Below are 72,089 nucleotides of genomic sequence, written 5' to 3' on the forward strand. Positions count from 1 at the left end.
ACACAAAGTGCAAGAGTCCATAGTCCAATGCATACATAGTCTAATGACCACAAACCTACATTTGAGTGTAAATGATCATTAAAGTTTCAAGATGTCACCTTAGTTGAATCCATAGTCCAATGCATACATTCAAATAACACCACCATAAAATCTTCTCACAAGACCCATGAAATTATGTGAAATACATACAATGCTCGTATACATTAACAAATTGATCATCATCACACTTTCACCACAATTAATTACTTTCACAATCATATACATCTTTAATCACATTTTCATATTCACATATCAATAATTCCATCTCAATCAATTACAATCTCAAACATATACATACATAAAGTACATCAAAACGGTGAAAATAAATTCTCTGACCACATACTTCAAAACAAAGATCCCACCGGTCAAAGTGAAAAATCACTTGTCTAGGATCAGTCGTCAAAATTTCAGCTTGATCTGACGGTTAACAAAGTGGGAATCTTCATTTTACCAAGAAGTCGTAGACTAGAAAATAGGGTGGTGCCCGACGCTGGAAAAGTGGCACCCAGTGCTACGACCCCTAGAATCCATTGATTTGGATGCGCCTAACAGTCCAAAAGTGGTGCCCAGCGACACTAAGTTAGTGGCCACTATCATAGTGGTGCCCGACGGTGCTGCAATGACGTCCGACGATGTATCAGAAACAACAATTTAGGGGAAAATTAACCCTATGCAATTGACTAATTGGGCACATTTCCTTTAGTGTTTTTGATGCCAAATTGTTTTACAGAGTTCAAACTTGATACTCAATCACTCAAAACACATTTTCAAACTTTTCCCCAAATCAAGACCAAACATAAATCAAATATCAAACATTTCAACATGCAACTCATCAATTCAATACACCACATCACAATTAACTATTAAGATGATTAGTTCACACCAATATTCCACAGAAAACCTAGCTTCTCTTACCTCTAATGCAACCCAAGCTTGAAACAATGAAACCTCAAAATGATTCGAACTCCAAAACCCCTAGCTCAACCTAGAGACCAAAATGAAGGAATGCAGAGAGGGATGAGGTTTTGGTCATGATCTAATCAAAATTAAAGTCCCATGAACAACGTGCATCCAAGAAACCTCACATGAGACCCTCCCCACACAGAAAAGAAGAAGAATATTGAAATTTTCAATTTATGCGGATGAAGAAATCATTCTATTGGATTTGACGAGAACTCTAAAATGATCCCAAAACTGGCCTCTAATTCACGAAAAGATGAAGATCAAATGAAAATAAGAAGGAAGAATCAAGGTTGAGTTGAAATGGAGAATAAAATTGGTGTTGAGAGAAGGAAAGGGATTTTGTGTTTTTGAAAATAGGAGGCAACTGAGACTGCTTTAAAAAAAATGGATTTTACATTCTTCCTAACAACAAAAATTATTGACTTAAAAAATTCACTCATCAAGAAGAAAAAGATCTGCTCCCTCTCACTCTCTAATAACAATCACTTATACTTGGAGTTGTCTTGCAAACATCGTCCAATTATTGCAATTAAATTTGCAAGTTTTGGTGATTCCAAAGGAGTGCAACATTCACCCACGACAATTGTGAAAGTAAGAAGAATGCATTGTCCATCCTACAAAAGGCAGATGTGCTTGCAATATTTTCATTAAGATTATTCTTAGGTGATAACAACGTTGATTTTAATAAATTACTCGAACATTTGGCTATGTATAGGAATGTTTTGGCAAGAAAGCATGCTCATTGGATGTTTCTGAAAAGACACTTGGTCCAACCACATGTAAAACTATTAACAAGAGGCTTGTCGTGGAAGTAATGTGTGAGGAGTTAACTTATATGTCTTTAGACTTTTATCCTAAATAAACTATTTTTCCTTATGAAATTATTTTAGGAAGTTAATTGTTATGTTAATATGATTTTATGGTGCGTAACATCCCATTTAATAGTTTTCACGCTACTAAATAAGATATTATATCATGATCAAACAAAGCAGATAGTGGGAATAAACTGTTATAGAGTGCTGATACAGTCATCCAAAATAACCATATAAGTCCCTATCGACGTGTACAGTCTATACAAGGAAGGGTTAATTTATACATCTCAAACTCCATAGAGCCTAACCCAAAAGCTACTACTGGATTTCCAAGCCAAGGATCAACTCCTGTCCAGGAGAGGGGTGTCTTCATCTAGATTCTTCTCTGCTCACACCAACAGTAGGTGATCATTGCAAAAGAGAAACATACAAGGAAAACAAACATAAACAAGAAGGGTAAGCTAATCTTAAGTAAGAGAAATCATGCAGTTCAATTTATGAATATCAGTCAATTATGTTGCAACCATCAAAATTACTTAAGACACCATCACATAACACAAATACATGACTCTATACTTAATATCTAGATTATGTAAGCAACATTGGATCTCTTGGTGGTGTGCATCTATGACGGTCCCCAAACTCTGCAGAGTTTGGGCGCAAGGGGTTATCACCCGACCACTTACAGGGTAAGTCCCCTTTGCGTCTAAGACTTGATCAAGTCCAAAGACTAGGACCTCCTGCTACTCCTCACGACATAATCCATTCTGCTTTATCTGAGCATGAATGATTATTGGAGTTTCAGGATACCAACCAATACGGAGTCCTCATGTCCTTACACACACTAACATACTCATCCAAATTTCCATTGAAATTCTATTTCAACCACAACTTCTCTAAATTCATATTCATCCAATTACATCACTCACAATATTAGCAACAACGTTCCAAGCATATAAGAGGCTAATTACACAAGATCACATTTAAACATATAATTTCATCCCTTAAATCAGAGCATCAAACACCCCATTGTAGTGGTTCTCGCTCAAGCTAGAAGATCTAGTCCAGGCGAGAGGCCATCTTGCTTAGGCGAGTCAATCTCGCGAGGCTCTATCAGTGGGCAAAAAAATAAAATCTGGACGAACTCTCGCTCAGGCTAAGCTGGTTCGCTTAGACGAGAGTGTCTTTCGCTCAAGCGACCTCAGCTCGCCTAGGTGAGGCTTCGCGCAAGAACATGGGTGGGTTTTCTGGTGTTTTCGCTCAGGTGAGAGCCACTCACCTAGACGAAAATACCAGATTACGAACCTGTTCCCACATGCAGGAGCCCAGAATCCATGGCAAAACTCAATCAAGTACTCAAACATACAATTCAAACATCAATTTAGCACACAATTCTTCGATCAAACTCATCAAACATGGTTTTCAAACGGAATTTAGAAGAAAAATAGTTAGCTTCCCTTACCTTTGCAATTACCACTAGCAAGAACACTTTTAACAAGGGGGCACCTCAATTGCACAACCTAAGGAACTGGAATGCATAAACTCAGAGTGAGGATATGACCCTAATTCGATTTGGAAAGAATGGAGCTCTAGAAATTTCAAAATTTGAAGAAAATTGAGGAAACTGAAATTGACTTACTTGGAGAAGAAGGAGACTTAGCTGGGGGAAGGATTTCTGTTCTGGTTCCAAGTTCAATTGCTGTACAGAAATGGAGGATGGATCAGAATGGAGTTCAAGCTTTCTGGTTAGAGAGAAGGCAGTGAAAACAGTGAGGAAAAATTATAGAGTGAGAGTGGAGTGTGTTGTTCTGTGGAACTGGTGGCAGAGAGAAAGAGAGTATATGGAAAGGAAAATGGGGTTCTCACATGGTGCCTACTTGATATACATTAATTAATATTTAAATATTCTTGATATAAAAATTTAATCCACATTAATTTTAATAATTTAAATACAATGAAAAAAAACAACGAATAATAAAAAAAAAAGCATTTGTTTGACAAAAGTGTTTTATTTATAATATATAATATACATAATGTGTGAAACACCTCGGAGAGGAACTTATATAGTTTTGTATCATAATGGTGTTAACTTTTCAATTGCAATTTCTACTTTTAATGTCTAATTTCTCCAACTTTTTTACTTTTTTAAGCGACGTTTTAAAATGAAAACAAACAAATGATTTTAATTTTGAGTAACAAATTTCATAATTCCATACTTACATTTCAAATTGCATATATTCTACATAATTATAATTATTATTTTTTTCTTAAAATAAATAAAAGTATAAAATGCTTATTTTCTACTAAAAACCCATATAATAAAAAACAAAGATCACAGTTAAAAATAATAATAATAATAATAATAATAATAATAATAATAATAATAATATTTTATTATTATATCCTTAATACTTTTAATAAAATTTTGTATATCATCTCACATGTATAATGGAATGCAGCAGTGAAATTGATTATATTCTAATAATCTCTTAACCGTTAATCAATAACATATTAATGATCTGTAATGATCATTCATTTTAACATTGGATTGGTCATTCAAATAGTCTATACATTCAAGGTTTAAAATTTTAATTAAGCTGGAATCAGTATTAATAAGATTATTGGTTTTAATATTATATTTTTATATTTTTATAAAACTACATAATATTATATTTTGATAGAAAAGTAATAATAAATTTATTGGTTTTAATATTTAAGATATATATAATGTATAATTTCTAAAAAGTATATGTACATTATATTTAAGTTTTTAATAATACACTTCCATTTTGTTAATAGTAAGAATTTCTAACGTATAGTAAAGTGAAAAGTATTTCAGATAATCTCTTCAAATGAACCTATTTTTATTATTTTTTTAAAATAAAGAGGACAAAATATTAAAATTAAAATTATGGAAAAATATTTTAAATAATTATTTAAAATATTAAGTTTAAATTTTAATTATTTTAAGAGAAAGAATAAAATGAAAAAATAATTTATGATTTTTTAAATATAATTTGAAATTCAATGTTATTTTAATTTTTTGAAAAATAAAAGTATTATAATAAAAATATATCTAAATTTTAATTTGTATTTTATTTCTAATTTTTTTTCTACAACCCATTATTTTGATAACAAATTTTATTTAAATTATATTAAAAAAATAAAATTTATTCATCCGAATTTTTTTATTGTTTATTTCTCAAAGTAATTAAATTTAATCTTGGTATTTTTAATTAATTATTTTTAATTATTTCTTTCTCATTTTAATTTTTAATGTTTAATGTTGATATTCCTTTAAAAACAATTCTGCAAAAAGTCAAATTATGAAAAAGTAATAATGTTCTACTGACTTTATTAGAGGATTTTTTTTTTAAATTATTAGTCATGAAAATTTTCAAATATATTAATTTTATAATATATTTAGAATAAAATTATAATACTTTGTAAGAAAATTAATGAAAAATAAAAGATAAATTTAAAATTTTAGAATATTATTATGATTATTGTTATTGTTATTGATCATAAATACTTTTTATTATAATATTTTACTTTTCAAAAAATCAATAATAATAAATTTATTTTTTATTTTATCTCTTCTTTTAGAATAATTAAAATGTAAAATCAATAACTTTAATTAATTATTTTAAATTATTTTTCATGATTTTAATTTTAATTTTTTATTATTTAAAAAAATCAAAATAGGTTTATGTGAGAAAATAGTATTTCAATACATAGTTGGAGAAATAATATTTCAAAAGATTATATCGAAGAACTTCTCTTAAAAAGGAATCATTTTGAAAAAAAATCTTTTTTCTTTGATCTGAATATTAATTTTAAAAATAAATTAAGCATAAACAAATTTCCAGATTTTTTAAAAAGTAAAAAATTTATTATCATTCAGGTAAAAACTTGTGAGAAAAAGTAATGAGAGTTTAAAACTCAGAAATGGATTTTGGTGGAACTTGAACAACGGGTCTTAACATTTAAGGCGAAGAAGATCCGTTTGGGTTTCGGGCAGAACAGGGTATCTTTTTTTCTTTCTGCTGTTTCAGACAAAAAGAGAGTGAGAGAAACTCATAGAAAATTCTCGAAGAAGCTTATTTTTTATTTTTTCATTTTGAGTATTTTTCTTTTTTGATTTTAGGGTTTGAGAACTGGCACTGGACAGCGATGTCGAATCATCACCGTTCTTCCTCTAAGAACGGTCTACCACCTCAAGAACTCCTTGATGATCTCTGCAGGTTTCGCATTTTCTTTTTCCGTTTTTTGTTTTCTTGCTTCTCTGTTTGGTTTCCCAGAAAATGCAGGAAAATAGGACATTGAAAGTTAGGGAGCTTTTTTTTTTTTTTAATTGTTGAATTCTTGAATTGTTCTGGTTTTCGGTTCCTTTTAGCCCACATTTATCAATATTACGCATTTACACCTTTTAAGCCTCTAATTAATCGTACTGTCTTACCAAAAGAATTGGTAATATTGTAGGCTGGTGACTTTTGAATATTTTTTTAATTATTATTATTATTATTATTATTTGATGAATGTTTTGGAAGATCCGACTTTTTTCTGTCGTCACGTCAATGTAATTTTGGAATGTAAGAATGTGAGGTTGAGTATGATAGTAAATTAGGCTTTAAGCAGCATATGATGGTTTCTTTTCTGTTGCTGGTGAATCAATTATTCTTACTTGCTACACTGCTATACTATTTTTGTAAGAGAATGTTCTGCTGGATATTTGTTTCTTATTAATCAAGGATTACTCACTATCAGCATAATAAAAGTGTTTTCTGCTATTACAACTGTTCAGTTTTTTTTTTTTTTTTTTTTTTTTTTAATTCTAATAATATTATAATAGTGATGAGATGATCAGTGAATTGAACTGCCATTTATAGATATGCAGTGATATAGGTTTATTATATTCTGTGATGCTGTGTCCTCCAACTCTGTAACATTCGTAGTCATTTGCATTGCATTCATGTTCCTCCCTTTTTATTGTTGACTCTAATTATGTGTATTTTGTTCCTTTCTTAATAAGACACTTTTCATGTTGTTATATTGCAGTCGCTTTGTGCTGAATGTGCCAAAGGAAGATCTTCAGTCTTTTGAAAGGATATTGTTTCTTGTGGAGTATGCACATTGGTTTTATGAAGATAACTCTGTAGAAAATAATCCATCTCTGAAATCATTAAATCTGAAGGAGTTTACTTCTTTATGTATCCTTAATGTAACTGATTTGTTTTCAGTCTTTCTGTTTACAGTAGCCGAATATAAGTTTTTCATTCTTGTTCCTTTTGACTATAATAGTTCATGAATAACTTTTTCATACTCTAGTTTCTTTTATTGTTTTCATTAATTAAAAGGGTAATCATAGTAAGCTATTTTGTTTGATTTTTAACATGGGGATGGAATACAAGTATGTGAGCAGAGGAAATGAATGGTGCATGGAAATTCATTCCTGTAACAAAAACACCCAATATTTTTTGCTAGGTAGGATTAGGTCAATGGATCAAACAATGTCATAATTCATTAGTGAAGCTTGTGTGTTCCTAACTCAGTTTTTAAGACATTAAACTTGGTCGGAATTTAGTTGCTTCTCAAGCTTTCATGTTCAATTCTACTCCTTTGCCATCTCTTGTAATATATGAACCAAATATTGGAAAACAGGGAAAATGTAAATTTACAGTGTTGTTCACACTCCAGTTTTGAGGAAATCTACATAGTGTTTGTTAGCTTATTTTATATGTCTAAAGATGAAATTTAAGGTTTACATTAATGGGATTGTGGAAAATTATCTTTGCATGATTTGGCACAAAAAGATGTCGACATGCTCCCATCTGGAATTCCTTTGCCTCCTTCATCGTTTTTTACATAATTTTTTATGTATTACTAGTTGAGCTCATCATTGAGGGTTGTTTTTATGCTCAGCCTGTTAGCCATGCTCACATGCATGCTTGTGCATGGATACACGGACATTGATAATTATTTAGACAATGATTGTTGGAACCTTGTTGTTCTCTGATTACATTATTTGACCCGATGAAAGAAGGCTATCATTATTTAATGTACTTTGTAGACATTATTAGGCACAATTGGTCAGGCTTTACCTAAAGTAATGCTAGTCATTGTTATTGTCATTTTCTCTTTATCAACTTCAATTTATATATTAGATGAAATATTCCTTAACATTTAGAAGTGTTTAACAGTTGTGATGTTTTAAAGCCTTATGTGGCCCATATAGATGATATTTTCAAGGACTTCACATCCTATAAGGTTCGAGTTCCTGTAACTGGGGCAATAATTCTTGATGAAACATATGAAAGGGTAAGCCAAGAATAAACACTTTCAACGGCTCTTATTTTTTGCTTTCTGTAGTGAGAAAATTACCTTGTTTTCAAGTGCTGGGGCTGTCTTCTCTCTGGTATGTTCTGGTGTGTTGTTACCGTAATCAGTGTGTATGAACGTGGTTACTATCTGTATGATGAATTCCACGTTATTATTTATTTAAAGAAACAAGAGGGACTAATAAAACCATTCATACGAAAGATAGAAAAGCTAACAATCAATTGTAGTAGAAAAGGAAATAGGATTCCTAGATAATCTCGTATTAGTTAATAAAAATATGTCAGTGGCATTTCTTTTATCGGGTCACTAAAATTCAGGAAACATTTATGCTCCATAGTTGGCTATAGGAAGATCAATGTCGCTAGCTGGTTGATGATAAAATGATTAATGCTTATAGACTTTTAATGTGAGGACAGGAAAAACCGTAGCCTTTTATAGGTCATAAGGTAGCAAAATAGTTCAGGAACCTCTACACTTGGAAGATGAAGTATTTCTTTCTGCTCAGTATTCTTCATGTAAGTGACTTGGTTATGGATGATCTTCATTATTCCACTTGGTTAACTTCATTTCAGGAACAGGATATTATTTGTTTCAGTGGGAGATATAATTTATATCATTAGTTGTTTATAGTTAGCTTTCACCTGATATCTAAAGCTTTAGGAGAGAGTTGGTCCATATCAAAATATCAATATCTCTAACCAAGTAGTTAAGACTAAGAGGGCCCCCATTCTTATAATACAAGCCTGAGTTTCAACAGTCAATACACCATATATGCTTTGAGTTCAAGCCCACATGGCTCTTGTACGAAGGGACATGCAAATGATATAATGAAGCCAGTTATACTCATACACCAACTAAAAACATGCTTTAAAGGAAAGTTGCGCCATGTCATTTTTCAATAGGCGATCTTGAAACTTTGTACACTGGGAGTGAACAGCCTTGTTCAAAGACAAACAAATTAAAGCATAATTTTGCAAAATAATTTTTAAAGGAATGAGATATCACAGTTAGAGATCGCATGTATAGTTCCACTGAAGATCTTCACAACTCTAAACTGATACAATAGTTTTGAAGATTCTTTCAGAGTTACTTATTGTTATCTTGAACCGTGTTTTTACATGCCTGCTGTTGACAGTGCTTGCTAGTAAAGGGATGGAAAGGTTCAAGTTGGAGCTTCCCTCGTGGCAAAAAGAGCAAAGATGAAGAAGATCATGCATGTGCCATTAGAGAAGTAAGCATGCTACGCTTTCTCAGTCTTTAGTTGACCATTTTTTCCTTGTGGGCTTAGGTTGTAGGTCTAGGAAAGATACTTGCCTGTTCATTACAAAATTGATATGCATTGTAAAATCTATAATATTAATTGGCTAATTCACGTTTTATTACGAGTCATGGGTTAGTTTTCCCTTTTTTGTTTTTGTGGCGAGTGCAGGTCATGGAAGAAACAGGTTTTGATGTTTCAAAACTTCTTAAAAAGGATGAATACCTTGAAGTTATCTTTGGGCAACAGAGAGTGAGGCTTTACATTATCGCTGGAGTAAAAGATGATACATCATTTGCTCCGCTTACCAAAAAGGAAATCAGTGTATGTGATTCTGTACAATTTTGCTTATTCTAAGTTTTATGTCTTTGGAGATTGTACATCTATCTGAAATTGATGAGTGATATGACTAAAATAGAGTGTACAAGTTGGGGGTAATCCTCACTTATGGAATATTTTCTTTTGGGGTTAAGTTAGATCAAAATTCAAAATTCTATGATGATATCAAAGTCTATTCTAGTAATTATTTTTTGAATCTAGTGGGCCACCTAGTGTTGAACCACATGTAGATGCTTAGTCTTGCTAACTTTCATGCTTGAGAAGTCTAGTGCTTGGTCTGAGGGGGCATCCTTGATCTCACATCAACTAGTAATATGGTCAAAATATATAATATTTGAGGGCAACTCTGACTTGAAGTACTTTTTAGGGTTGTTAGGTCGAAATTAAAAACTCAAAAACTTGGTGCTTAACCTTATAGTTATCTTTAATACTTTCCTATACGATAGTTTAAGGTAAAATGAGAAATTTCATTAGACTATAAAGGAAGAGTATGATCTGCGGATGATGAGTACACCACTTTTCAAATAGTTAGTTCATATTATTCGCTTTTGAACTGGCTGACAAGAAGATAGGGATAAAGTAAGAAAATATTGAGATATGGGATCATAAACAATCGTATTAGTAAAAACATTTTTTAGAATCCAAAACAAAACTATATTTAAAATACAAATAAACTAATTTGGAATTATTGATTTTCATGTAGGCAAGTTTGTTGCAGTTGCAGCTTTATTTAGTATTTGCAGCCCATTTAGTTGCATTGTCCTCACAGTCATGTGCAGCTAACATTGTTTTCTATCTATCTTTCAAAAACATTGAAATCAAATGTAGTCATGTTACATTACATTCTATCTACTTCATTGTGTTCCTTTTGTTAGTGTGCACCACTGTTACTTCTAATTTGAATCTGGACTTATATAATTGAATTTGTTGTGGCCGAGAACTTTCTGCGATATTAGTTTTCTTTGCTCTTGGTTAAATTTCATGGTAAAAATATCATCATGTGACGGGCAACTGTCAGTGTTCAAGATACTGAGAAACTGTTATTTGTGCAGGAAATTGCATGGCACCGGCTTGATGACCTCCAACCAGCAACTGATGAAGTGATATCTCGAGGGATCACTGGCCTTAAGCTTTATATGGTGGCTCCTTTTCTGGCGTGAGTACAAAAGCATATGATTTTGACAGTTTCAGAGAATGCCCCGTGTATTGTCTAAGTTAAAAAAAAAATTCACTGCCTTCATGCAGATCATTGAAATCATGGATTTCCACACACCATCCTGCTATGGCTCCAAGGCCTGATTTACCTCTCAAAGGTTGGTCCTATTTCACCCAAAATACTGTTTGGCTATAAACATCACTTATGTTATTGTTTCAATGCATGAGTACGTTGGATGAAGTTTAGTTACTCAATGCTTGGCTGTGTTGGGATGGGTTAATTTCTCATTTTGTTGCACTACATAGTACATTATGTACATCGCAGTCTTACAGCCCCGAGTCTTGACCACTGATTTTAAATCTGAGTGCATTTGGCTTGAGAAATTTGATCGTTAGTATTGCATTTTGTTAGCTACAATACTGTGTATATTTCATTATTACGAAGGTCTTTAGGTACAGGATTTGTCAAGTGGTTCAAAGGGAAAATCAGCTATGGATGAGCTTGTATAATGTTTGCTTATTGCAAATTTAGTACTGCAATGCATGCCTAGTTTGACCGTTGTACATTTTCTAAACTACACATTCTTCATACATTAGTCAGGAATGCTAACAATCCTTTACTTTTCTCAAGGAATTTGCGTGTGGAAAGCAAAACACAATTCTATTGGAAATAGCTCTACAGTAATAGATAGCCAGCCTACAAAACCTGAATCTGATTCTCACACCCCTGATGTGGGGCCTGGCAAGAGCTTTAGGAATTTCAGATTTGATACTGCCTCAATTTTACAAGCAATGGAAGCTTCCTTTTCTTCATGAAACTTCAGCAACCTTCCTGTAAAGTTTCCTGTCACTGAATTGATTTCACTCTCCACTCCAATTAGGAGGTTGCTGTACATATTGTTCCTCCAGTTGTCTGGTTGAATGAGTATTATGTACATTATATGTATAGCAAGTATTTTGTACCTAAATAGTATTTTCAGTTAGTGTGGTATTTTCTGTAAAACTAGAGAAAAAGTTCAATGTATAAGTTATGCTCCTCCTTCCATTAGCAATCAGAGGAAATGAAACCGATTTATATGATAATATGCCATAATAAATCTGCTACTTTATGGTGGTAGCATGAAATCTTCTTCATCCTCTCGATTTCCTCTACACCACAAATCAAAATCATACATTGTGTTTTCTCTCCTATCAAGGACCGAGAGGTTGCAGGAAAAAGATGCTTTAGTCCCTAAAATACCTGGAATTAGGCCCAAGGTTTTGGGTCAATATAGGTCATTGTTATTCTCATGCCATTTTTTTTTTCTATTTCCATGTCTCAAACTAGATTTGTTTTTAAAAAATATCCTTGATGGAAACATGTTTCCTTTTACTGATGAGCGTACGACATAATTTAGTTTATGTTGTGTACAAACAACTAACACAAAGAAAACTTCTTTTTGTTTAGTTTTGTCATAAAAAAAGTTTAATGCAACAGTTTTTCTTAGGAGATTAATACGTGAAAGCTTGATTCTATTGTGGTAATGAATTACATAGAAAAAAAAATGATATCTGAAGCTATTTTTAAATAATAGGTATATTAAATATAATACAAAGTCGGTTCCTTAAGTCTGTGTAAGTCATTATAAAAATAGTCGAAACCTTTTATTACTTAGATACAGACTGAGAACGAAACAAACCAAATTATTGGAAGGTGTTAAATATGTTTTTGGTTATTTAACTTTTAATAAATTTTAAAATTAGTATATTTTGAAATTTTGAACCAATTTAGTCATTCATTTTTTAAAATACATGAATTTAGTCTTTTTAATCAAATTTTGTTAAGTTTATTTGAAATTTTAAGCGTGTTTCATAATAGTATTTGATTTAATATTAAAACAAAAATGTGTCAAATAGTATAAACAACTCAAATACAATAATGAAATGCGTATAAAACATCAAATAAATCTAACAAAAGTTGATTAAAACAACTAAATTCATGTATTTCGAGAGATGAAAAATTAAATTATTTCAAAGTTTCGAAATAATAATTTACTTAAAGTTAAGGAACCAAAAACATATTTAACCCTATTGGAAGTATACAACGAGAATTAGTACAAGATAACTTTTTGTATAAGCACTCATACTATAAATATAGGTTAAAATACTCTCTTGATCCACGTTTTTGTTCAAAAATCTCAAATAGGTCATAAGATTTTTTTTAGTCTCAATTAGGTCCATATTTTTGAAAATGTGTAACAATTAGGTCCATTCCGTTAGTATGGTATTAACGATGTTAAGGATGTGCCACGTGTCAACTCCTCATTTTTTTGAATTTTTTTGAATTTTTTTTTATTTTTTTTTTAAAATATTCACATCACATGTCACGTCAAGATGGCAAATAAACCCGTGCCCGTGGGTATCACCCGAACCCGTCCCCGTTTTGACGGGGAATCCCCGCTTTGACTGAGTATGGGTATGGGTATGGGTAATACCCGAAATTTTCAACTGGGGATGGGGATGGGGATATATATATACCCGCCCAAATACCCGTCCCCGCTTAAATTACTAAACTATTTATAATTTATTAAATAATCTAAAAAATATATATAAATAAATAATATATTTACACATAAAATATAATATAATATAATATAATATAATATAATATAGTATATATACATATAAATAAAATATACTTTTATATATATATATATATATATTTATACATATACATGTAATATAATATAATATAATATAATATAATATAATATACATATAATATATATACATAATAATATAATATAATATATATAATATATACGTATAAAACAAATTAATCATTTAACTAGTGAGATCTTTTATAAACAAATTTATAACATTACAAATTTATAAAAATTTAAAAGAAATATATATATATATATATATATATATATATATATATATATATATATATATATATATATATATAAAAGCATAAAATATCTACGCATATACATATAATATATATACATAGTAATAATAATATAATATATATAAATAATTATATATATATATATATATATATATATATATATATAAACATAAGATATCCACACATATAATATATATATACATAGTAATATAATATATAATATAATATATAATATAATATAATATAATATAATATAATATAATATAATATAATATATATATATATATATATATGTATATATATATATATATATATATGTATATATATATATATATATGTATATATATATATATATATATATATATATATATATAACATATTTCTCATTCTCTTTGTTTTTTGTTATATAACATATTGGCAATTGCTTCAGTTTTAGATCCAAGGTACAAGATGGACATGTTAGAATATTATTTTTATAAATTGTATGGTAATGATTTTGATCTGAAACTTAGTAGGATTCGTCAAATGTGCTATGATTTGGTTTTGGAATATCAATCAAAAAAGAATGAAACTTCTTCTTATAGAGCTACATCATTGGAGTTGGGAAAGGATGTTGATAATGATGCGAATGAATTTTTAGAGTTTATGGCAAAAAAGAAAAAATCTAGAACTACAGTTATGAAAACAGAGTTGGATTATTACTTGGAAGAAGATAATTTGCCGGTTACACAAGAATTTGATATCCTATCATGGTGGAAAACAAATGGGTTAAAGTTTCCAACCCTTCAAGCAATTGCAAGGGATGTTTTAGCTATTCCAATAACAACTGTAGCTTCTGAATCTGCTTTTAGTACTGGTGGTCAGATATTAACTTCTCACCGTAGTCGACTTCATCATATTACTATAGAGGCTTTGATGTGTACAAGAAGTTGGATATGGAACTCAAACCATCTAGGTAAGTTACTCAAATTTATTAATATTTTTTGTTAGTATTTTTTGTGAATTCTCATCTAATATTCTACATTTGGTGTTTGTAGGTGTTAAAAAATTAAAAGGAAAAGATGTTCTCATGAGTGAAAATGAATCTGATGAAGAAGGTACATTATATTCTAGTAATTAAAATTTTCAATTTCAATTATTATATCATATCTAATTTTTCATTTTTTTTCTCTGTGTAGGTGGATCGAATGCAAATGAAACCACTGATCATTTGTAAAATTAATAAATATTTTGGTTATTATAAAATTTTAGTAATGTGTAATTTTTTAGCTTTTATATAATTATTTGAATTTTATTTAGTTGTTATTTGATACTTTAATTTGAGATTTATACTATTATAATATTTTTCTTAATATTTGACATCATGAAAATCAAAAAGAGTATGTTATTTTAATATTGAATATTTTGATAGTATCATGATTCCGTTGGTGTGATTTTTAAATTTTTTTTATAAAAAATATTTAATTGATATATGGAACAATAAAAAAATGGGTATGGGTATGGGTATAAGAAAATACCCGTTACCCGGTGGGGATGGGGATGGGTCAAAAGTTGTATACCCGTTGGGTTTGGGGATGAATTTTTATTATGGGGATGGGGATGGGATCATGATACCCGTACCCGCCCCGCCCCGTTGCCATCCCTAGTCAATATTGTGCCCGTGTGAATGAGGTGACATGTGTCAAATTATTGTCTGAATCTCAATTTGGTCTATATATATGTTATTTTTATTACATTTCAGTCCATTTTTTTAAAATTTTTTAAATATATTTATTTTAACTTTTTACAAAATTGTTTTAAAATTTTATATTTAAATTTATAAAATTATTATTTTTAAACCAACTCTAACATTTGTATATAAATTATTTAAAACAATTTTGTAACAAGTTAAAATAAATATTTTAAAATTTTAAAAAAAAATATAAGTAAAGTTTAATGTAAAATATAAATTTAAATAAATTTAATATTATTAAAATGTTTAATAAAAATATAATTATAAAATTTTATATAAAAGTTAAATTTGGTATCTGGAGAGGATGAAATTCAAAATAATAATAAAATGGACTGAAATATAATCAAAATAACAAATATATGAACCAAACTGAGATTCAAACAATGACTTGACACGTGTCACCTTACTGACTTGACACATAGCACATCCTTAACATCGTTAACACCATACTAACGAAATGAGCCTAATTGTTAGACATTTTCAAAAACATGGACCTAATTGAGACTAAAAAAAATCTTAGGATCTATTTGAGATTTTTGAACAAAAAGTGGACCAAAAGAGTATTTTAACCATAAATATATATTTAAAAGATAAACACATTGTTACACAAGTTAACTAACACATTATATAACTTAAAGTGCTTACACTCTACTTAGGGGTGTAATTGGTTTGGTATGAATCAATCGAATCTCCTTCAATTATATATATTTTTAGTTGAGTTTTGTTCAATAAATTATAGATTAAATATGTTTTTGGTCTTTAACTTTTAGTGACACTTGACATTAATTCTTCATTGAGTCTTCTAATTCTAGAAGTGCATAAATTTAGTTATTTTAATTAACGTTTCGAACGTGTTTCATTTCAATGTTTGCTGACAAACATTTTTACAATATTAGGTTTAAAAAAAATGACTAAATTCATGCATTTATAAGATTGAGGGACTAAATGACGCAATGTTCTTTTAAGTTGTTGGCATTGTTTGTGTGTATTTGCGTGGGCGAGTTTGTGGCAAAGCGTGTGTTCTTTTCAGCGGATATGTAGTGATTTGCAGGAGCGAATTTACGGGATGTAATCCATATTCCATCCTCGCATATATGCCCTGATTTGGGTGTATTATAGGTAACATTACCAAATTAATCCTGTTATTTTTACCAAGCACGTGAACCAGCTGCTGCATGTTCCTTTCCGCTGACAAGCTGCAAAGAGTCCTGCACTCCTAGCTTCGTTTTACGCTGCCAAGTTGTTATATTCATGCACAAATTTGCTTGAGTGATTATGTTTGTGGTGTGGTGGTGTTATTTAATGGCATTTTGCACTGGTGTGAGTGAATGAACTAGTGTTGGTGTGTGGTGTGGGTGTGTGACTGTGAGAAGATGGTTAGGCTGTGAGTGAGGTAAGGAAGATGGCTAGGCTGTGAGTGAAGGGATGCGCACCGGTTACATAACTGGTGCGGTGATGTGTGTGTGGCACCGGTTATGTGAGAACCTTGAAAATCATACTAAAAGAGTGACTGTGTTTAAAAATAATGAGATCCTAGTATTATTTTAATAAATAAACCGCTTATATATAAATAGAAATTTCATAAAAGGATTTCATTATTTAGAAAACACTATCTCTCTAAAACTTTGTTCCCTAAATTCTCTCTGTCTTCTCTCTAAAATCTCTCACTATACTCTCACCCTCTTGAAGATCAAAAATCGCTAGAGTGATCACTGCGGTGAGATTTTCAAGTCTATCCGATCAGAACCTTGAATTGAGTAAGTAATAATTCTGCTCTTTTCTCGGTCTTTTCTTAAAAACTCTGCATGTGATATTATTTGTATCGCATGTGAGGTTAGAGTATCTTGTAAAAATATCTGCTGATCAGTGGCTTTAATGATGTTCCCTGATCGTGTTTATGCTAATTCTAGGTTGAATTGTGAGCATCGGCAGTAGAAAAGAATTTTAGGTTACGTCGTAATCATGCGAGTCAATCGCAAGTAAGGGAAGCTAATAATTGATTGTATTTAAAGAGTTCAGTGGATGTAATTGTGTGTAATTAGAATTTACTGCTTGATTGCTGTGAGATTGTGAACTGATTTATGCTTTGTATAAGTTGAGATGTGAATACATTGTATGAATTGAGGTTGAATTAAGAGAAATGGATACTTGAGTCATAACTCTAATTGGTATCATCTTCCTCAGTTTAAGAACTAATTTGAAACCAAATAAACTTGCAAGAGATGTGCTAATTAGAGTCATGAAAACAAGGAGCATATTTCTCAAGAAATCAAATATGTGCTATATTACTGGTGTGACGCTAAGCTTTAGAAGCATCGTTGAGCGCTAAAAAATGCGAGAGGATCAACATTGAACGTCGCCTCAATGGTGCTTGGGCGTTGAAAAATGTGAGAAGAATGGCGCTGAGAGCCGAACGAGCGGTGCCCCAGTGCTAGGACCTCTATATGGTCTGGAAGGAAATTTAAATGCTGACGCTAAGAGTTGGATCTGAGGCTGACCGGAAGAAATTGCGAGACAAATAGCGCTTAGCATTGGAACTGGACGCTGAACGCTGAGTTGCCCTGTTTTATGTGATTGTTGTTTTGACCTGTTCAATGCATTAAATGATAGGAAATGGATTCTATGATTTTATTAATATATCCTATATGAGTTTGGTGAATGTGAGTCTGCTTATGGGAGTTATGGAAGAGTTTCGTGGAGAAATTCTATGTGTGGATGAGGTAATGTATGTAAGGACATAAGGACTCAGTTTTGGTTAGTACCCTGACGCTCCAATAATCATTAAAGCTCACGTAGAGTATAATGAGTTATGTCGTGAGGATTAGCAGGAGGTCTTAGTCACTGGACTCGATCAACTCCTTGGCGCGAAGGAGACTTACTTGGTGCGATGATTGGGTGATAACCCCTTGAGGCCAAACTCTGCAGAGTTGGGGAATCATACACCGGTGCAAGCCACCAAGAGGTCCGATGTCACTTGCATATATTTGGATAATCGAGTCTAGAGTTGACTGGAGTGTGTGTTGGAATGTTTCTATGCTCTAATTTAACCTTTCTTAATCATTATTAGCTTACCCTAAGTGTTTTGTGTCTGCCTATTCTTTTGGTTTATTCTTTGCAATGATCACTTAAATGTGTGAGTATAGGAAGCTGCAAGTGAGGAGATTTCCCGTGAAGTTGGTAGTATGGCGGAGTAGTAGTGACCTATGGTGCTAATAAATAGGTGTTTTGTAGTTCATGGCTAGAATCTATCCATTTTCCCTCATAGTAGTCTTGTACATATAGAATTTGATAATACTCTATTATGGATGACTGTATAAGACTCTATATTAACTTCCATGTTATTTGCTTTGTGTTATCACTATATAATGCTTTATTTAGTAGTCTAAAAGCTATTAAATGAGATGTTACATTTTGGTATTAGAGTAGTAGTCCTTTAGGATTTGTGAATGTGAGCTTGCTTAGTCTCCATTGTATGTTGTGGTAGATGTTCCGGTAGTTGTGTTAGTACTCGTGGATTGAACTAATTGTTTCTTTTCTCGGTGTGAACAGAGCTATGGCACCAAGGCCACCTCCTCCTCCTCCAACTATGGATAACCCCAACCTTTTAGTGCTATGGAAACTATGGTCGCAACTATGCAACAACAAAATCCAAACATGGTGAATCAACATAATTTGGCTATGCAACAAATGTAATATGCAAGATTGGCAGCTGAAGCCACACAACAGAGGCATCTAGAAGCCTTACAATAGATGAGAGAATGTCGATTCTCAACTAGTTCTTCACGAGCCCCTCCTCCTAGATCTCAAGAGTGGAGTTTAGAAGATTTTCTCCAGCACCACCCAGCCAGATTCAGTGGCACGGTTAGTCCCGATGAGGGGATCAATGGCTAAAAGACTTGGAGAGAATCTTTGATGCAAAGAGATGCCCTGCAAAAGATAAATTGGCATATACAGAGTATCTGTTAGCTGGAGAGGAAGTGAATTAGTGGTTCAGTGTGAATATGATGTTGGAAGATAGTAGGGAAAACATCACATGGGACTTGTTCAAGAAAATTTTTTATGCAGAGTATTTCCCTGACAATGTGAGGTATGCAAATGAGGTAGAATTCTTGCAATTGTTGCAAGAAAACATGTTAGTGTCAGAATATGTAGAGAAGTTTAAACATTTGGGTAGGTTTCATACTTTGTGCATGGATGAGGAGTGGCAATGCAAATGGATTGAGTGGAGATCTTAAGCTTATGGTAGCTCCCCTTTCCAATAAAGAATTTCTGGCCCTAGTAGAGAAAGCCCGAGTAATGGAGAAGTTGAAAGCAGAAGTTGAGACTCAACAATCATCTCAACAGGGGGTGGGAGGGCCATCTGGGCCCAAGGTAAAATACGAAGAAAAGCAGAAGTCGTACTTTAGACCACCGCAGCAGGGGCCTAGAAGATTCTCACCACAACCACAATCTCAGTCGTTTAGATCATAGTGTTTTCAGTGTGGAGGACCACACCTGAGAAGTGCTTGCCCACAGCTTGCTAAAGGGAGGACGTGCCATGGTTGCGGTAAAGAGGGACACTTTATTAGTGATTGTCAATTTGGTAGGAGCACAGTCTCAAAGTCTACAACCCAATAACAAACCCATCAAAAGCGAGGGAATGAAAGACCCCAGGTAGCGGGCAGAGTATATGCTATGATCAGAGCAGAGGCAGCAGGTTCATGTAAACTTATTGTTGGCTCATGTGTGATTATTGGTAGGAGTTTATGTGTCTTATATGATTCTGGAGCAACACATTCCTTTGTGTCAGAATTTAGAGTCCAAGAGTTGGGTTTGCCAGTTAAGGAGCTATATTATGATCTGACTGTATATACTCTAGCGTCGAGTTTAGTAAAGACATCTACCTTATGCGCTAGATGCTCCGTTGTGATTGAGGGGCATTAGTTCAAGGTAAACTTGGTGTGTTTGCCCTTGAAAGGCTTGGATGTAATCTTAGGAATGAATTGGTTATCTGCCAACCACATTCTTATAGATTGCAATGAGAGAAAGTTGTTGTTTCCTAATCTCGAGGATGAGAAGTTGTTGTCTTCACAACAAGTTGTCAAAGAAGCTAAAGAAGGGTCTCAGTGTTTCCTCGTTCTAACCCAATTGTCTATTGAGGAAAGAAATGTATATGCCAGGATACCTGTTGTGGAGGAGTTTGCTGATGTCTTTCCCGAGGATATACCAGGACTGCCTCCGAAAAGGGAAGTGAAGTTTTCTATTGATTTGGTTCCTGGAGCATGACCAATATCAATATCTCCTTACCGCATGGTTCCAACCAAATTAGCATAACTAAAGAAACAAATAGAGGAATTGTTAGAAAAGCAGTTCATCAGGCCGAGCGTATTACCGTGGGGAGTGCCAGTACTACTAGTAAAGAAGAAGGATAGTAGTTCCCGACTATGCATGGACTGTAGGCAACTAAACAAGTTGACCATCAAGAATAATTATCCGTTGCGAAGGATAGACGACTTAATGGATCAAATGCATGTGCCTGTTGTTTTCTCAAAGATAGACCTGAGATCAGGATATCACCAAATTCTGGTCAAGTCTGATGATGTGCAGAAGACGACCTTAAGGTCTAGATACGAACATTATGAGTATGTAGTTATGCCTTTTGGTGTGACTAATGCTCCTGCTTTGTTTATGGATTTCATGAACAAAATTTTCAAGCCTTTTCTTAATAAGTTTGTGGTAGTCTTCATTGATGACATCTTGATCTATTCTAGGATTCACGGAGAACATGTAGAACATCTGAGGACAATTTTGAGCATTTTATGAGAAAAAATGTTATATGCTAAACTGTCTACATGTGAGTTTTGGATGAAAGAAGTCCAATTCTTGGGGCACGTAATATCTGCTCCTGGTATCGTTGTAGATCCTTCTAAAGTTGAAGTTGTATTACTTTGGGAACGTCCTAAATCTGTAATGGAGATAAGAAGCTTTGTGGGACTGGCAGGTTATTACAAGAGATTCATTGAAGGATTCTATAAGATAGTAACCTCGTTAACACAACTAACACACAAGGATTAGCCATTTGCTTGGACAGACCGCTGTGAGGAAAGTTTTCAATTGTTGAAGCAAAAATTGACAAGTGCCCCAATGCTAATAATCCTAAACATCAGTAAATCCTTTGAAGTATATTGTGATGCTTCTTATCAAGGATTGGGATGCGTGTTGATGCAAAAGAAGAAAGTGGTGGCCTATGCTTCTAGGAAATTGAAGGTTCATGAAAAAAACTACCCTACTCATGATTTAGATCTAGCAGTAGTAGTGTTTGTTCTAAAGACTTGGCGAAACTACCTATATGGCGCACAATTCCAAGTTTTCAGTGACCACAATAGTTTGAAGTATTTGTTCGATAAAAAATAATTGAATATGACGTAGTGACGGTGGATGGAATTCTTAAAAAATTATGACTTTGAATTGCTTTATCACCCGGGGAAAGCCAATGTAGTGGTTGATGCATTAAGTAGAAAAAGAATGCATGCTTCTGTTATGATGATAAAGGAGAGTGAATTGGTGGAGAAATTCAGAGATCTGTAGATACATGTGTTATTGGGGAAGGAAGTCACTAAATGTAGTCACGTGACTATAACTAGTGATTTTCTTGAGTTATTAATAGAAAAGCAACTGTCGGATGCTAAGATACAGAAAATAGTGAAATTGCTCGGGTATGAAAAAGCTAAAGACTTTGTGATGGGAATGAATAGGGTGCTGAGATTTAAGAACCGAGTTTGTATTCCAAAGGATCCAGAGTTGAAGCGTGTCATTCTTGAGGAAGGACATAAGAGTCGTCTTAGCATGCACCCCATCATGACTAAGATGTACCATGATTTGAAAGAGTCCTTTTGGTGGTCAAGAATGAAGCATGATGTAGCTCAGTTCATATCCTCTTGCTTGACTTGTCAGAAGGCGAAAGTAGAACATCAAAAACCAGGAGGAATGTTGTAACAGTTGGAGATATCAGTTTTGAAATGGGATAACATTGCTACGAATTTTGTTACCCATCTACCACGATCCATTAGAAATCATTAGCTATTTGGGTGATAATAGACCGGTTGACTAAGAGTGCACACTTTCTAGCATTAAACTTGAGCATGTCAATGGATAAAATGGCCCAATTATATATCAGGGAAATAGTGAGACTGCATGGTGTACCTTCGAGTATTGTGTCAGACATAGACCCTAGGTTTACTTCTAGATTTTGGCAGACTTTGCAAAGTGCTTTGGGTAGTAGATTGACCATGAGTTCTGCATATCATTCTCAAACTGATGGGCAATCTGAGAGAACATTTGTGAGGATGGGATGAGGTTTTGCCTCTAGTAGAATTTACATACAACAATAGTTATTATGCAAGTATATGATGCCCTATGAAGCTCTCTATGGTAAGAGATGTAGAACTTCGTTATGTTGGTATCAGGAAGGTGGAGCAGTGTTATTGGGGCTAGAGCTGTTGAAACAAACCTTATAAAAAGTGTCCAAAATAAGAGACAGGATGAAAGCCTCCTTGAGTAGACAAAAGTCGTATGCTGATCAAAAAAGAAGACCTTTAGAGTTTTTAGCAAGGGACCATGTTTTCTTGAGAGTAACTCCAACCACTGGCGAAGGAAGGGTTATTCATTCAAGGAAACTCTCTCCTAAGTTCATTGGCCAATATCTCTTAAGGAGGATTGGACTAGTGGTGATGAGGACGTCGATGTCGTTAATCGACGAAAATGTAGCGGAACGACTCCAATTGTTGATTTGTTCGTTGAAAATCAACTGAATCACTCTCGTCTCTCACTGAAACGCACACACTCGCGGTATTTGGAACCCTAGGAGGAGAAATCCTCATTTAAGGTGAAGTGAGCTCTGAAATTGGGGATAAACCTCTCAAATTAATCAAAGCTCCCTCATTACATCAAGTGGTCCGCCTTTTATATGTGAAGGCAGCCATGTGAAACGTAAATGAAACCCTAACGCTAAAAAGGAAAATAACGAACGGGCAAAACCTGTGTACAATGGAAAGGAAAATGTGAACCGTGTTCCTAGCTAAAGGTGGCACACGTGAAGAGATAGCAGCTAAGGATTGTACTGCGCGAAGGCTTTCTATGTGGGAGGAAAGGAACCCTTGCAGAGGTGTGTCACGTGAAAATAAGGGTTTAATGGTTTGCATCTATTAGCTGGAGCGTTGGATCCTCAAGTGATACACATGACACATTGGGCTGCAGTAGCTGGATGCCCAATTTGTGAAGCACGCTGAATGTTTGGCTGAAAGATTTGGGCTGATATGTTTCAGGCCCAACTTTACGTATCACCTTACTATTATATGATGCGCTGGTTGCAATTGGAATAAATGGCTTCAAAATGGTTTGTGGCTTAGCAAAGATGCGTACTTCCATGACACTCACGAATGCTATATAATGAAGTGACAATAGCTTTAAATTGGGCTTCTCGACCCACTATGTTAGCATAATCGGTGCTGGTGCAATTGGAAGAGTGATATCGGTTACGTAACCCGTGTGTGTTGATTTTTTTTAACTTTTTTTATGTTTTTGCAAGTCTGTCAGAGTTCATTAGGTCTTCCATAACTTTTTAATTTTAATTTTATAACTTTTTCCCATTAATAAAAATTTAAATTTTTTTATGTTTAAATTTCATATAATTTTTATTTTTTTATAATTCGTTTTAATTATTTTTATAACATGAAATTACATAATCATTCTCTTTTTCCATAAAGGTATTTTGGTAATTTTCAAATTCTATCTATTTTCACAATTTATTTTATCTATTACATAAATCAAATCTTTTACTAACTTTCATAAAACTTATCTCAAAATCCATTCACTTTACCCTCTAAGTCCATTCAAAAAAACACACATCTATCCACTCAAATCCATACAAATCTATCTTTACACTCTTCCTCAAATCTATCCACAAAAAAGAACACAACTTAAGAGACTAAATTAAGACAAAGTTTAAAAGAACTTTTTTCGAATTTCGTTTGTCTTAATTTTAAAAAGGCTTAATTATCATTTTGGTCTCCTAATTTGTTGGGTTGGTTCATTTTGGTCACCTTATTATTTTTAGGTTCAATTTGGTCCTCTAATTATTTAAAAGGTTCAATTTAGTCTCTGCCGTTAAGTCAACTTTAACACCGTCTTCGTACATGCCACGTGTCATTTTGTGGAATTTTCAACTTTTATTTTTTTTTAAAATTTTTTGAAATTTTCTTTTAAAAAAAATTATACTGCCACGTGTCACCTTATGGTTGTGACACGTGTAACCTTATGGTTGTGACACGTGGCAAGTCACGATTGTGCCACGTGTCAAACTAACATTGGTTGTTTTCAATTTAGTCTCTCTATTTACAATTTTGATTCAATTTAGTCCCCCAATTTTTTAAAATGATTTAATTTTGTCCTCTCCAATTTGAGACCGAATTAATAATTAAGCTTAATTATAATTTATACATTCATGTTTAAATAATTTTTTACCATTTATACATCAAATCACTCCCTAAATACTCATGTTATTTCATTTGTTATATTTTTCACTTGTAATTTTTTACACTTGAAAGTTTCTATACATGTAAAAAAAAAATAATTTGCATAGTTAGATGGAGTAATTTAATCTATAAATATAATAAAAATTATTTTAATATGTATATATAAGTTGTAATTAAGCTTAATTACTAATTTGGTATCAAATTAGAGAGGACAAAATTGAATCATCTTAAAAAATTGGGGGACTAAATTGAGTCAAAATTGTAAATAGAGGGACTAAATTGAAAACAACCAATGTTAGCTTGACACGTGGCACAATCGTGACCTAACACGTGTCAGTACATTTTTTAAATAAAAAATCTCAAAGTAACACGTGTCACAACCATAAGATGACACATGTCACAACCATAAGATGACACGTGTCACAACCATAAGGTGACACGTGGCAGTTTATTATTTTTTTAAAAAAATTAAGAAATTTTAAAAAAAAGTTGAAAAAAAAATTGAAAATTCCACAAAATGACACGTGGCATATACGGAGACGGTGTTAAAGTTGACTTAACGGCAAGGACCAAATTGAACCTTTTAAAGAATTAGAGGACCAAATTAAACCTAAAAATAATAAGGGGATCAAAGTGAACCAACCCAATAAATTAGGAGATCAAAATGATAATTAAGCCTTTTAAAAATTGTTCAAAAACCTACCTTCTATTTTAAACACGTTTTTATAAAAATCAGTACACTTACACCTCGTAAGAGAAGCTATCTTTAACAGTAAAAAAACAGCGGTGCAAGTATATAAATTTCAAGATATATTAACGTAATTTATTCTTTATTATAAAGTATTTTTTCCTACTTTTTAAAATTTCATGATCCAACCTAAATTAATTCAGTCTAATTATAATTAGCTAGAACTAGATTGCTTAAAAACCAACCCAATTTGGTTAAGGTGAAAAATTAGATTAATTATCAACTCAAATCACTTTTACTCACCAAGAAAAAAAAACCCTAATACAATTTTTTACTAGCTAAAAACTTGTTTTAACTATTTTTAGTGTTTTCTAAATGCTGACTTCTAGATTTTTATGTTTGTTTAATTTCTTTTATCTTTGAACTGCTTAATTAATTTACAATTTAACATTTTCTGAATAGAGTAAAGTTTTTTTTTATATTTTTTTTTCTTGTCTTTAACCATCATTAAATGACACAAGATAAAACTTTCTTGTTTTGAACTTCTCATTCCACAGTTTGTTGATGTAAGGCTCACTTATATTTTAGTCCTAATGTTTAAGGGCTTACCCAAATCAGTTGGGCCTAGGGCTGGTCCAAAGGGAACCAAGGACCCTATACTGCTCTAACCCCACTCATTCTTATCACTTGCAGAAATCAGTCTCCCTCATCCCCTCCTAGAGCAGCTGCAACTCTTTGCTAGGGTTTGGACCTCCGTCATGTTCAAGCTTGTTCAACTTTGTATTCCCTCCACCTTCTTAGTCTGTTCGTAGAGCTGTTGTACACCACTGTTTGGTGTCGAAGCCTCGTGTTAGCTCTTTCCAGGTAAGGGAAGATAGAACTCTTATTGTTTTCTAGTTTTCATTATACATTACTAGTCTTTCAACTCTATTTTGTGTTTGTGATGATTAAATGATGTTTGGAATGAGATGGATATGTATTGTGTAATTGTTCTGGACGAAAGTGTATGTTGGCCTGCGTGAACAATGGAGTAAATATGATAATCTCGCCCAAGCGAGTGGTGCTCGCCTAAGTGAGAGTATCAGGAAACCCTCCCTGGTGTTGTGCGAGCTGTCGCTAAGGCGACGAGCTCTAGTCTTGAGCGAGAAGTCATCTCGCTCAAGCGAGGAGGTCTCGCCTAAGCGAGAGAAAGCGACATCGCCATTGTTCCCTTTTCGAGCTCTCGCCTAGGCGAAAGGAGCTCGCCTGAGTGAGGCCTTTCAGCTTGAGCGAGAACTAGGCGAGAGTGTACCCAGGTTCTGTTTTCTTCTCTATCCTTGTATGTTTGCCACATGTTTGGGTGAATTAATATGTTAAAAGCATGAAATGAGTGATGTGCATGTATGGAATGGTTCATGGCTGAATATGATGAGTTTGTTATGAATTTGGTATGGAATCTGAATGAAGGTTGGTTGTAAATGTTGGCATGAGATTGGTATGCATGACAAGTACATACTTGGTTGGTGAAACATGATTTGTATTTGGTTAGGATGTAATTCCACGATAGTTTCGTGGTGGTGCCTCATTGGTTAGGGCGTAATTCCATGAATCTCTAGGTGAGATCTCATAGTGGTGCCTCATTGGTCAGGACGTAATTCCATGACCCCTGTTAGTGGGAATTCATGGTGGTGCCTCATTTATATAATTTAGTAAGAATTCAAGGTAAGGATTGCATCCTGACACTCTAAAGAGTCAATTAGTCTCACATAAAGCGTACTGACTCGAGTGGTGAGAGTAGCAGGAGGCATGAAACACTTTAAGGGCTAACCTTGTGTGTGGGGATGAAACTGTAACAATTAGCTCGGTAGAGCAGTAAAGGCCACCACAAGTGCAAGCATCAGCTGAATCCGACTAATTATACGTATCCAAATGAGTCGTGTCCTGAGTCTTAGTGTATTGTTTGCAAGTCATAACATGATTGATTGACATATGCATTTTGGACTATGAAATGGTATATAACTGTATGATAAATCATTTTCTGCTCTAACTTACCTTTTGCTTGTTTGATTGTTGTGTGTGTTATTTTCTCTCTTTGCGATGATCATCAATTTATTGATGTGAGCAGATGCAAGAAATCCTCATGGTCAACAGGAAAATGGTGACTCCGCTGCATAGTTTGTTTGGGTTAGATTCCTTTTGCTTGGGCTTTTCTTTTAAGGCTACGACCCATGTATTGTATTGTCTCTGGATTTCATTTTGTACTACTGTTGATATCTTTACTATATCTTGTATTGGCATCATGGTGTGTCTTGTTTTCTCTTTAGTACCTTGGATACTTGTAAGAGTGACGTTATACTCTGAAATTTTGCTCTTCATATTATAATGTATGACGTATCGTTTAAGTAATTTTATTTATTAAATGAGACGTTGATACTATGCGGATAAACGTCTTATTATGTCATTTTAGAGAGGAAAAGAAAATGGAAAAAAAAATTAACCTCTATACGTTAAGCTTAGCTCATGAACTATGTGTATAAGTTAATTTCTTGCTAAAAAATTTAATTTTTAACTTTTATATAAACTGATTTTTTCTCAAAAAAGTATTATTTTCTTAAAAAAAATTTCTCATTAAAAATACTTAATAGATCAATTTCCTCCAAAATTATAATTTTAATATGTACTGTTTATGTTAACGATTATCTTATTGCGATACTTATTTTATTGTTTAAATAACATATCTCTCTCTATATATATCTATATATATATATATATATATATATCTCGGTATTGGTTTATTTGATTTTTTTTATATTATACTATTTTGTAAACATTCATATTAATTAACGTAATGAATGTATTTTATTTACATCAAAGTAATATTTTGTTTTTTTTTTATTTTGAATTTCACCAGAAATATTTTCTGAAAGAAAAATAAAATATAATGTAAGATGAACAGTAGAATTAATTAAAATGATTGATACGTGAATAAAAAAAGTACATAATTAAAAATTAATTTAAAAACTAAAATTATAAAAATCATTGTGAAAACTCAGATTAATTGAAAAATTATTTGTCAATAAAACAAATTAAAAATATTATTATTATTTCATGTCATACAGAATAACAAGAAATCGAGTTTTGCTGTATTAAGTAGTACAGTCCCAATGATCATTTTATTCATATTGCAATGCTTAACAGATCGATATTAAATTTAAAAGTCAAACAAAATTAATTAAAATTCAAGGGACTAAAAATATATTCCACTCTAAATATATTTTGTCATTCACTGCATCAAACGCGTCCTAATTTATTTAACATTGTTACATAATGAACCAAACTGTTTCCACTATGGAATGTGAAATAGAATGGATATTTGACAAATAGAAAGGCCATTTTATAGAAAGGTCACCAAAGGAAGTAATTTGCAGCTTTACACTACCCATCAAACACAAATTATTTTCACTAAAGAAGACTCTTACAAATTGGTCTTGGGTTTGCCACTTCCAGTTACGCGCCGCGTCACTGTCCGCATGGTTACAAATTCTTCTGCCGCCGATGGGTGTATTCCCACCTAAATTAAACAGTCAGGTGAAGCAATCAGAAACTATAACAGTATAAACAGAGTCAATAAGACAGAGAGAGAAAACATCGTATAAAACTCTGTCTACTGCTATTTGCAGCTATCTAACATTATAATTCCTAAATAACCATTATAACCACACTGTATTTTCCAACACCGCCAAAATTTTGTCATTCTTGAGCTCATCATTGAATATGAGCTCATTCCAGATGTTATTGAATCATTTCCCATCCAGTAAAAATAACCCACCACTGCCCTCAGAAGGCACGAAGAAAAACTGTGAACTTACCGTGCTATCAAACTGTTCCTTGGTAGCTCCACACTTCAATGCAATAGCAATACCCTGTTGATAACCAATATTATTAAACCAAATTTATTAAGGAAATGATGTATCATGAAATTGGAAAATTGATAGTGCTCTTGAGAGGATATCTAAAATGTTTAAAAACTTTTCAGATACTGCTGCAACAACGATGCAGTAAAAGGAAATTATAACCGTTTGTTTCTAAACAACAGACATCATTATGAAAACAAATACACCAAACTTGCAATTTTATATCTGACTACCAGAGTGAAACCATTAGGATACCTGTATAATTTCAGGTGCATCAGGTCCACACATTGAGGCTCCAAGAACCTTATCGGTCTCGGCATCAACAATAAGCTTCATGACAGTTTTTTCTTGTCGCCTATTTGAAAAATGTTATAAGTATAGAAATAAGGAATTGATCTTATATCATAAAAAAATCTATATTATATATGTATTATTAGGAAGGATTTTATTTATTCCCATTTTTCTCAATATAAATAAAGCACATATACTATCTCAAAAAACTTACGGTTTCAGCTCAATGTTTTTATCTTTCCTAAAGTTTAACAAAATATGAGCAAATAATCTAGATAAGAAAGTTATGTTGCAACATACATAACTAATACTCGGTCCAACTAATACTTAGTAGTCATTATAATGGAGGCTAACATAGATCCAGATTACCAGTAACGTCCCTCTTTTAGAATCCAAAACAATGATTTGCAATGGAGTAAATAAATAAATAAAAAATGCTGAAAGGATTTAAACTATGCGTAATAAATAATATTTTCTACAGAAACTTTGTTCTGATCCAAGTTGTCATGAATTCTGCAAGTAGTTGGCTTGAAATAAAGGTAAAGTGGGTGAAAATTCAAGTCCCTACACTTACCCAGAGATGGTGTTTTTCATAGGATTGAAGGTCGATGTAAAAATCAACAGATCACCTTTGGTTTGCTCTATTGCCTGCTCCTCACTGAGACCAACTACAGAAAGTGGTGGAATGCTGCAGAACCATGAAAAGAAAAAACAAAATGGTTAGAGATAAAATTGGGAAGGAGATATACCATCATAAATTAACATTCAAAATAGTTAACCACTCAGTTTTAAAATGCAAAAGAAACTACACCTAAACACTGCACATGCAATATTACTGTAGTCTGGCTTGCTTGCTTGCCCATTAAATACTGTTTTCTGCAAAACAAATTCATGTTAGACAACAATAAATAAGAGCACCATTAGACCAACCAATAGCTGACTGCACCAACTCAGAACAGATAATAAATACGTATGCTTATCCACAAACTATTTAAATACTTACTGCAAAGCACGATGCCTCCATCAAGGCCACGGGTGTAAGATTCATTCTGTTTGTGACATCACCCACAGCCCATATACTAGGTATGCTTGTGCGTGAATACTCATCCACCTAAACCACAAAGGAACGCAGAACATTTAAAACTATGAGAGTCATAATCATTCTCTAGCTCTTAAAACAATTGTTCAATTCAATATCCAGTCATCAACAAAAGCGTTTAAGATGATATAACCTTAAATATCAATTTACTCAGACATCTATATTCCTACTCACAAAGTAACTGATAAGAGAATGCTTCAATAAACAGAAGATTTTGACTGCTAAATAGTACTTTCCTTCACTTATTCAAAGGCATGTAAACATCCTACAGCTTTAACTTCTACTTGGAAGGGATTAGTTATACAAATTCCTTTATACTTTAGAATTTATTGGAGTTCTCTAATCAATGACTCGGCACACCAGTCGAAACAACTACATTATGGCATTTGCAGATTGTTATTCAAGTAGAAAAAGTCTTATGTTTGTATCTATATAACCAGAGACCAATATACTATAGAATCAAAATGGATCCACCTATAATACAGATCCTGAAATGAGAATAACTTGTTCTGGCTAGACTTCAAGGAATCAGGCAATTAAAGGAGAGTTATGTCAACCTTTATTGCTCCAGCTTTGTCAACCTCAACACCTACAGCTTCTAAATTCAACCTCTTAGAATTAGGAGCCCTCCCTGCAGCAACAGAAAAATAGTAAAGAAGAATATATTTTCAAGAAATATATTCATGATAAATATCTTTTTTAAATATATAAAATTTTGGATTTACTATGAATAATTTAAATTATGATACAAGGTTATTTTAAATATTGACAACTTTTAAGACAAACATAAACATTTAGTTTACACAGAGATAAAAGAGGGTAGATTGAAAAAGATAAACAGTTAAGAAAAGAAGATAAAGTATAATAATAAAGATGAAGAGGATTTTGAGATGGTAGCGAGTTGCAGAAAAAATGAATCAAATACATATCCAAGTGTGTGTGTGTGTGTGTGTGTGAATCAAATACATATCCAACATGACAAGTCAAGAACAGGTTGGATTTCTTTCTGTTGGCCAATGTTTTTGTGGAATATTAATTAAAACTATCATAGTGAATTAAATTTGAAGACATGTTGATGGGTTGTCCAGTCATAATTTTTTACTGATATTCTTGTATTGTCTAGTTCCTATTAATTAATTAGTTAGTTCTGTTTCTTTAATGGTTAGGAGTTGTAGCTTCAGAGAAGTACTAACATAATTAATCTTCATGACCTTGTACTTGAGTTTTCAGCATATTATTAATTTATATGTTGAATTTTAGGTATTGTGGCTCCAACTAAAGCAATCTCCAAAGAGGTCACAATTAAGATGACTTTACAGCTTGAAACATATGACATGTGTGCTTCCTAACTACATATTATAAAAGGGTTAAATAAGTTTCTAATACCTTCAAAAATCAGTACCTCCAAAATGTTTTCAATACTCAACATTTAATAATGCTAATCTTATGCAGATAAGTTAATCTGTTTTCGAATTCATAGTGTTGATACGTTAGTTTTGATAGTGTCACATGCTAGCATATATGCAATAATCAGAGTAGGATGATTACATTTCAACACTCCAAGTTCAAGAAAAATAAAGTTACTACCAGAACCAAATTAACATATTTATTAAATGTTTAAAGTTTTGGAGATAAAAATTTCAATATCAGACAATTTTGGAAGTATAAAAAACTTATTTAACCCCGTTATAAATAGCATTCATGTGTGTCTAAGATACACAACATTGAGATATTTCTTCTCAGTAGTATCCTTACCAGTGGCAAATAGTACAACATCTGCAATCAGTTCCTCACCGTGATCTGTAATAACTTTAATTCCATTTTCTGTTTTGATCAACTAAAAAAACGAAATTTGTTAAATTAGCTAAAAGCCCCCAGCTAAAAAAATTGAAAAAGAAGTTCTACAAATGTGAGCTACAAACCCCAAAAGGATATACCTGAGTCAAATTGGTCCTTGGGTGTAAATTAATTCCCCTGCCTTCAAGATTTCTTGCAACTACAGCTCTCATTTCATCATCAAAACCTCTGCAATAGCATAATTCAGCAGGGAGTAATGTATACTACAGACAGAAAAATTGATGCTAACAAAAACTAAGGAAAAATGCAACCTATTAATAGCTAGTGGTATAGCAAATATTGTATAATTGACAAGCCTTCTTGCAACCACTACCACACATACATGGAACAAATAAACTAGCACTTCCACTGCTGAAAGCAACAATGTTTCAGAAATAAATCATTAAATCGTAAGTTTTAAGTGGGGTGAGCGTGGATTTTTGGATATTTTGCCAACAATTTCTGTGAAGGATAGCATTTTCAGGATCAAAGAAATAAAAGGCAAACTGATTCACCAACACGTGGAGAAATCCATGCAAGCTTCACTGTAATTAACTTTACTAACCAAAAAGCTGGATAGCATTAAGTAGAAAATAATGAAAGAAACTTTAAAATAAACTTATAAAAATTAACATAAACTTAATGAGTGAGAGCATTATACTCACGAAAGAATAAATACATTTGCAAGAACAATACTGAAGTATGAAACTGTGTACTGACTCTAATTTTTCCAATAGTACGTTGACTCCCACAATTGTCAATGGCATATCATTAACCACCATTAATTTTCCTACAGATATGAATCTCATCAAAACAGACTGACTCGACAAGGTAAATTTTATGTAAATGATTATAACTTGATTTTCTGAATTCAAATACATGTTGGAGATGAAACCTATGTGCTACTAACGACCTAAGTTAAATTTCTATTACGAAAACCAGTTCTAAGAAAACAACATCCCTGTATGTTTCTTATTTTCAAAATCAGAAAATAAAAATACTTTTTTGGTAAGACTAGTTTTGGAAAATTGTTTTCAAAACTAATATCTCTTAAATTTTTAAAACCAAAGTATCAGAATATCTCTAACTTGCCTTGATTTTCTAATTTCAATTTTCTATCACTCGTTCGTTCTTATACATATACATCTCCTGGTACTACTCTCTAAATATTATTTTATCAAACAGTTTTTACATCCTGAAAAACAAAAACGATATCACACAACCCTATCTCTTCTCTTCTCTTTATTCTCCTTCAATTTCATCTGCGATCAGAACAACCTAAACATATTCCGTTCTCATCAATGTATCCCCATATCTTACTACTTCCACCATGTTGATATGGCGGGACTCAGATTCATAATGAGAGTTTAGCATTCTCAAGAATGCAATATTCCTTTTTTCGTCACAACTCACAAGAATTCCCTGACTAGGATTTTTCACATTTTTCAACTCGACAAAATTTGAGAGTTAGGGATAGTTAAGTCTTTGTACATCAAAACTCAGAACTCAAATATGTTAAGAACAACATTACACTTTGTTTTGATGATAACAAATAAGATTAAGTTTGGAAGTAATAAAAGATTAAATAAGATACCATGAAGTAAAAAAATATACATTGGAATTAAAACAACTTAGGTAATATGAACTTATATAGACAAGAACAACAGACCATCTAATGTCTTTACAATCTATAGAAATCTTTCATGAACAGTTTTATCTAGCATCCAATGCTCTGTTACTGGAAACATTTTAATTTCATCTGAGACCAGTGTAAAATAAACTGAATATTCAGCAAGGATCGAATTTATTTGCTTCTAAGATATGAAGATCACTAGATTGGTTTCAAAGATAAAAAGATTGTCTATGCTACATATACTTGTCTAAAGCCTATAAAAGACAAATGACAATAACCATAACACTAAGGATGACAAAAATACTCGTGCTCGCGGATATCCGTGGATAAAATCCGTAGCGGATAATTGATACCCACGGTAGCGAATATTTTAATATCGTTCAAAAACGGATCGGGTACAGTTATCATATTATACATACCTGCAGGTATCCGTTATCCGCAAAAAAATTAAAATTAAAATTTAATATATATTTTATTAAGTTAAATTTAATTAAAATTTAATAAATATTCTATTAGATTAAATTTAATTAAAATTAAAATTATATTTAATTTAATTTATATTTTCTTTTTGTAGTTTTATTTAAATTTTATTTTAAAAATTTATAAAATATCTTTTATTAAATATCTTCGAGTATCCACCGGTAACAGAGGAGGGTATCAAGGGAGGGTAACGGGTAGATTGTTCTGTTGCGGGTAGGCACTATCCATGCCCATAGTGACCCGTTGCCATCCCTACATAAGAAACAATTGTTCAAGCAAAAAAGAGTCTTCAAATCATCCAAACACTCATACAATAGTATAAGCTATGACCTTTTGTCAGACCTAGCATTTGAGAGAAATCAATTGCAATACCCCCCACCTAGTAAAGTTTAAATCTCTAAATTCAATATCCTTTCTACTTGAATAATTCCTGTTGTTATCCAACAAATATCTTTGTTTGTAACCAAGAGTGATAACCAAAGAATACTTATGAAAGCTGGAATTGACCTAGTATCAAAGAATACTTGGTGTTCTAGCATTTGAGAGAACACAATTGCAGCATCTTTTACCCAATGAAGTTATAACTCTGTTGTCTCTACGAGAGTTGTTCCCATAGTTATCCTTAAACAGCTTTGTTTGTAGCCAGTACTAGTACCTAAAGAATAATCGTGAAAACCAAAAGTGGCTTAGCGTGAAAAAATAATTAACGTTTTTAATCTCATATAGGAGATTAAAAGGGTTTGTCAAAGAGTGACATTATGTACTCGTGTAACTCATAAGTGACAAGGAAAAATACTCATTGTAATGAATTTCATTATAATGAATTAAAAGAGTCTTTTAAAGGACTGAATTAAGGTGGGTGAATCAATATAAAGAGTTTTTTCTATACTTCTATTATACTTGTAGACTGTCTTTTGAAAGTATAGATGCTTGTCTACCAATTGCTAATAGTTTGTAAACACCATTCAACCTCCCCCTTCTAGAGTTAATATATGCATCCAAGATTTTCCTTGGAATGATGTCTCTAAATAAAGCACGTGAATTATTGAATACAACATTTAATAGAATTTCTTGAAATATATTTAGGAATAGCTTGAAAAATCAAATGCTAGTTGTAAAAAAGCAAGGAAATGATACAACAAAACATTCCACAATCCAAATACCTAAGAAGTGTGTATACTACGAAATTAACTTCTATGCATCAAACAATACTACTATTAGACAGATGAAATGTTAGACATTCAAATTTCTGCAACAAAAAGAGATATCTTATTTTCCGTAATAACTATCATCAAAATAAATCAAGGCTTCTAAACATTTTCTATCTATGACAAATTCTTATTGTTCTGTTCCCGTCCTTTCAGGTATCTTCCCTTCTTTCCATTTTTCCCTCTATATCATTTTCCACTTCCTTATGATTCAGAAGTAACCCATAATTATTGAACTCAATTTTAATGTACGCAGTTCTAATACAATATTGTATGTTATAGAAAACCCATTACATTAGGATGATGAAATTATAATTGTCAAACCATTCATAAATATACCAAGCTGTCAAATTTTAGAATTTATCTTATTTTCAATCACAATATAATTATTTGAGAAAAGAGATAATTAAATAGGGAGGGAGATATATGATTTGGTACGGATTGGGTTAGGGAAATATCTTGCAAATATTTCACATTATTAGACTTCATTTGATTTCCTATGATTGTTTCTCTTCATTAAAAATAAGAATAATCTTGTGTACACACAAAATTCATAATATTCCTTCTCATTTTCTCTCTTCTCAACATGGTGGCAAAGTAGTACCATCCTCCGTGACCTATTATGGCACTAATTCTTTCAACATTTGTATTACCAATACTAAGTAAAGACCACTTCTGTTTGCTAAGTGTTTCAAGTAATGTCGAGGTTAAGGAAAAAAATGTTTCCACACCAGTTAAATATATGTCTACATTGATTTGCTAATGTTAAAACTTAAAAAGCAAACAAGGGGAAAAATACACATATCGAGAAGGCTCCATTATGACCACTAAAAACTAAAACACGAAATAAGTATATGAAAGCCAAACCTTAGCAGAAGTTCCTTTCTGAAAACTAAATCAACTTCAGAACCCATCCCACGCCATATAGATGCAAATTCCACTGCAATATAACTGAAAAATGGAACATAAAGTAACCACCTGAGATACCAAGTAGTTTAACTAAAAACATAAAAAAGATAAAGACACACCCTCCTCCAAGAACCACAGCTCTTTTAGGAAGATCCTCTAAACTTAGTGCCTCGTCAGATGTTATACCCAATTCCTGCACAATAAGAATGTGAATGTCAATAATGAAGAAGAAGCATTTCTCGGAGATGAGTGAGGGATAGTGGAACAACTTAAAATTCATCAATCAAAACCATTCTGTCCCCAACTGTATTGTCATGAAATTTGAGACAAAATTAGTAACTCAATTTCCGTTACTTACTAACTTTCGGCTAAATGAACAAAGACATAGATGTGGCTTCTAGGAATGTCTTGTGCTCTCTCAAGCAAGCCATGACAATGGGCACACTATGTTTTGTGCAAATTTTAAATTTTAAATGTAGTGATGTTTTTAATTGGGCTTAAGTATGTTTAGAAGAGGCCCAAACAAGCTGAACTCTAACTAGGACTTAATTATGGCCAAGGATCTACAGATACATTGGTGCCCCTTACTTGAAGACAAATAAACTTTGCTTAAGAGAGAGTATAACTCTTTTATGAGAGGGAACTATTGATTCTCATCAACAATTCATGATCCTTGTGTTGGATCCTCGTTGACTCATTAATCATTATTGATTGTAACGCCTTTCATCTTCAACCTTCTTCATTTTCATCTTCTATGTGTTCTTAATGACGGATTTGTTATTGCGGTGGACTATCTGTTCTTGTGAAATCTAGGCATCAGGTTGCATCAGAGTCCCTTCGTATGTCCAATCTGTAATTGTTGGAGAAGTCGTCTAAGCCAGGGAATTTTGCATGCAGCTGTTGACACGATTATTCAACTTCATTTGATCTAACAATTGTATCCTGCTGCTTGTTTCTTCTCCATGAGATCAAATTTCTAGGCAGAAAATAAAAAGAAAAAAGGAGCCAACAAGTGGAAGTGATACTATTACAGCTACCCAAACATCTAAAAGAACAAGCAGTGACAGGATCTACAGAAAAGAAGCAAGTACTAGTCCAAGAAAATGTGAGGATGATAATTCAAAGGAGAGATCATGTTTAATTTTTGAAGAGCCCGAGAGAGAAGGAGAAGGATATGCTTTCACTTAAGCAAAACAAGGAAGCTGGGGGTTGAGAAAGAGGATTACAGACTTCTTTTACGGTTGCATTGTGTTTTTATCATTTTGTTGTTTTGAACTCCTGGATGAGTTTGTTAGGTATTTATGATGTTTTTCTTGTTTTAAAATCATGAACGAATTTTTAAGAAGTTGCTCATTGTGATGGATAAGAAGAGGCTATCCTTCACTTCATGATAACAAAGAAGAAAAGTATTATGTTGGACATGAGGAAGAGGCCAGAAACTCCTGGATGAGTTTGTTAGGTATTTATGAAATTATGATGTTGTTTTTCTTGTTTTAAAATCATGAATGAGTTTGTTAGGAGTTGCTCATTGTGATGGATAAGAAGAGGCTATCCTTCACTTCATGATAACAAAGAAGAAAAGTATTACGTTGGGCATAAGGAAGAGGCCAGAGAATTTATTTTATGTTGTATTATGTTTTTATCGTTTTGTTAGGAGTTGGTTATTGTGAACTCAAGAAACTTCTCGTGTTTTCTAGGAAAGTAAACCATTATTATTGGTGTCTAAGGTTCCTTAGTTTATACATTTATTATTTGCTTAGTTTTTTATTTATGTTTTTTAGTTTTATTTATTTACATCTGTAAAATAAGATGAAAAAGGATTTTGGGATTAATCTCCCTTTTGTAAACCCTACACAAAGGATAGTTTATTTATAATGATAATGGACCAAACCTAGAAATACATAATGGGCTGAGCCCAACTACTAAACAAAATATATCATCTAACAACATCTAATTTTTAGTATTAGCTAACTTTTTTAGTTTTTTAATTTATCTTTACTGATTTTTGATTTTATTTATATCAACACTTCTTTTAGTACTTTTACATATATTACATATTCTATTTATCCACCAATTGTCACCATGCCCCCCACCATGCGTATATGATGGATTTTTGACTTTCTTACCATCCACCAACAACAACACTCATGGTCATTAGTCCGGTTAAGCTAGTTTACTTGGATTGAACTATAACATCCAAGTACTTGATCTAACTATAACACACTATATAATTCTAACATCTTACAATTCAGTCACTATTTCTCCTCTCTTTCCTACCGTAATCTTGTTGTAATTCTTAAGATACATTAAAAATACTTACTCATAAAAGGAACAATCGTGTCAGTAGGATCATTTTGCAATAATATTTCAAAACAAGCAAACTCACCTGTCCTGGAATATTTGGACGTTGAGCCCTGCTACCAGTTGCAATTAATATGTGCTTAGCAGTATAGGACAGTTTTGTCCCATCCAATTGTGTCACCTCAACCTCATTCGGACCAACTATCTTTCCCTCGCCTTCAAATAATTTAACCCCCGCATTGGATAACAGCCTCTTGTAAATTCCATTTAATCTGTTTATTTCATCTGTCTGCCGTTTGACAAAAACAAAAGTTATTGAACAGCCAACAACACCCATAAAAACAACAACAAAGTTTTACCTTGCTAGGTGAGGACCATTACATTGATCACAAAAACACCATTCGACATGGTTAAAAACTAATACTAAATAAGCTGTTTTCGGCTTTACTATAAGCAAACTAGTAGGAGGACATGCACGTAATGTTTATAACAAAAACATCTAGAAAATCAAAGGCAATCCAAAGTATATCTTTAAGGAAGGGATACGAATCTGATTTTAAAAATCTAGACAAAATAACAGAACTTTATATCATTAAACATAAAATAAAATCACGAAATACCTTCTTTTGCAAGAGCTTCTTCCAATTGAAGTCAACCTTCTCATTCAATTCCCACCCATAATTCCTGGCATCCTGTCAAAGATCAATCATACATTTTAGTAAAATGTATACAGAAGATGATGTAAGAAACACCAATAATATTTTAATAATTATGAACCTGCATGAATTAAAAACATAAAGGGAAAACCAATACACTATCTCATAAATATAGTATTATTTTTCATAACATATTTGATGAAAATTGAAGCAATCCTAATGTAACTACATAACATCAGATATGATTACATATAAATCCAACACTTACTGACTACTGCAAGACACAATAAATACATATGTTTATGTAGCCCTCCCTCAAGTTGTAGAATATAAATTGTGTACTCCAAACTTGGAACTTACAAATTCAATTCGAGATCCCTAGGATTTAGTACAAATATAAGTTAATTATTTGAGCTGACAAACTCAGTAGTGATCTCCTTGGGAAGCAGCTTCTCTTTCACAGAATGGCAATGTTATCTCATGAAACATTGGATTAGAGGTAATGAAAAGGGCTGCCTGATTATCACAATACAATTTCATTGGCTGTATTTCACAGAACTATAGTTTTTAAAGAAGTTGTTTGATCCACAAAGTTAATGGAACGGGTTTAGGGACACCCTTTCGTATTTCCTATTTATAAATGCATAGCCCTATGTGCTCCACACACATTATGAATTCAGTCTATGCCTTTCTCTCTTTTATTTTAACATGGTACCTAGAGCTAGGCTTAATCCTTGACCCCTTGGTGAACCCACTGTTCACCAATGCTAATTCTTTTTTTTCCTGAAGTTGTTCCTTTTTAATTTCCGGCATTGTTCTTAGGTTTTTTCCAATTATTGTTTTTTGCCACTACCCAGTTTGGTCCCACCACGCGGTTGTTACCTCGCCATTGTTATTTGGTCATGGTTGCCATCATCCAAGCCAGGCACCCACCACACCGCAAAGATCGTAGCAATCAAAGTTGTGACACGCATGCATGCTGCCACTCTAACCCTCATCGTCACTGCCACTTCTCGCCACACATGGCAGTGCGTTTGGCCTCCTCTCGGGCTGCAACCACCAACGTTAGACTCGTATCTACATCCTCTTTCTAGATTTGTAACTTTCATCTTGATAGAAGTTCGTGGGAATTTTTCACTTCTTTTTAGGGTTGTTTCTCTATCCTGATAATTATTTTTTGTCTCTACAGTTATCCATGGCCTCTTTTGCTGCTCCTACATATGATTCACCCATCTATATCAATTATGTCAATGTGCATCCGTCCATTGACAAATTAGATGGAACTAAATATGATACTTGTGCATCAAACACTAGACTTTGGCTTAAGAGTTAGGATTGTGTTGATCGTCTTAATCAAAGTGTGCCCACTATTGCTAAAATGAGCTTTCTCGTTGCTTGAAAATTGATGCTCAATTATGCATTGTACATAAGTCTACAATTCATTTATCATCAAAAATATTATTTTGCACTTATGAGACATGTTTACAAGTTTGGAAACAGACAACACGGTTTTACACGAATGATACTCAATGTCTTTACGGTGTTTGTTAAAATATCCTAAATAACTTTTCTGACATTAATGAGTTATCACCTCCTGCCTTCACTCCTTCCCAAAAGCTAGAGCAACGATAGTTCTTCAAGTTGTTGGCTATACATGGACTTCCTGATGATTATTCACACATTTGTGATCAAATTTTGGGATCCCTAGTTGTGCCTACCTTTAATTTCACTTGTTCCACCCTATTGCGTGTGCCAGGTAAGTCAACCATTGAAATACCTTCTTCAGTCACCTTTAATGACTCTTTTGCATCAATATCTTGGCGAGTTGATCATAATCACACTTGCAACCTAGACAAAGACGTCACAAGTGTGAAAATTGTCACAAGCTCGACCACAAAATTGATTGGTATTATGCCTTACATGGTCATCCTTCTCGATCTATTATGGTTGCCTAAGCTGGCTCCCTTGCAACCATCTGATTAGGGTCCCACCTCATTTAATAATTCATGACAACATGCTATCTTCAACAAATTTCTCAAGCTTTTTCCACCACTCTTAATTGTTTGATGACACTTCATTTATATCTTTCTCTAAATGATTGTGATATCCCTGAACAAGGAACCATAGTTCCACAAAATCTGACAGGCAGAGATAGTTTTTGCCATTGAGTTTCTCTGAAGTTATGGTTGGAGTTCCAGAAATGGACAAAATAGGCCGGAATGAACCATGTTTCCGGAATAGTGAAAAAACTAAACTTTAGAGAGAAAAGTAGAAATCAAACCCACTTTTCCAAACAAAGAGAAGAAAGGTGAGGCAGTTTTTTCCTTTGGAACCAGCTGAAAAGAGTCACACTTGACAAGGCGGACATACTTCCGGTTCATCGGAAAAGCCACCTCAAAGTTGCCACTGGCAGAAGTAGGACAGTGGCAGGTAGCGGCTGACAATGGTAGCTGTGTTTGTGTGCGTGAAAAAAGTCAAAAAAGGTACATTACGATTGCAGGAGTGTATACTGTTGCAGTTGCCCAAACAGCTACAGCAAGAACAGAAAAAGGAAATGGACAACTAAAACCACAATATTATAAAATACATATATATGATATAGACTTATTTTTCAAGCTAATATTTCGAGCCATCTAAAATACACTAAAAAACTGATTTTTTTTATTTCTGCTGATTTACCAAAATTTATCAAATTATGATAACAAATTTCAATGTAATAACTGAAAAACCCTTTTTCCTAAGCTTAAACAAACAAGCGTTGACTTATTCCTTTTAGAGATATGAAAGAAAAAAATCTTTTCCCGAAAATTGTGTTTCAATTGGAGGAAAGTGTCTTGGAAAGGTAAAAAAGAAAAATATTGTTGCAAGATCTAGTGTACAAGTAGAGCTCAAGGCAACAGCTACAGAGAGCAAAAAATTGCAACAATCGTGTTATGTACCTAATAACTAATATAGGTTAATATCAATTGATTTAAAAACAAATCCTTACCTCGAGTTCACCTCCAAACGATGCTCCATAGACCAAAATCTTTTTGGGAACACAACCACGAATAACACACCTTCAAAATAAAATAAAAAATTATAAGCATTTTCATCAAAAACAATAGTTGAAGGAATACCAAAGGCCGTTGAGGAGAGAGCTAAAGAATGAAATACAGGATTTAGAGCAAACGTGCCTCTATTACACAATTATCTTTTTCAAGTAAGTTCATTATATTAGAACGTTGATTTGAACATAACTAAACATCACCCAACCACCTTGTGAGGTGAGGGTTGTTCCCCCCACTTGTATATTCTTTTCAAACTGCCTCTCCAGCCGAGCTGTGACTTATGTTCCAATACATCCTCTTCACACCCAACACTATTAGGCTTGGTGTGTGGATAACCCTTTCTAAAGAATTTACAATAGACTCTAATATCATATTAGATGTGAATTTAGGTCTAGCTCAATGCTACAAAATTGGTTTGTAAGATAGGGGTTATCCCTGCTTACATTCTTTTTAGGGTCTATCTCTAATCAATTCGTGACTTGGGTTATTCCTAATACATCATAATTAAATTAAAATATTCAGAAAAAGCAGGAAATTTATAAAAATGCAAACAAACCAGCACACCACACAGAAAGAATACAAAAGTTGAAGAAACCAGACTTTTAATTTTTGATATATCATAAAAATGTTTGAGTTACAGCACAAAGAGAGAGTCAGGATATGCTTCCCCAGAATGTGGATGACCATTCAACCCTACGTCAGGTTAGCTACATGGACCAATCAATACCATAATGCTGTATCAAAAAACAAATTGCAATAGAATCAACTAAAGCAAGATTTTCCTTCTATGTTTCTCCAAATTCTTTTATAGAAGACTTTTAGATCCAAAAATCAAATGCTGTTCATTGCACTTTGCAGTCAGTTGGACAAAGTGATTTGTAGTACACATGGTATAAATAACTTGCTACATAATTTCATTCCCAATTTCCACCGATTTTGCAAGTGGTAAAAATGAGTTCATAATATTGCTCCTTTTATATTTTAAAGCTCACAAGTCATAATTTACATCCTATCAAGTATCATAAGCCCTTAAACCAAATTAAAAAAAAATAAAGGTTCTCTGTCATGACAAGAACGGAATGAAATACTGACATCAGTTTGCTTGTATAGAAATTGAGTCACCATAAATGGTTTCCCTTTAGCTGAAAGTACATAAATGCTTTTATTATCTAGTATGCACCATCTTGCAAGGTACAGGGGTGGTTTTATTATCTAACATTCAAAATATTTTCCCGAAGTTAATTTCATCAGTCTGGAGAGAGTGGAGACAATTAAGGTAAAATAGAACTACAACAGTAAGATGGACTGGGTTTAGCTAGAGTTGGAGAAGGCTGTTACATGAGACAATATAATTGTAAGTTAAGTAACAAAATACCCCCTAAATAGATCAAATTGTGGAAGATTATCTATAATGATATTCCTAGTCTTTTCCCTTACTAAATTATGTAGCTAAGCCAATATTACGATTTATATAGTACAGTGTAATCAGTGACAGATGGCAGAATATGGTGGATTTGGAATGCCAAACTTCCACCTTATAAACATGTCATCACGGCTATGGTGTCATCATAGCAGTCCACTCTACACAAAATTGCCTATGGAGGCATAAAATCCACCGAGCCACATTGCTATGGCACCATACTTAAATGCTAATACAATCTTCACAATCAAGGAGAAAAACTGAACAAGTAAGCACACACAAATTTATTTAGCAAACCTGGGAACAAAATTTCATTTAAGAAAAAATAAAATGAGAAAAATCTCCTGGAAAGCTATAAAGGGTAGAATAATAAGATATACAAGAGCAATGTGAATGTTTGATCTAGCAAAAGGCAATTCCATATGCACATTACGTAAAAGATTTGACAGATACACATCAAATTAGAATTTAGTTGAATAGAAAAATTGAGGCATCTGATTACAGTAACAAACTTGCAAGCAGCTGTTAACACAAGCAAAGCATTTAACATGCTTGAGAACAAATGTTTCATAAGAACTAAAATGACCAAGTCATTATCTTAATACCAATCGCATAAAAGTTGGTAAGCAAAGTAGCGTAAAATGTATGAAGAATTTGAAACCCATCTCTAAGTGGAGAGTTGTCTTCAAGCATACACCAGTTGTTTTTACCCACAGGGTAATTAACAAGGAATGTCTCCATCATGTAAAAAGAAAGATAGAAAAGTGACTGAAGAAAATAATCAATAGAAAGGAAAGACATGTCAAATTTATGACTTACGTTCCACCAACTCCTCCAATTGTTTCTGAGCTAATGGGATTAAACGGAAGCTCACAAATTCCCACCTTCTGAGACAGAATGCAGAATATTAAACATAAGGCAACAAATAAACAAGTAAAATACGTCAGTGAATAACACTCAAAAACGATAGATTAACTAAGTCAATAAGAAAAGTGAGTCCTTCCGTACTAGTTACATTTTAATATTTTGGCATTAAAATATACACAACTCGTCCTTATAAGAATTAGGACTTCGAAAACGATCTTCTAAAGCTATTCAAACATTTAAAAAATCTCATTACACTCCAAAAATCAAGAAAAGCTTCAATAACTCAGATCCTCAAGAGCAAAGCTGTTTACACAGATTAAACATCTTTAGCAATATAATTACATAACATCATGAGCTAACTGTTAAGCGCCAACACAGTTAAAAACCTTAGCTCCGTAATTCGATGAAAATCTAGCAGCACGAACGCCACCACTTCCAGCCCCAATAATAAACAAGTCGAAGTCAAAATTCGTCCCTTGTTCTACACCTGGAACCGATTCAGCCTCACCGTCGATAAGCATCTTCCTAGCCATCGCAATCGAACAAATTGAACTAAATCTGCACCAACAACATCACAACCGCAAAATGTCAAATCAGTTCAGAAATCAAACTCTGAAAACACTGTTAGTTAACAGGAAAGAATAAGGTAAAGTCCAGCACGCAACCAACAACAAAACAATCAACACAGAAACAACGAGATCATTACATTCGCCACTTCACACAGCAAAAAAACAACAGAAGAACTGACAGAAGAATAACAGCAAAAAAATTGTTGCAGATTTCAGTGAATTCTTGATTTATTTCCTCCGTATCCTTTCCCCGAGAAATGAAATGGAAAATTACCTGCGTCGTCGTAATAGGAGAGTAACAACTAGGTTTGTGAATGAAGAAACAAAACAGAACACGACTATGCAGAGAGTATATATACTAAAGAGAAACAAGAAAAAATTGCGTTTGCATGTGCGTATGATATGTGAGATAATGCAGTAATATTTTGAATTACAAGGTGTCGTGTCTAAGGAGCCGACATGGATTAGTCCAAACCCTTTTTTAAATCTATTTTTCGTCTCTAATACGAAACTCTTGCATTTCTTCCGACAAAATAGTTGTTTTGTAGCAACTTTTTTTCCTTTTCATATTATTACTTCAAATACATATTTAATTCATGTAAAACCATTCCTTTAGACTAATTATATAATTAAAATTTTGAAAATAAAAAGCCACCTGTTTCGAATTGTTTAGAAGTAGCACTTCTTTGGGTAAGAGAATTCTTTTAAATGATTAAAACTAGAATTTTTACCGTGCAACCTGCGGGATGAATGAGTTTTGGTTTTTTTAGTATACGAAAAAAAATTAAGAAGTTAAAAATAGATATTAATATAAATGATAAATATTTAAAATAGGAGATATAAATTTTATCATGTTTATAAATGAATGTACAATTTTGAACATCTATTATCATAACAATACTAATTGTAGTCATTTTCAATATAAAGTTTTAATTTTTTGAACATTGATATATGTACCTGATATGAATATTTATACAAAATATTTTATGGTTTAGAAAATCATTATAATCTGTAATATAAAACTAATATAACTTTATTAAATTTAAAATTCGATTAAAACAAAATGCAATACAATAATTGACACATAACTAAAATAGTATAAGATTAAATTTTATACCTCTTATTAAAGATTTTCAAACATTTATTTGTAAACTTTGTAGATGTAGTGCTTACATTTTAATCTTCATCCATAATTAGTATTTTCACTCCAATCTTCTTATTTATTTTACTCTAAAAATTGTTACATATAGTTGTCATTGAGTGAATATGGAACAAGAAAGATAAAGTTCAACTCTAAAGAAAGTTTGTCCATGACTTTTGTTATATGTTCTAAGTAATACAACCACCTTTCACGTAATTAAATTAAATATTAATATAATTAAAATTCACTTCTCAATAAAAAGTTAATATAATAAAAAGTTAATATAATTAAAATTCAATTGTAATATATCAAAAAATATTTCAATTAAAAATTAATACAATTACAATTTTTCAATTTTACAACCACAATTTTGTATAAAACAAAAACATAATAATGTTTAGTATTTCTTAATTATAACGTTAATATTTACTATTTTTGTTATTTATTAATTATAACATTACTATTTATTATTTATTATAAAAAGAAATTTATATTAATGTTATCTGTGAAGATCGATAAGAAATTGCTTTTTTATATGTTTTCCCTCTTTTATTTTATTTTATTTTAATTCTTTTCATATTTTCATATTTTATTGCATTAATTATTTTCATATATTATATATTAATTATATTTGTGAAGACTAATAAAAAATTGCTTCTTTTGATTTATTTTTCTTCTTTTATTTTATTTTAATTCTTTTCGTATTTCCATATTTATTATTAAACAAAAGCAGATATAAATCATTTCAAAATTATATAATAATATTTCGTGTTTGAAACAAAATATTATATTTAAAAATTACACAATATAAAATAAAGTACTAAAAAGTTAAATTAAATATTAAATTATGTAATTAAATATTAATGAGAGTTTAAATACCTTCTTTTTCACCAAAATCAGTGTTAAAATAAAATCATTAATTGTTCTACAAACTCGGAAAAAACTACAATTATAAAAGAAAAACCCTAAAATTTATCATATTATGAAAAAAAAATCAGCAAAAAATAAGAATATGAGGTTGTCATCCCTCTGAATGCTCATTCACAACTAATGTCTCCTATGATGCACATATATGATACGTGTATCGAATACGACACATATCCGATATGTCGATACGTTTATTTTCAAAATAATAGAATACGATACGTGATAGATACGTGATATATGAATATTAAAAAGTGTAACCATAATTCTAACAAACATAATAAATATATGATTGTTAATGTGTGAATCCAAATTTACTAATTAGAGGCCAATTATTTTGGTAGCCAAAACGTGATTGTTAATGTTAGTGACCAATTTTAAAACCAATTCACAATTGAAACTATTTTAATTATCAATTTAGAGACCAATTATAATTTTTTGGAACTATTTTAGTTGTCAATTTTGTCACTATTTAGTGACTAATTATCTTTTGTCACTAAAATTAATCATTATTCAAATATTTTATTATAGTGTACTACGACTTTATAAATTAGATACTTCATTGATAAGTATCATTAAAGTATCCTAAAGTATCAGACACGATACGTGTCAAACACGGATACATTTCCTAATGCTTGATGTAAACTTTCCCAGAGTTTAGAAGTAAACCTAAGGTCCCTATTAGATATAATACTTGTTAGAATTTCATGCAACCTCACAATTTCTCTTATGTATTCAATTAATTTCTCCAATGAATACCTATGTTAATGGGTAAGAAGTGAGCATACTTTGTTAACCTATCCACGATAACCTATATGGAATCAAATTTTTTAACAATTTGTGGCAAGCCAACTAGAAAATTCATTGTTATACTACCCTTTTTCCATTCAAGTATATCTAAGGATTGTAGCATTCCTACTGGCTTTTGGTGTTCTATCTTAGGTTTTTCACAAACTAGACATGTTGCTACATATTGTACCACTTCATTTTTCATTTTGGGCAACCAAAACATTTTGTTGAGACCTTGATACATTTTTGTTATGCTAGGGTGTTTACTTAATTCGCTCTTATATGGTAGTTCTGGAATCATTTTCTCAATTTCCTCATTATAAGGTACACACATCCTATCCTTAAATCTCAAAATTCATGTCCTATCTATGCCAAAATTTTCTTCATTCTTTTGACCTATCAACTTATTTTTCTTTTGAATGAGTTCATCACTTTCTTGTGCCTCATGGATTTGATTCTGTAAGTTACTAGCGATCTGAATGAAGTTTAATTGTATTATATCATGACTTACTATGATAGACAAATTCACGTCTCTAAACTTTTCCATAAAACTCATTTCTTGAATCATCAATAAGTATACATGTAAAGATGTTCTGCTTAAAGTGTCTGCCACTATATTTGCCTTCCTTGGATGGTAATGTATTTCAAAACCATAACCTTTCAAAAATTTCATTCATCTCCTTTGTCTCATATTTAACTTATTTTGATTAAATAAATATCTGAGACTCTTATGATCACTAAAAACTTTGAACTTACCACCATAGACATAATGTTTCCATATCTTAATCCCATTTTCTCATGTGCTCTTAGTTGTCTAGAAGCATACACCACTACCCTTCTATCTTGCATAGGAACACATCTTAATCCCATTTTGGAAGCATCACAAAATATCATAGAGTACCTCGTAGGATAAGGTAATGCTAGAATAAGAGAAGTGGTTAATCTTTTCTTGAGTTCTTGAAAACCATTATCACATTTTTTTGTCCATACAAAAGTTTGACCATTTTTGGTGAATTGAGTTAAAGGCATAACTATTTTAGAAAATCCCTTAATGAATCTTATATAATATCCTGTCAAACCAAGAAAACTACAAATCTTAGTCACTAGTTTTTGTCGTTCCCATTGTAAAACTGTTTCTACTTTGGTTGGATCCACTAATACTCCTTCTTTGGAAACCACGTCCTAAGAATTTCACTTCCTCTAACTAAAATTCACACTCAAACAATTTAGCATACGATTGCTTTTCTTTCAAGATCTACAAGACAATCCGAAGGTGCTCCTCATACTCCTCAAAAGTCTTAGAATAAATAAGAATGTCATCTATAGAAATTACAAATTGATATAAAAATAGACAAAAAAATTATATTCATATAATCCATAAATATTGCAGAAGCATTCATCACGCTGAAAGGCATCACTTGATACTCATAATGACCATACCTAGTTCTGAATGCAATTTTATGTATGTCTTCTACGTTTACTCTAATTTGGTGATATTCTAGCCTTTTCGAAAATACAAAAGTTCCTTTCAATTGCTTTGTCAAGTCATCTATTCTAGGAAGAAGATATTTATTCTTTATGCTAAATTATTTTATGCTAAATTATTTAATTGACGGTAGTCTACACATAACCTAAAACTTCCATCTTTCATCTTAACTAACAAAATTGGTGCTCCCCAAGGTGACACACTAGGACGAATGAATTCTTTTTCAATTAACTTTTTTTAATTGTTTCTTAGGTTCTACTAATTGAAAGGGTGACAAATTATATGGTGCTATAGATATTGGTCCAGTTACAAGCATCAAATCTATTGAAAATTTAATTTCTCCGTTGGGTGGTAAACCAGGAATATTATTGGGAAATATCTCAAGAAAATTGTGAACAATTGCTATACTTTTCAAATCAACTTCCTCTTTTATTTTCTTAGAAGATAATAACAATTACCATTGAATTTCATGCCTTAAAGGCTCACTTTATGAGTTGTTAGGTGATTTCAAAAGATTCCTAGAGTTTGGAAATATTACTGATTTATCAGCACAATTCAAAAGGACTTGTGTAAGACCCGAGAAATTTAAATAATTAAGTAAATAATTATTTAATAAATGCGGGTAGTGGGAACCTTTATGTCATTTAATGTTGGGGTTTATGACATGGAAAAATATTAGCTCAAGTAGTTAAGAGTACTTAGTTATTATGAATGGACTTGGGTTCAAGTCCAATTTATGCCTTTGTATGTTACTAGAATTTTGACCTGTGTAATGCACGGGTTATCGGTTATTTTTTAGATGAATAAATTTTGTTTTTTTAGTAAATGGAAAAATTAAGAAGTTAAAAATATATATTAATAATAATGATAGATATGATTTAAAATAGAAAATATCAATTTTATCATGTTTATAAATGAATGTAAGAGTTTTGAAACATCCAGATCATAACAATACTAATTGTAATAATCATTGTTTTGTTCAATATAAAGTTTTAATTTTTTGAACATTTATATTTGTACTTGTCATGAACATCTATACAAAACTTTTTATTGATTTCATGATTCCGAAGACCATTATAATCTACACTATAAAATCAATATAACTATTAAATTTAAAATTGGATTAAAAAAATAAAAGAATGCAATACAATGATTGACAAATAACCCGAATAGTATAAGATTAATTTGTATACCTCTTATCAAATATTTTTAAATATTTATTTATAAACCACATTTGTAGTTGTAGTGGTTAGTTACATTTTCATCTTCATCCATAATTAGTATTTTCAATCAAAATTTGTTTCTATTTCCCTCTAGAAATTGTTACACATAGTTGTCCAAGAGTGAATATGGGGCGAGAAAGATAAAATTCAACTTTAGAGAGAGTTTGCCCTTATCTGTTATTATATGTGTTCTAAGTCACACAACTACCTTTCACCTAATTAAATTAAATATTAATATAACTAAAATTCATTTCTCAATAAAAATAATAATATAACTAAAATCCAACTCCAATTATAGTTTTCCAATTTTGCAATCACAATTTTGTGTAGAACTAAAACATAATAAGGTTTAGTATTTATTAATTATAAAGTTGTTAATTATTAGTTTTTGTATTCATTAATTATAACATTACTATTTATTATTTCTTGTGTAAAGAAATTTATATTAATGTTATTCGTAAAGATAGATAAAAAAATGTTTCTTTTGATTTATTTTTTAACTTTTATTTTATTTTTTTTCGTATTTTCATATTTTATTACATTAATTATTTTCATACACCGCATATTTCCAAGTATTTTATTGAAATAAATATTTATATATATATATATATGTATTTTATTTTATATAAAAATAATAATTTATGAAATATTTATTATTTTAAATAATAATTAAAATAATGAATAATAAAAAATATAATAAGTTTATTTATAATAATATAAATTGTTTTTATATACTGTGATATGAATATAGAAATATGTTAAGTTTAGAATAAATGATAAAATGTGTCAAACAATATTTGAAATATGAATAAACAATTGTAATAATGAAATGACTTTAATTATTATTTTTAATTTGTTTTTAATAGAGTATATTATTATATGATAATATATATTTACATATTTTTTATGTAAATTTGTTAATATAAAGACGTATAATAACAATTAAATTGATACATGATTATCGGTAATCTATTTTCATTTTGAAGTACAACGAAATATAAGAGAAAAAAATGTAACAATGATAGTTATATATTATAACTGTCTTTCATTTTATTTTATGGTTTAAGTAGACACGGTCTTTCAAGTTCTTGTCTTTGTGTTTATCCCTTCTTTCCAACATTTCTTTTATTATGTAATAATAATACACCAAATTTTATTTTATTGTATGTCTCTTAGTTAAAACACATTACATATAATGAGAGAGGTAGGATGGATTAGGATGTGCATACATCATTCATATTTGTAACAGAAAAACATATATTTTCATTAACATAAACTAATTCTATGTTTTGCTAATAATATTGTAATCATTATTAAATAAATAAATAAAAGTCTCATATATCTTAATTGACATAAACTAATTCTCGTTATGATAATAATACTGTAATCATTATTACAAAAAAATAAAAATCCTTTTTTATAGTGGTGAAAAGATAAATCACACCTCATCTTCAAGTTTCTTATGAATTTGAGAAATAACTGAAGTAAAAAATATTATTGATTATTATCATTCTCAGAATTACCTATATTCAGTTTGTAATCAGAAATGCTCCTTCTGTGATAGTGAGATTAGTGTCCATAATCATAAATGCTCCTTCTGTGATAGTGAGATTAGTGTCCATGAACTCAATGTTGAAGTAAAATTGAGTGTCTCCATCAACTTCCAAAAACTTTCCTTCTTTTTCTCATTTTCTCATTTTCTTAGTCATATCATGTACCCACCAATTCTTCATATCTTCCACAGATTCAATTTCATCTATTTTTGTCCTAGTTGTTTCCTCTTAAGTTGCTTCCATCTGATGAAGTTGTTGGCTGAGGCTCCGCTTTGTCTTGCAGCTTCTCAATAGGTGATAGCATCTAAAATAATTGTTCCTCTAACAAATTTTGGAGTCTATAATGAGCTTATATTCTAGCAAATATTGAATGAACCAGTAGACAAAGAAGCAAGAAGTAAGAAAATGGGAACTTAAGTAGTTACATTTGTTAGAATTATGGTGCTTGATTTAGTCCCACATCGCTTAGAATAGTGAGATGTGGTTCTCTATTTTACTATATAAGAGACTCTATGTAAAGTTTTAAGATACACCAGAAATATAAATACTTCCTAGTGTAGTCGTGGACGTAGGCATACACATTGTACGCCGAACCACGTTAAATTCTCTGTGTCTATTTTTCTCTCCTTTATTCTTTCCTTTATTGCCTTGTTCCTAACAATTGGTATCAAGAGCCATTTTTCTTAGTATGCTCTGTGATTGCAGCATTGTCTGATCTTCCACATCAGAAAATATTTGGTTTCTATTTTTTTCTTCTTGGGGATCTCAGTTTAGAGAAGTAGTGGGAGCTTTGGTCAAAAGCCGCAGCAGGAGATTTGGTCAAAGGCAGCAGGAGCTTTGGTCAAAAGCCGCAACAGGAGCTTTGGTCAAAAGCCGCAGCAGGAGCTTTGGTCAAAGGCAGCAGGAGCTTTAGTCAAAAGCAGCAGGAGCTTTCGTCAAAGTAGCAAGAGCAATGGCATTGGAAGAAGGGAAGGTGAGGATTGAGAAGTTTGATGGCAATGACTTCGGGTTCTGGAAGATGCAGATAGAGGACTACCTATATCAGAAGAAGTTGTATCTACCCTTAACAGGGCAGAAGCCAACTGACATAGAGCAGGCGGAATGAGATTTGTTAGATCGGCAGACACTCGGTGTAATCCGGTTGACATTAGCCAAGAATGTTGCGTTCAACATCATGAACGAGAACACAACCGTAGATTTGATGAATGCATTGTCAAATATGTATGAGAAGCCATCTGCAGCCAATAAAGTGTATTTGATTCGCAGGCTAGTCAACCTAAAAATGGGTGAAGGTAACTCGATTACTAATCATATTAGTGAATTCAATACAATTATTGCGCAGTTGACATCAGTGCAGATAACATTTGATGATGAAGTGAAAGCATTAATTTTATTATCATCTCTTCCGGAAAGTTGGAGTGCAACTGTTACTGTAGTTAGTAATTCTGCAAGTAATAGTAAGTTGAAGCTTGATAACATCCGTGACTTGATCTTAAGCGAAGATGTTCGCAGGAAAAGTTCAGGGGAATCTTCCAGTTCTAGTTCCGGTTCAGCATTGAGTACTGAAATTAGAGGAAGAAGTAGCCAGAAAGGTCGTAATCAAGGCCGAGGCAGATCAAAATCTAGAGAGAAATCAAAACCAAAATTCTGGAATGATATCACTTGTTGGAATTGTCAAAAAAGGGGTCATTTTACAAATCAATGTAGGGCTCCAAGGAAGAACAACAACAAGAGGCAAGATGATGATCAATAAGCAAATGCAGCAACTGATGAAATTGAAGATGCACTATTATGTAGTCTAGATAGTTCTATTGACTCATGGATTATGGACTCAGGTGCGTCATTTCATACTACACCTTCCTTAGAACTATTATCTAACTATGTTCCAGGAAAGTTTGGGAAGGTTTACCTTGCAGATGGGAAATCTCTTGATATTGTAGGAAGAGGTGATATCAATATCAGAACCTCTAATGGAAGTGTGTGGACTTTGAATAATGTCAGACATATTCCTGCCTTAAAGAGAAACTTAATATCTATAGGGCAGTTGGATGATGAAGGTCATTACACCACCTTTGGAGATGGACACTGGAAAGTAATGAAAGGTAACCTTGTTGTTGCTCGTGGAAAGAAGCGAGGATCTCTTTACATGATTGCAGATGAGGATATGATATCAGTTGCAGAAGTTGGCAACAGTTCCTCTTTGTGGCATCAAAGACTTGGACATATGAGTGAGAAAGGAAGGAAGCTCATGGTCTCAAAAGGTAAAATACCTAACTTGAAGCATGTTGACGTTGGACCTTGCGAACATTGTATCTTTGGAAAGCAGAAAAAGGTTAGCTTCTCCAAAACAAGTAAGTCGTCTAAAGTTGAAAGACTAGCACTAGTGCATACAGATTTTTGGGGGCCAGCTCCAGTGAAATCTCTTGGAGGTTCACAGTATTACGTAACCTTCATTGATGACTCTACAAGAAAGGTATGGGTTTATTTTCTTAAAAATAAATCTGATGTGTTTTCTGTGTTTAAAAGGTGGAAACAGAAGGTTGAGACTTAAACAGGTTTAAAGATTAAATGTTTGAAGTCTGATAATGGTGGAGAATATGACAATATTCAATTCAAGGAGTTTTGTTCAGAGAATGGGATCAGAATGATCAAGACAGTTCCAGGAACACCAGAACAAAACGGTGTGGCAGAAAGAATGAACAAAACCTTGAATGAGAGAGCAAGATGTATGAGAATCCAGTCAGGATTACCCAAGGTATTTTGGGCAGATGCAATAAGCACAACAGCCTATCTCATAAACAGAGGACCATCAGTTCCTTTAGGCTATCAATTACCTGAAGAAGTATGGTCTGGAAATGAGGTAAACCTTTCACATCTGAAAGTTTTTGGTTGTGCTTCATATATTTTGTTGAACTCTAATAGTAGAGATAAATTGGACCCTAAGGCAAAGCGATGCTATTTCATTGGCTATGGATCTGACATGTATGGCTACAGGTTTTGGGATGACCAAAACAAGAAAATTATCAGAAGTATAAATGTTACTTTTAATGAAAACATGTTCTATAAGGACATAACTGCAGAATTTACAAATAAAAAGCCAGAGAAGGTATCATTAGAAGAAATTTCAGAAAGTGATGTATCCAACAGAAGGCAGAATACAAAAGTAGAGCCTGAGTCAGAACCTGAACAAATAGTAGAGTCTGTAACTCCTGAATTACCGACTAGAAGGTCTAGCAGAACAATTGTAGCACCACAAAGGTACTCCCCTTCATTGCATTACTTGTTGCTGACTGATGCTGGTGAGCCAGAGCATTTTGTTGAGGCTATGTAGGGAGGTGAATCTATTAAGTGGGAGTTAGCAATGGAAGATGAGATAAAGTCTCTTAAGAAGAATAAGACATGGTCTTTAACCAAGCTTCCAGAAGGAAAGAAGGTTTTGCAAAACAGGTGGGTCTATCGGTTAAAAGAAGAACCAGATGGCAGCAAACGATATAAGGCCAGACTCGTAGTGAAAGGGTTCCAGCAAAGACAAGGAATTGACTTCACAGAAATTTTCTCTCCTGTTGTCAAGATGACTACCATTAGAGTTATCTTGAGTATAGTAGCTGCAGAAAATCTTCATCTGGAGCAGTTAGATGTGAAAACTGCATTCCTACATGGAGATCTTGAGGAAGAAATCTTTATGGCACAACCAAAAGGTTTTGAAGTACAAGGCAAAGAGAATCTTGTATGCAAGCTTCATAAAAGTTTGTATGGGTTGAAACAAGCACCGCGACAATGGTATAAGAAGTTTAATGAGAAACTCAAGATTTCACAGATGTGAAGAAGATCATTGTTGTTACGTGAAGAAATATGTTGATAGTTATATCATTCTTGCCTTGTATGTTGATGACATGTTGATTGCTGGTGCTAATATGGCAGAAATTGACAAGTTGAAGAAACAATTGTCAGAAAATTTTGAAATGAAGGATCTTGGTCCAGCCAAGCAAATTCTTGGTATGATAATTTCCTGGGATAGATCTAAAGGTATTCTAAATTTATCTCAGGAAAAATATATAGAAAAATTGCTTAGCAGGTTCAATGTTGGAAATGCTAAAACCAAGAATACACCTTTGGGAACTCACTTAAAGTTCTCAAAAAGGCAATCTTCTCAGACAGAGGAAGAAGAAAATCACATGTCTAAAGTGCCATATGCATCTGCAGTAGGGAGCTTGATGTATGCTATGGTTTGCACCAGACCTGATATAGCACATGCAGTGGGAGTTGTGAGCAGGTTTCTATCCAATCCTGAAAAGGAGCATTGGGAAGGCGTGAAGTGGATATTGAGATATTTGAAGGGCACTTCAAAGATGCATTTGTCCTTTAAAAGAAGTAATCTCACTTTACAGGGGTTTTCTGATGCAGATTTGGGAGGTGATTTGGATGGTAGAAAGAGTGTAAGACCCGTAGAATTTAATTAATTAAATAAATGATTAATTAATAAATACGGGAGGGGTAATAATTATGACATTAAATTATGGTTGGTATGACGTGGAAAAGTGCTAGCTCATGTGGTTGAGAACACTTTGATTGTGCGAGAGGACTTGGGTTCGAGTCCTATGTATGCTAACTTTTAATGTTATGGTTTTGTTATTTAAATTTATGAAAACATGTTCTTGTATATTATGATAATTGAATTGTGATTCCTAGCATGAAATATGACTTGGTTACATGGTTGATAATGACTTGGCAATTGCTTAGGTTATGGGTTCAAGCCTTGGAGAACTTACATTAAACTTTATATTTTTGGCATTTTTGGTTTTGACGTGAATATGGAAAGGTGGGAAGGAAACCTAAGTGAGTGGGCAGCCAAAGGAGGCTGGAAGGGCAGCCATAGGGAAGGATTGAATGGCACATTATGTCTCATTCAATGCCATTTTCGTTTTGGTAATTAATCACTTAGTCTAGGCACATTTTAAAAAGGAAAATTAGGTTAAGGGCCTAGGTTTGACAAGCTGGGAAACTATACCTAAAGAGAGAGCGAAAATCTGAGAGAGTGTGAGAGGTTCTGGTGTGATTTTGAGTTGCTGAATAGTGAGGAAGCAAGGAAGGTGGGTGATCAAGGGGGAATCTTACAAATTGTCAAGCTTAAGCGAAGGAGAACCAGGTTAGGGGAGTTTACCGCGATTATACTATTGTTTGGTATGAATTCTGTGAAAATAATGTTTAAGATATGCATGCACTGTGTTTATTCTGAGGTTTTGTTGAATTCTAGAAATTTTCCAGAAACCGCCTGGCGGGCTATATATAGCCGCCAGGCGGCTCATCCATTTCTGTGCATTTCGCTGTGTTCTAGGTGCAGCGCCTGGCGGTGAATCCCTGTACCGCCAGGCGACTCATAGTCTGGGCCATTATGCGTGTTTTTGGATGAATCGCCTGGCGAGATTGGTTATGATCGCCAGGCGGCGCGGGTTGAATACTCGTTTTAAGCTTTTCTTGAGTGTTTGCCGTGAATTGTTCGGAGGGAAATCAAGGAGTGGGTCTTATGAGTGGATCTGGTGTAGAAGTGTTTTGATTTCGAGTGTAATTGACATGGAAATTCAATGGAACAGTGACCAAGTGTTTAGGGTTGAACAATTGGGGTTTTATGTCGTGAGAGTGGTCAGTGATTGGAATGCTTGAATAATTTTAATAGATGTGGGTGTAGGCTGCGAGGAACACGATACATAAGGGAGATGGCGCGAGAAATGATGGAGATTAATCTGGAATGAAAAGCAAGGGAGAGTGGGACTGCGAAGGTGTGGGAATTCTGGAAATTTTACCAGAAGTCTGATGCACCGCCTGGCGGCACGGGACTAGCTGCCAGGCGCCAGTACAGTGACATGGATACTTGTGGTTATTCTGGTCTAGGAGGGTGTTTTAGGATAATTGGCGTTTGGTTCCTTGGTAAATTAATTTCTAGTGTATCTGTGAGGGAATAGAGTATAGAGATTTCACTACGGTAATGATATTTTCCCTCTTACTTTATAAGCGAACTTGGGGGGGTGTATAAATTGGTTGAGATAATGGTAATAAGAAGCTTGGGAAGTATGTTAGGTCACACGATATTCTAGTACTGTCAGAGCCTTAATAACATGCGTGTCAGTATGGAGTTGGGGAAAATAAGAGTGACACCCAACCATTGGTGATTTTCTTGACTTGTAATTATTTTATGGAGAGTTGTAGTAAAGAGGGAGAATGGTAAATTTTCATCTAAGTAAACAGTACCATGCACTGAGCTAGGAGTATAATGGATTGAGGATGGGTGCGAGGGCAAGATGCGAAGAGTAATTGACCAAAACTAGTACTGCATAAGTACTGATTCGGCGCTTGGCGACAGAGTTAGGTCCGCCAGGCAGTAGAGAGGCAATAGTGGGGTTCTGGTACAGGAGGCGCCTGGTGACAGGGGGATTCCGCCAGGCGATGGCGACGAAATTCGTGACTTCTGGGACAGCATCCGCCTGGCGAAGGAAACGGTTCCGCCAGGCGGTAGTTACAGACCTTGTGATTTATGGGGCGCTTGGCGCCTGACGGCACGTGTCCCCCGCTAGGCGGTCTGGAAGTTGGCAGCGCCTAGCGGTACGTGTCCCCCGCCAGGCGATTTATACTGCTGCAGCTTTGAGTTTTGATTATGAATTTGTGATCTACAGTGCGTCTAGTGATGCTTTAAGGGTGAGATTGCTGGTGTTCCTTGAGTTGTGGCTCGGAACGTATCCCTTGAGTTGTGGCTCGAGATAGGGGTTAAGCACGTGATATTCCTCGAGTTGTGGCTCGGAATAGCATCTCTTGAGTTGTGGCTCGGGATGGCGGATGAACACGAGGAATCCTTGAGTTGTGGCTCGGGTTGGCGAGTGTTGCCGGTGTGAGTGTGCTGGTTGTGGCCAGTACGGATGGGTCCAGATAGATTGCCCTCCTCAGTTGTTGGCTGACGAGTTTGGTAGTCTTGGGACGATACGGGCTTTGTTCGTATATGGGAACTCTACCTGGCGTTGCGGTGTATGATCCGTAGTTCCCACACGTGCTCTATCGGTTGTGGCCGATAGGTATGGCAGCAAGTCACCTTGAAGAAATCCTTAGACGTTGTAGAGCACGAATAATCTGATTGGGGGTCAGATGGTAGGAATTAAAGAATAGGGCAATGTGAGATATTTATGTTATGTATGGTCGCTTGTGTTTATATGATTATATTTCTGTAACTTTACATATGTGATTTAATTGTTAAGCTCACCCTATCTGCGTGTGTGTGGCGATGATCGTGTACGCGGTACACGGGAGCAGATTTTGTTGATGTAGGTGGCTCAGGTGATGCTTAGCCGCGGAGAGGGGTTATACTTGGGGAAATGCTTATGTTTTCTTTATTGACTTTGAAAACAGTTGTAAACCTTGATGGGTAATTTTATAACGTTATGGTGTTGGTATTCATAGACTTTATTCGATGGTTTAATAAAGTTTTTAAATTTTCCCGCGTTTTGGGAAAGTGAGGTATTATTAAATGCGCGCGGTTTTAATTTATTTATTTTATTTATTTATAAATCAGTCATATCCTGACGGGATGTTACATTTGGTATCAGAGCAATGGTTTTCAAAATGATTTTTGGGGTCTATGGGGAGTGAGCATACCGTGTTACGTTTGCGTGACTAATTGTTTATGTTGTTAGTTTATTTCTGGATATGAAATCCTAATATGAGCTGTATATGTGAATAGCTATAATATGTGGCGTGCACGAGCTATGGCTAATCATAGGAGGAGGAACACAGCTGGAGCTGATGACATAGCTCAGGCGATCCATCGTATGGTGGACGCGATGTAGCCCATAGCGGCGCCACCCAGAGCTGTAGTGGCACCTACCCGACTAGTATCTATTGAGGATTTCATGAAACACCGACCGACCAAGTTCTCTGGCAAGGCCACTCCTGATGAGGCAGATGCCTGGATGCGAGAATGCGAGAAGATCTGTAGAGTGTTGGGGTGCACGGATGAGCAGAGGCTGTTGTTTGTCACATTTCTCCTGGTGGCAGACGCAGAGTATTGGTGGCAGGGGATGCATCAGTTGATGCAGACCCGTGAGGAGCAGGTGACATGGACTGCCTTTAGGACGAGGTTCCTGGAGAAGTACTTTCCCGACAGTGCGAGGCACAAGCGGGAGGCAGAGTTCCTTACTCTTTAGCAGGGGACCATGACTGTGGCGGCATACATTGAGAGGTTCGAGTATCTGGCGCGTTTCTACACTCCAGTAGTCACCAAGGAGTGGAGGTGTAGGAAGTTTGAGGGCAGACTAAAACATGAGATACGTCGCTTCATTGTGCCGCTTCGGATTAGAGAGTTTCCAGTTTTGGTTGAGCAGGCCAAGACTGTGGAGCAGTTGGAGACCGGGTCGAGTAGTGGAGGAAAACAGCAAAGGACTACCCCTGATGTTAGATCACAGAGGAAACCTTATAGCAGACCGCCGACTACCTGGGGGAGGCTACATTGTTATAACTGTGGCGGGGAGCACTTGAGGAGGGATTGTACTAGACCTGTCAGCAGTACAGGTGGAGGCAATGGCACTGGTAAGTGCTACGTATGTCAGCAGGCAGGGCACTTTGCACGTTAGTGTCCTAACAGAAGACCAGCTGGTGGTGCACCAGCTAAGAGGCCAATAGGAGATCGACCCAGAGCACCAGGGCGTGTGTTTGCTTTGACGACCACAGAAGCGAAACAGTCAGGTAACCTTTTACAATTTCTGTGTTTGTTGTGAGACCATGAGGTGGTGGTGTTGTTCGACTTGGGAGCCACTCATTCGTTTGTGTCTAATGAATGTGTGAGGAGGCTCGGGCTTACGATGCGAGAGCTGGGGTGCGAGCTTTTAGTCGCGACGCCAGCGTCTGGAGAGGTATCCATCACTTCTATGTGCGTGGGGTGCCCTATGGAGGTGGCAGGCCGTAGGTTCAGGCTGAATCTCATTTGTTTGCCGATGGAAGGTTTAGATGTGATTCTAGGTATGGACTGGTTGTCGAGTAACCATGTCGTCATTGATTGCGGGCAGCGCAAGATAGTGTTTCCTGAAACGGTGGGGTTAGAACTTATCTCATCTAATCAGGCGGTGAGGGAGATTGAGGCTGAAGCTACATGTTACATGATTGTGGCTCAGGCGGAGAAGATGAGCACAGTCGAGAAGATCAGCAGGATCCCAGTTGTGGACGAATATGCAGTTATATTTCCGGATGAGATTCCAGAGTTACCGCCTAGCAGGGATGTAGATTTCTCCATTGATCTCATCTCTGGCGCTGGGCCAGTTTCTATGGCACCGTACAGAATGGCGCCTGCTGAGTTAGCCGAGTTAAAGAAACAGATTGAGGATCTGCTTGAGAAGAAGTTCATCCGACCGAGTGCATCACCGTGGGGAGCACCGGTTCTGTTAGTGAAAAAGAAAGATGGTAGCTCCCGGTTGTGTGTTGATTACCGGCAGCTGAATAAGCTAACGATAAAGAATAAGTACCCGTTGCCGAGGATTGACGATCTATTGGATCAGTTGAGGGGAGCTGCGGTGTTCTCAAAAATAGACCTGAGATCTGGATATCATCAAATCCTTGTCAGGCCGGAGGATGTCCAGAAGACTGTTTTTCGATCACGGTATGGTCACTACGAGTATGTAGTGATGCCATTTGGGGTGACCAATGCGCCGACTATATTCATGGATTACATGAATAGGATTTTCAGGCCATACCTAGATCAGTTTGTAGTAGTGTTTATCGATGACATTCTGATCTACTCTGAGAGCAGAGAAGAACACGCAGAGCATCTGAGAGTAGTGTTGGGGATTCTCAGAGAGCACCAGTTGTATGGGAAATTATCGAAATGTGAATTCTGGTTGGAAGAGGTACAATTCCTGGGCCATGTGATCTCAGCCCAAGGAATAGCCGTTGATCCAGCAAAGATAGAGACTATGGTGAAGTGGGAGAGGCCCCAAACAGTTTCAGAGGTGCGGAGTTTTCTGGGTTTGGCAGGGTATTATTGACGGTTTGTGGAGGGTTTCTCCAAGATGGTGAGTCCTCTTACACAGCTTACGAGGAAGGACCAGCCTTTCTCGTGGACAGATGAGGGTGAAGCTTGCTTCGAGGATATGAAAAGAAGACTGACCACCGCATCGATATTGGCAATCCTTAACACGACTAAAACATTTGAGGTATACTGTGATGCCTCGTATCAGGGGTTAGGCTGCGTGCTGGTGCAGGATAAACGGCCTTTAGCTTATGCATCTAGACAGTTGAAGGTGCATGAGAAGAATTACCCGACACACGACTTGGAGTTAGCGGCAGTCGTGTTTGCCCTCAAGACATGGAGGCATTACCTATATGGAGCGCAGTTCCAAGTATTCAGCGATCATAAAAGCTTGAAATACTTGTTTGATCAGAAAGAGCTGAATATGAGACAGAGGCGTTGGATGGAGTATTTAAAGGACTACGACTTTGAGCTATTGTACCACCCTGGTAAAGCTAATGTCGTAGCGGATGCCTTGAGTAGGAAGAGAATTCATGTATCAGCTATGATGATTAGAGAGTTGGAGCTAATAGAACAGTTGAGGGACATGAATCTGGGGTTGGATATGGGGCCTGGACAGATACGATGCAGCATGTTGAGGATCACAAATGAGTTCCTAGATGAGCTCCGGGTGGAACAGGGTAAGGATCAGAAACTACAGCTGATAATTGGTGAGTTGGGCACTGAGAAGAGGAAGGATTTCCGAATGGGCAGAGATGGGATTCTACGGTTCAGGGAGAGAGTGTGTGTTCCAAACAGCAGGGTTCTAAGGAAGATGCTCCTAGATGAGGGGCATAAGAGTCGTCTTAGCATACATCCGAGTATGACTAAGATGTACAAGGATTTGAAAACCTCTTTCTGGTGGACGGGTATGAAGACGGATGTGGCTGATTATGTCGCTTCTTGCTTGGTATGTCAGAAAGCGAAGATAGAACATCAACGACCGGGTGGTATGTTAGAACCTCTGGATATTCCACAGTGGAAATGGGACAGCATTTCCACGGATTTCATCACTCACCTGCCGAGATCAGTGAGAGGGCACGACTCAATTTGGGTGATAGTAGACAGGTTGACGAAGTGTGCTCATTTTCTGCCGATTAATCAGAAGATGAATATGGATAGGCTGGCGGATTTGTATGTGCGAGAGATTGTCAGATTACATGGAGTACCGGCGAGTATTGTGTCGGACAGAGACCCGAGGTTCACATCGAGGTTCTGGCAGTCGTTGCAGAACGCTTTGGGTACTCAGCTTAGGATGAGCTCCGCCTACCATCCTCAGACGGATGGACAGTCTGAGCGGACTATACAGTCATTGGAGGACCTACTGAGAACCTGTGTTTTAGACCATCTGGGTACATGGAGTGATGTGCTGCCATTGGTAGAATTCACGTATAATAACAGTTATCATACCAGTATTGGAATGGCTCCCTACGAGGCCCTGTATGGTAGGAGATGTAGGACGCCATTGTGTTGGCAGCAGGATGGCGAGGCAGTGGTTCTTGGACTAGAGTTCTTACAGCAGACCACCGAGAAGGTGAGGGTGATTCAGGATCGGATGCGCGCGACTCAGAGCAGGCAAAAGTCGTACGCGGACAAGAGGAGGAGGCTGCTTGAGTTTGAGGCAGGGGACCACGTATTTCTCAGAGTTACCCCTACTGCAGGTATTGGCAGGGCACTTAAATCAAAGAAGCTGACACCTCGATCCATCGGACCATATCAGATCATGAGGAGGATTGGTCCTGCAGCGTACGAGATGGCATTGCCACCACACTTGGGAAACTTGCATAATGTTTTCCATGTGTCACAGTTGAGAAAATACATAGCCGATCCTACACATATTCTAGAGGATGACGATGTGCAGATACGGGAGGACTTAACCATTGGAGCCGGACCAGTGAGAATCTTGGATTCTCAAACAAAACAGCTCAGAGGGAAGGAAATCAGAACCGTGAAAGTCCTATGGGATGAGACAACTCAAGAAATGACATGGGAAATGGACGATGTCATGAGGCGGTCCTATCCTCATCTCTTCACTGGTAAGTTCTCTTTTCGAGGACGAAAAATTTAAAAAAGGGAGTATTGTAAGACCCGTAGAATTTAATTAATTAAATAAATGATTAATTAATAAATACGGGAGGGGTAATAATTATCACATTAAATTATGGTTGGTATGACGTGAAAAAGTGCTAGCTCATGTGGTTGAGAACACTTTGATTGTGCGAGAGGACTTGGGTTCGAGTCCTATGTATGCTAACCTTTGATGTTATGGTTTTGTTATTTAAATTTATGAAAACATGTTCTTGTATATTATGATAATTGAATTGTGATTCCTAGTATAAAATATGACTTGGTTACATGGTTGATAATGACTTGGCAATTGCTTAGGTTATGGGTTCAAGCCTTGGAGAACTTACATTAAACTTTATATTTTTGGCATTTTTGGTTTTGACGTGAATATGGAAAGGTGGGAAGGAAACCTAAGTGAGTGGGCAACCAAAGGAGGCTGGAAGGGCAGCCATAGGGAAGGATTGAATGGCACATTATGTCTCATTCAATGCCATTTTCGTTTTGGTAATTAATCACTTAGTCTAGGCACATTTTAAAAAGGAAAATTAGGTTAAGGGCTAAGGTTTGACAAGCTGGGAAACTATACCTAAAGAGAGAGCGAAAATCTAAGAGAGTGTGAGAGGTTCTGGTGTGATTTTGAGTTGCTGAATAGTGAGGAAGCAAGGAAGGTGGGTGATCAAGGGGGAATCTTACAAATTGTCAAGCTTAAGCGAAGGAGAACCAGGTTAGGGGAGTTTACCGCGATTATACTGTTGTTTGGTATGAATTCTGTGAAAATAATGTTTAAGATATGCATGCACTGTGTTTATTCTGAGGTTTTGTTGAATTCTGGAAATTTTCCAGAAACCGCCTGGCGGGCGGCTCATCCATTTCTGTGCATTTCGCTGTGTTCTAGGTGCAGCGCCTGGCGGTGAATCCCTGTACCGCCAGGCGACTCATAGTCTAGGCCATTCTGTGTGTTTTTGGATGAATCGCCTGGCGAGATTGGTTATGATCGCCAGGCGGCACAGGTTGAATACTCGTTTTAAGCTTTTCTTGAGTGTTTGCCGTGAATTGTTCGGAGGGAAATCAAGGGGTGGGTCTTATGAGTGGATCTGGTGTAGAAGTGTTTTGATTTCGAGTGTAATTGACATGGAAATTCAATGGAACAGTGACCAAGCGTTTAGGGTTGAACAATTGGGGTTTTATGTCGTGAGAGTGGTCAGTGATTGGAATGCTTGAATAATTTTAATAGATGTGGGTGTAGGCTGCGAGGAACACGATACATAAGGGAGATGGCGCGAGAAATGATGGAGATTAATCTGGAATGAAAAGCAAGGGAGAGTGGGACTGCGAAGGTGTGGGAATTCTGGAAATTTTACCAGAAGTCTGATGCACCGCCTGGCGGCACGGGACTAGCTGCCAGGCGTGATGAAGGATTGACCCCAACCAAGGATGAAGGTACATGCTTAAGAAGACTAAGCATGTTTAAAAAGGAAGTTCACTAATCCTTCATCCCTTTCATTTGTGTTTGTTATTTTTGATTCCCTAAGTTGACTTAGTTGAATCAACTTTAGTTGACTTGTTGACCTTTGACTAGGTTTGACTTGTTCACTATAGTTGACTTGACTTAATCCAACATGCTAATCTATGTTTATTTGCTTTGTAGGTTAATTAGGAGTAAGAAAGCAATGCTAGGTGGCGCATGGTGATTGGGGAGCATAAATGATGTGGAGGAGAGAGTAAAGCAAAGGCATAAAGCATAAAGTAAAAGGCATGAAGCAAGTGTACCTATGTACCTTTGGTCTCCTTTGTTTTTAGCACACTTTGACCACTTTTTGGAGACATATGAGACACATTCTTTGTCTCCTTTTGTGCTAGAACGAAATTAGCCTTGCACACACCATAGTTAGCTCTTTTATCTCTCATTTTTGTAACCTTATTTGACCTAGTTTCTAGAAGCTAGGGTTAGGTTTTTGTAGAGACATCCTTAGGTATCTTTTATTTGCTTAGAGGCCCCTAAACTCTTCTATATAAGGGGTGCTCCTAGACATGTAAAAGGGTTGAACATTTTGGAGAAATTATACACTTTGTGTTTCAACCTTTTGTGAGAGCATTCCTCCTTAGGGAGTGGAGTTCTTTCAAGCCTTATCTTGCCTTGGCAAGTGGCGGCATACACCACTCATCTTCAAGGTTGTCATGGCTTCTTCTAGCCTAGCCTTGTAGTGGCGTGAATCCTCCATTCCTCCCATTTCCCTTGCTTTTCATTTTATGTTTCTTTACTCTTCTTGGTTTATATTGTTTCTATTATATGTTTTTCCTTTTGATTTCTTACTCCCCATCAATCCATTCTTCTCCTCTCTAGAACCTTGGAAAGGAACCTTCACATCTAGATAGCTTGCTATCTTAATGTCCAGTGGGGATTTCCTTGGTTTTCTTAATCAACTCACACCATATTCAATAATCTTAAAAAGGAACAAGATAATTCTTCATCATTTGGTATCTAGAGCTTTGGTTGTCCTTGAATATGGTGTTTTCATGTTCTAACCTTGTCTTGTGTAGCTATCTTTGAATGGTCCACATAAAAACAATGCTGGCAGAAACTGTTCACGATTTTAAAAGATTAAACTGCACCTGCTCAGTGGTCCAAAAATTACGTTCTTGATGTCCAAAGAAAACTCTGTTAGTCTAGTTTTTAACAAAAAAAGAACCAATGCATTTGGAGTTCTGTGGAGAGAGTTATGATTGAAATAGTGAGCAAAGGTCAGAACTGCCGAGATCACCGCGAATCAACGTTTTTCAGGTTATGTTGGGCAGTTTTGGCTACTGTTTTTGTTACTCTTCTTACTCCTAAATGTTGTTAGATAACATGTCTTTGTGTGCTTAATCATTGACCTTCATTTCCAAAAGTTTAAATGCATGATAGCTACATGTTTGAGTCTTTAAATGCGCCTAACTTTTGCTTGAGTCATATGTCATATGTTAGCTTGAAGTTTTCTTATTCTTGTTTTTCCAAGTATTTGAATCTTGCTTTCACTTTATGTCTTGCTTGATGTATGCTCCATGAAATTGATTTTGGCCTAAAACTTGAGGAACTAAGTGTTCAAGCCACCTAAAACTCTTTCTCACCATTTTATGAAACTAGTTGTGAAAAGAAGAAATTTTTTGCACCAAATATTCTCTAAAAACCGAGAGCAATCTTGCTCATTGGTGAACTAAAAGTGTGTTTTTCACTAAGTGTTATGCAACTAGTTTCATGCTTGAGAAGTGGGTGATATTGGCAAATTAGTTCCATGCTTTAACTTGGTTACGATCTTTCTTGGTGTATGCATGATTTAAGACTTGAAGATGCTTGTCAAGTGCTTTCCATAGAGTCTTTGAAATGTGCTTTTCTTGTTTTAGTCTTGTTAAAAGTTTTGTCTCAAACTTTTCTTCTTTAGAGTTTAGCTTTCCTTGTTTTTGTGCTTTTCTTGCTTGTCACTAGGTGTTCTTTGTTTTGTCTTAGTTGTTTTCTTTTCTTGAAACTCTTGGGATGTTGTGGCCGAATCACTTGTCTTGCATTTGAAAGGTTTTGAACAAGTTTTTAAAAGTGTTTGCTTCACTCCTTTGGTGGATTTTGAGTGCTAGCCTTGCGTTGTTACTTTGGGAGAGTGATCTAAACACTTGGGTTACATTTTGGGTTGGATTTGGTCTCGGTTTTCATGTTGTCTAACCTCTAATCCATTTATTTTGTCTCGGATTTGAGTGTTTTTGTTGTAAGAATCATGGCAAGTTCATCAAATGCACCTACACCAAACAAAAACAATACATTGATGAGATTGCTTCGGGATTTGGAGTTGTCTAGGAAGGAGGCCTTTGAACAATTGAGAAAGGACAAGGAGCAAAGTGACCTAAGAATCCAAGAGCACATTCAAAGGCTTGAAGCTAAGGAGCAAGAAAGAGAGGCTAGGAAAAGAGGGCATTCTAGGCGCAAACCATCACAAGAGAAGCAAACTCCAAGGATTCCTAAGTTCAAAGGAGAAAATGACCCAAACATCTACATTGAGTGGGAACAAAAAGTGGACCAAATTTTTACCATTCATGTAGTTAGTCATCAAAAGCAAGTAGATTTGGTAGTCTTAGAGTTTGAGGATTATGCCATGACTTGGTGGCATCAATTATGTATGGACAATATTAACCAAGAGTCACTCGCGACTTCTTGGAAGGACCTTAAAAATTTGATGCGCGCTAGATTTGTTCCTTCCTACTATAGGAGGGAGACTCTTTTGAAGCTCCAAAGGCTTCAACAAGGGTCCATGTGTGTGGATGAATATTACAAGTTAATGGAGTCCATGCTTCTAAAAGTAGGACTCCAATTTGAAAGTGAAGAGGAAAAGGTAGCTAGATTTGTGAGTGGGTTAAGGAGGGACATACAAGATTTAGTAGAGTTATATGAGTACTCCTCTCTTGACAAAGTTTTACATTTGGCCATCAAATTTGAAACTCAATTGCAAAAGAAAAAAAATGGCCAAAAGGAGTGGTTCATACAATGACTACTATTCTAGTACTTGGAAAGATAAAGAAAGAAAACATTATAAATCACCACTCAAGAGTTCCAAAGACCCACCTTCTAGGACTAATTTGTCTAGGCCTTCTAATGAAACTCCTAATTCTTCTCAAGGTACAAGGACAAGTTCTATAAAATGTTTTAAGTGTTTGGGATATGGGCACATAGCTTCAAATTGTCCCACCAAAAGAACCATGGCCTTAAACCTTAAAAAAGAAGTAGAGAGTGAACATTCTTCTCCCCCTTCCCCCAAAAGTACTTCTTCCCACACTTCTTCTTTAAGTGAAAGGATTAAACCCCTTGATGGTGGATTGTTAATGATAAGGCACCAACTAAGACAAGTTTCCAAGGAACTTGACCCTTCTCAAAGACAAAACCTTTTTCATTCAAGGTGTCATATTAAAGACAAACTATGTCCCCTCCTCATAGATAATGGAAGTTGTGTAAATGTGGCTAGCACAAGGGTTGTGGACAAGTTTGGGTTGAAAACTATCCCTCATGCCAAGCCTTACAAGCTATCATGGCTTAAGAAAGAAGACATTAAAGTAACTCAACAAGTCCTCATTAACTTTTCAATTGGAAATTTTAAAGATGAGGTGTTATGTGATGTTGTGTCTATGGAAGAAACTCATATTTTGTTAGGTAGGCCATGGCAATTTGATAGAAAAGTCTTTTATGATGGCCATGCTAACACCTATGCTTTCTCCTTCCAAGGCAAGAAGTTCACACTCCTACCTCTCTCACCCAATCAAGCAAATGAGGACCAAAATAAAGTGAAAGATAAGAGAAAAAATGAAAAAGAAAAAGAGCAAGTTACCTCCAAAGTGTTACTTGCCTCTAAAAAAAAATTTCAAGGCTCAAAAGGAAGACCCAATACGCAAGCATGAGAAGAAGAGTGGTCTAGAAAAGAGGGATGGCCTAACCAAAGCTAGGGGTAGTACCCTTAGAAAAGATGGAACAAGAGCTCATAAAAGGGAGGCGCAAAACCTCCCCCAAATCAAGTCAAGCTCCATCTACAAAGGCTTAAAGAATTTGTGGTCAAATTCTCTCCAAGAAGGGGAGGATGATGAAGGATTGACCCCAACCAAGGATGAAGGTACATGCTTAAGAAGACTAAGCATGTTTAAAAAGGAAGTTCACTAATCCTTCATCCCTTTCATTTGTGTTTGTTATTTTTGATTCCCTAAGTTGACTTAGTTGAATCAACTTTAGTTGACTTGTTGACCTTTGACTAGGTTTGACTTGTTCACTATAGTTGACTTGACTTAAGCCAACATGCTAATCTATGTTTATTTGCTTTGTAGGTTAATTAGGAGTAAGAAAGCAATGCTAGGTGGCGCATGGTGATTGGGGAGCATAAATGATGTGGAGGAGAGAGTAAAGCAAAGGCATAAAGCATAAAGTAAAAGGCATGAAGCAAGTGTACCTATGTACCTTTGGTCTCCTTTGTTTTTAGCACACTTTGACCACTTTTTGGAGACATATGAGACACATTCTTTGTCTCCTTTTGTGCTAGAACGAAATTAGCCTTGCACACACCATAGTTAGCTCTTTTATCTCTCATTTTTGTAACCTTATTTGACCTAGTTTCTAGAAGCTAGGGTTAGGTTTTTGTAGAGACATCCTTAGGTATCTTTTATTTGCTTAGAGGCCCCTAAACTCTTCTATATAAGGGGTGCTCCTAGACATGTAAAAGGGTTGAACATTTTGGAGAAATTATACACTTTGTGTTTCAACCTTTTGTGAGAGCATTCCTCCTTAGGGAGTGGAGTTCTTTCAAGCCTTATCTTGCCTTGGCAAGTGGCGGCATACACCACTCATCTTCAAGGTTGTCATGGCTTCTTCTAGCCTAGCCTTGTAGTGGCGTGAATCCTCCATTCCTCCCATTTCCCTTGCTTTTCATTTTATGTTTCTTTACTCTTCTTGGTTTATATTGTTTCTATTATATGTTTTTCCTTTTGATTTCTTACTCCCCATCAATCCATTCTTCTCCTCTCTAGAACCTTGGAAAGGAACCTTCACATCTAGATAGCTTGCTATCTTAATGTCCAGTGGGGATTTCCTTGGTTTTCTTAATCAACTCACACCATATTCAATAATCTTAAAAAGGAACAAGATAATCCTTCATCAAGGCGCTAGTACAGTGACGTGGATACTTGTGGTTATTCTGGTCTAGGAGGGTGTTTTAGGATAATTGGCGTTTGGTTCCTTGGTAAATCAATTTCTAGTGTATCTGTGAGGGAATAGAGTATAGAGATTTCACTACGGTAATGATATTTTCCCTCTTACTTTATAAGCGAACTTGGGGGGTGTATAAATTGGTTGAGATAATGGTATTAAGAAGCTTGGGAAGTATGTTAGGTCACACGATATTCTAGTACTGTCAGAGCCTTAATAACA

At 34.4% G+C, this 72,089-nt stretch overlaps 3 protein-coding genes across 6 annotated transcripts; 2 read left to right on the forward strand and 1 right to left on the reverse strand.

The window, feature by feature from the left end:
* Positions 1–5,740: 5,740 nt before the first annotated feature.
* On the forward strand, positions 5,741–11,988 carry LOC114182568 (mRNA-decapping enzyme subunit 2). Of its 2 annotated transcripts, none has more exons than XM_028069457.1 (9): positions 5,741–5,841; positions 5,962–6,058; positions 6,873–7,024; positions 8,005–8,132; positions 9,289–9,384; positions 9,583–9,735; positions 10,803–10,906; positions 10,996–11,063; positions 11,537–11,988. In XM_028069457.1, exons 2-9 carry the CDS (start codon positions 5,988–5,990, stop codon positions 11,719–11,721), a joined length of 957 nt encoding a protein of 318 aa, XP_027925258.1. In that variant the 5' UTR covers positions 5,741–5,841; positions 5,962–5,987; the 3' UTR covers positions 11,722–11,988. The 2 variants fall into 2 exon arrangements, with proteins under 2 accessions (XP_027925258.1, XP_027925259.1); XM_028069458.1 differs by having other exon boundaries at positions 5,786–5,880.
* A 9,350-nt stretch (positions 11,989–21,338) lies between these two features.
* Positions 21,339–22,505, forward strand: LOC114180682. Its single transcript, XM_028066985.1, has 2 exons — positions 21,339–21,510; positions 22,177–22,505. The coding sequence occupies exons 1-2, from the start codon at positions 21,339–21,341 to the stop codon at positions 22,503–22,505; spliced, it is 501 nt and encodes a 166-aa protein (XP_027922786.1).
* Positions 22,506–28,941: 6,436 nt separating this feature from the next.
* LOC114181890 (glutathione reductase, cytosolic) lies at positions 28,942–46,403 on the reverse strand. Of its 3 annotated transcripts, none has more exons than XM_028068536.1 (17): positions 46,217–46,403; positions 45,760–45,931; positions 45,326–45,390; positions 43,026–43,095; positions 40,001–40,072; positions 39,466–39,669; positions 37,199–37,272; positions 37,038–37,121; positions 32,951–33,038; positions 32,769–32,850; positions 31,571–31,644; positions 30,918–31,025; positions 30,726–30,790; positions 30,489–30,602; positions 29,879–29,978; positions 29,579–29,632; positions 28,942–29,280 (listed from the first exon to the last, which is right to left on the reverse strand). In XM_028068536.1, the coding sequence occupies exons 2-17, from the start codon at positions 45,904–45,906 to the stop codon at positions 29,185–29,187; spliced, it is 1,497 nt and encodes a 498-aa protein (XP_027924337.1). In that variant the 5' UTR covers positions 45,907–45,931; positions 46,217–46,403; the 3' UTR covers positions 28,942–29,184. The 3 variants fall into 3 exon arrangements, with proteins under 3 accessions (XP_027924337.1, XP_027924334.1, XP_027924336.1); XM_028068533.1 differs by having other exon boundaries at positions 45,326–45,393; XM_028068535.1 differs by lacking the exon at positions 46,217–46,403 and adding an exon at positions 46,080–46,178 and having other exon boundaries at positions 45,326–45,393.
* Positions 46,404–72,089: the final 25,686 nt, after the last annotated feature.

The sequence above is a fragment of the Vigna unguiculata genome, chromosome 4 (assembly GCF_004118075.2).
Source record: "Vigna unguiculata cultivar IT97K-499-35 chromosome 4, ASM411807v1, whole genome shotgun sequence".
Lineage (NCBI taxonomy): Eukaryota > Viridiplantae > Streptophyta > Magnoliopsida > Fabales > Fabaceae > Vigna > Vigna unguiculata.

Bases quoted from the DNA above. Each gene is read 5' to 3' on its own strand.
- LOC114182568 (XM_028069457.1), top strand. From the start codon at position 5,988: ATGTCGAATCATCACCGTTCTTCCTCTAAGAACGGTCTACCACCTCAA. The intron at 6,059-6,872 runs GTTTCGCATTTT...GTTATATTGCAG, and splicing joins CTCCTTGATGATCTCTGCAG to TCGCTTTGTGCTGAATGTGC. The intron at 9,736-10,802 runs GTATGTGATTCT...TTATTTGTGCAG, and splicing joins TTACCAAAAAGGAAATCAGT to GAAATTGCATGGCACCGGCT.
- LOC114180682 (XM_028066985.1), top strand. From the start codon at position 21,339: ATGTTATATGCTAAACTGTCTACATGTGAGTTTTGGATGAAAGAAGTC. The intron at 21,511-22,176 runs GTTATTACAAGA...AGTTATTAATAG, and splicing joins AAGCTTTGTGGGACTGGCAG to AAAAGCAACTGTCGGATGCT.
- LOC114181890 (XM_028068533.1), bottom strand. From the start codon at position 45,906: ATGGCTAGGAAGATGCTTATCGACGGTGAGGCTGAATCGGTTCCAGGT. The intron at 43,096-45,325 runs GTAAGTCATAAA...TTTATTTTGAAG, and splicing joins ATTGGAGGAGTTGGTGGAAC to GTGTGTTATTCGTGGTTGTG. The intron at 32,851-32,950 runs GTATATCCTTTT...TCGTTTTTTTAG, and splicing joins CAAGGACCAATTTGACTCAG to TTGATCAAAACAGAAAATGG.